Raw genomic sequence first — 72,089 nt, forward strand, 5'->3', positions numbered from 1 at the left:
CTGTTTGGGAAAGATCAGGAGCTGTGGTCTTTTGGAGAAAATGTGTCAATGGGGAAGGGATTTGGGTTTCAAAAGCCTCCCACCATCCCCAGTGAGCTCTCTGCTTTCTAACTGTGGCTCAGGACATGAACTCTAAACTGCTATTTCATTACCATGTCTCTCTATCTGCTGCCTTGCTCCTCACCACCATGACAGCACTGGACTCCTACCCTTCTAGAGCTGTAAGCCCAATAAACTCTTCCTTTTTATAGGTTGCCTTTGTCTTGGTGCTTTATTTATTTATTTATTTATTTATTTATTTATTTATTTATTGCCTTTCTCCAAACCACTTTTTTAAATAAGTAGAATTTTATTTTATTATTTTATTATTTAAAATTATTTTATTTTTGTACATATAAATTTATATTATTACACATATACACATATCCACTGTCCTGGGACTTGATTTCAGCTAAAGAAAAGTAACTGATACACTATATGTCCAGAATCTAAGAGGGACTTCTCCGGATGTGCTCTCTCAGATCTTTCACAAAACTGCCTTGCGTTCAACCCCAGACTCCATTGGGGGTTGAAGGAGCCACATCCATGGCAGCTATTTCATGTGTCTGGCAAATCAGCACCAACAATTGGTCTTCTGTGTGCTAGGCAATCTTTACCACAACCTTACCGCCAGCCTATGTTTCTTTCAGACAACCCTGGGGTAGACCATGAGTACATAATGGTCTTCTCATTAAAACCTCCTTAGAGCTCCCAGAAGGCTTAGTACACATGTCCAAGGGAGGGTTCAGAACACGGCAGGTTCATGAACAATATAAAACAGGTGACCAAAGACAGAGGGAACAACATACTCTTTGGAGTCGGACAAACCTGGATTCTAATCATGGCTCAGCTCTGAACCATCTGTGGAATGGGTCAGCTAGCCTCTGCTCATCCCTATTTTCTCCATTCAAAGACCTATTCATGGAGGGCTTAGGAGATCTGGTTTCTAGGTCAGTACATGCTGGATTTAGGCTGAAAGCAGTTGAGCTAGGACCGGGAAGAGTCTGAAGTGTGGCAGGGTGGCAAGCTATGTACTTTTGTGCACACACCTAGACCAGGCGGCGTATTTCCTCTTTGGCTCTGGATTGGTTCCCTGAGCCTACTGGGGCACGAGAACAGAGCATCTTGCATGGCACTGACTGTCCTGTCTCCTGACCGAGCCCAGGTGACAATTTGGAGAAGGGGCCTCTTGATAGTGGAAGCTTGTAGGGGTGATGGGCAAGGCACAAGGGCAGCCCTCACCTCTCCCAAGAGTCCCTCTTCTTCGGGGGCCTGTCCTTCCTCATCTTCCCTGCCAAGAGCTAGCTTTGAGCTCCGCATCCCTTGGCTGCTCCTAAAGGGACCTGAGACACACAAAAGGGAGCTGCATTTTCCGTTATCAAGACACAAAATCCTTACACTTAATTAAAACGTACCATGGCAACAAGCCAGGCATGTGAAGCCAGGAGGAGAGTGGCCGTCACCGCTGAGGGCCATGCCCACGTGCCATCCCTTTGTTCTGGGCGCCAGGAGGGGTGACTGCACTGAGTCTTTTGTGAGTGTCCTCTTTGTCTGCAGCATAGGGCAGAAATGCAGGGCCTCTGTAGGGCCTATGCTTGCAGCAGCCTCTTTTGAGCCAATGCCCTGGTCAGGCGGTGAGACTTGGAACCTGGTGCCGGTTGGGCCCTGCCTGCATCAGCTGAGGATCCCGCTTGGTACCCAGGTGTGAAAAGACATAAGCTCTGTACTCTGGGGTTCCCGAGAGAGACAGACACAGAGCAGATTGTTCTCTGACAGAGGGAAAAGGCTGGGATATGGAAGGAGACGTAGTATGGTACCAAGATGAGGGGCTGGATCAGAAGGTTTCCTTCAGGGAGAGCCCTCTGAGCCCTGTAGTAGTTGAGTACAGAGGGAAGAGACTGAGGTTGAGGCTGGAGGTGAGGAGGGAAGGTATTTCCTAGAACAGTATTAGCTGAGGTAAGGGGGTTGGGGGGGCTTAGTAGGTGAGAAAGGGCTTGGCTCTGTATGGATGCACTCCTTAGTGACTCAATAGGAAGGGAGGAGACTGTGGAATTCTAACCCCCATGGAGGGGCAGTTGGAAAGCAGTAGCAAAAGGCATCTGCCCTCACCTGAACCCACCAAGTGCCTGTCCCCTTAGTAGTTGGCTGAGGTGCAGTCAGTCTCCCCCACCAACTGAGCAGTGGCCCCAGTGAGGACAGAGTGAAGAGGAGTAAGCTGCTAGCATCAGCCCTGAAGCTCACAGCATTCTCCACACCGCCCCAACCAGGTGTGGCAGATTGGGCTAGTGTTAGGAGAAACCAGGCCACTGTTGACAGCACTGAGTTACTAGGCTCTAATTTAGAAGCCAGGCCAGCAGGTCACTGCAGCTTCCCATGACCCTAAATTAAAGTCACATTAAGGCTTCTTTGTTTGCTAGTGCTGGGAGTCGAACCCAGGGCCTTGCACAGGCTAGGCCAGGGCTCTAACAAGAGCTTTAGCTTGGCTTTAGGCTTTTTGGCTTGTTCCAGATACTCTTTGGCTGCATCTGAACTGGTGCACGGAGAAGGGCGATTCCTGGATTGGGTGTGTGGCTCATGCCTCTGGCTTACCCTGGGGAAAACATCCAGCCAGGTAGGGCCTGCATACGCCAAAGAGGGAGCCTAGAAAAGCATATAGGAACCCGATTTCATGCAGTACTTAATCATGTAGTACTGGGGCTCGAACCCAGGGTTTTGTGCATGCTAGGCAAGCACTCTGCCAACTGTGCTACGTGTCCAGCCCCTCTGAATTCTCTTAAAAGCTATCAATATAGAGGCTATAGAGTCCAGTGGACAGTGATTTTTAAAAAATCATTTCTCCAGCATGAGACATTGCTTGGTCCCCTTCAGTTTTATCTCCTGCCTTCCCTGGGCTGTCCTGAAAAGTAAGGACTGACTCCTTTAAGATAAATACGGGGTGCAGTGGTAGATTCAAAGGGCCTAAGGTCCGCTGGGATTTCTCATTCCTCTCGGGAGGAGCAGGACCTGGGACAGAATTAAAACATGGAAGATAAGATGCCTTGAAGGCAGAGATGATGATTCCCGGGGTTCCTCCAGGTACCTGCAGAGCCTGTGGCAATCTGCCCCACAGGGAGCCTGTGCCACCGACAGGGAAATGGCCAATTCAGGACTGATTAGAAATTGGGCTCATATGCCGGGCCATTAGGGAACTTGACTCAATGAGCAAATGAGAACTTTTTGTGGTTGCTCAAGAGAGCACCACTCTTAATTTGCCCTCTTCACGGCTGTGGGAGATGAGCACTTTATCTGAAACTCAAGTGCCCAGCCTGAGAATCAGAAGGAAGTAGCTCGTGTGCCTAGGGGAGGCCAGCTGCGCCTCCTTCCTCTGTGGCTGCACAGCCACACTGTGTTCTTGGTATGTGGTCCCAGGAGCAAGTGTGACCACCATGGATGTGACAGGACCATCAATGAACGTGTGTCCATCAGACGGACAATGATGCTCTTCCCTGTAAGATCTACCGAAGATGATGGAGAGCAGATGGAAGCTCCTTTCAGAGTGGCTGCCGGGACATCTCTCTGGGTACTTGGTGCTTTCTTTACGCTATCTGATGGTTGGAGTGAATCCTGGCTTACGCTTTTGGCCAGCTTGTTGCCCAGAGTATATACACCTGAGTGCGGTTTTGTTAGGCAAACACAGTACCAGGGGATTCTATGGTCTTGAGTTCAACCAATTATGGATTGAAAATAATTTTTAAAATTTCTATGTTTAGGGCTAGAGATGTGGCTCAGTTGTAGCACCCAGTTGACGGAGTGCTTGGCTAGCGTGCTTGAAGTGTTGGTAGTCCCGGCACTTGGGAGATAGAAATGGAGACTGGAGAGTTCAAAGTCGGGCTGGAGAGATGGCTCAGTGGTTAAGAGCACTGTCTGTTCTTCCAGAGGTCCTGAGTTCAATTCCCAGCAACCACATGGCAGCTCACAACTGTCTATAACTCCGGTTCCAGGGGATATGAACCCTCTCACAGACATACATGCAGGCAAAACACCAACACAAATAAAATACATAAATAAGTAAGTAAAAAGTTCAAAGTCATTTTTGGATGCATAGCAAGTTCAATGCTAGCCTGGGCAATGTGAGAACCTGTTGCACATACATACATACATTTATACATTAATACATACATACATACATACATACATACATACATACATACATACATATAATTGTTTCTGGACTGAACACGTACGAACTTTTTTCTTGTTATTATTTCCTAAATAATATTATGACAACTATTTATGTTGCCTAAGATGTTATGTAAATAATCTATAGACCATTTATAGTACACGAGGAAAGACATAGCTATGTACAAAGTTAACACTTTAAAGCTATTGACTTGTGTGCCTGTGGATTTTGGTTTCATTGGGAGTTCTGGATAAGAACTTGGTTTTAGAACTTTTTTCACCTTAAGCTGTTGGGCCTTGGACTTTGTACAATACCTTTCTGGACTTAATATGAACCACAGAGTCATGGTTAAAATTGTATTTGGGCCCAGGTTTTGGGAGTTTGTAATGGCTTCCGTTGTCCCAGACTTTCAGCAACGTGATATCAGCATCGGAGAAATGAATCTTTTGATGCTATTATCTCCTCTACATAGCCAAGGAGCAGTTAATAACAGGTTAGGGACAGAACGCATCCACCTGTGGAGAGTGAGACAGGCTCTCTCTGTGTAGCCTTGGCTGTCCTGGACTCACTTTGTAGACCAGGCTGGCCTCAAACTCAGAAAGATCTGCCTGCCTTTGCCTCTTGAGTGCTGGGATTACAGGCATGTGCCACCATGCCCAATTGGGAGATTATCTTGAGGCAGGGAGACCTAATCACTGTGGGTGACACCATTCCTTGGCTGGGATCCTCGACTGTATAATTGGAGAGAGGTTGCTGAGTAGCATGCATTTCCCCCTCCTTCCCTGTTTCCCAACTGTGTGACCAGACGGCTTCAAGCACTGCTGCCTGGACTTTCGTGCTATGATGGCCTTTGCCTTGAACAGGAAGCTGAAACAAATCCAAAGTTGTTTTGCTAGCATATGGCATCACAGCAGACAACTAAGATGTGCATTGTTCCTGCTAGTTTTTCTTCAGATGTCTCCTCCAATTGCCCTGGATCCTTGCCTCTGGAGCCTTTCATGAAGCCATGAGGTTGCTTTGCTGATTGTCTCCATTGTTGAAATGGAAATGAGAGTGCCCTCTGTGTACCTGGAGGAGGCATCTCTGCTCTCTTCCTTTAAAAGTTCACTAAGTGACAGCAGGCACCCCCTCCCCCCATCCCCTGCCCCCTACGGAATGTCCAAGGGGCCTTCTTATTTAATTCTTTTCATCTTTCTGCTGCTTATTCCTATGGTTATAAAAGCCTTGCCCTGTCTAAGCACATAAAAGGCGTGCAATACATGGTTCCTGGAGGAACATTGTTCATTAAAACTTTTTTTCTTTTGTGAGGTTGGAGAGATGGCGCGGATGGAAACGTGCCTGCCTTGCAAGCAAAAGGACTTGAGCTAGGTCCTCAGAGTACACACCAAAAGACTACGGTGCACTACTGGATTCAGTGTTTTGGGGATGCAGAGACAGCTCGCATCCTAGGACTCACTGGCCACCAGCCAGCCTAGCCTACTAGGCAAGGTCCAGACCAGTGAGAGATCCTGCCTCAAAAAGAAGAAACACCACTAACAGTTGCCCTCTGTCCTCTGGCTTCCACATGCTTGTTACACACACACACACACACACCCCTACATACTCACATGTGCACACTCACACAAATCTCAGAGTTTAAATGATAGGCAAATGTCTGAAATACTTTCTTGCCCTCTGTTTTTGTCCTACTCTTCTTTGTGATTTGATTAATAATTTGGTGTATGTTATTCAGTGTTTAAAAGTGCAAATATAAGCTTTATGCACATTTGCACGTAAACAGGAATGCATGTGGGCTGGTGATATGGCTCAGCCTGAAAAGGCACTCCTGGTTAAGCCTGGAGACCTGAGTTCACTCCCCAGAACCCACATTGTGGAAGGAGAGAACCAAATCCTGAAAGCTGTCCTCTGGCTTGCACACATGCATGTATGAACTGCTTAAAAAACAAAAACACATCCCATATACTGAGATGCTTTTCTTTTCTTTTTTTCCCCCTGAAAATGAAATTATTTAATCTGTACTGTTTGAATGGTTTATTTCTCTGTCTATTTTTTGGCCTTTGCAGTGTATCACGGGTAATCTTTCCATTTCACTTAATATACAGCAATCAGGCCTCTCTAATAATCTATTTACCCAACCCATTGTTTCCCACAGCACAGATGCTCCAGCCAGAACTTATCTAGCTGCCTTGCACAGCTGTGTGAATGTCTCTGGGTAGAGATGCCTAGAATAAGATAGGACCTTTTAATTAAAGCCCCTAACACAGGCCACAAGCCTTGGAGGGCTGCTCCATAAATACCAGCTGATGACAATACCACGGTGTCATATTAATTAGAACAGGAAAAGACCCATTAGGGCAACAAACGCACATTCATGGGGCAAACCGGCTCTAAGAAGGGAAGACGGAACACTTAATATTCTCATCTGCAAAGACAAAAATCATATTAGCCATATTAAGTAGCAAGTTACGTGTGCATCGGCATGGAAATACATCCTCAGAGGGGCGTTCTGGGTGAAATGCATAAAGACACCGCACTAAGGAAAAAAACAGAGGGATTATTTACCCAGCATAGTTACCTAGAAAATATACAATTTGATCTAGATAGAGGCTTTTACCGTATAAATTATTGTGGCCTCTACTTCAATCACAAACAGCCTTCAAGTTGGGCAATTGCCTTATAAAAAAAGAAAAGAAAAAAAAAAAAAAAAAAAAAAAAAAAGGAGCCGAGAACAGTTTCCAATTGTCTGGAATGAGCATCAGAAACAGGCAGCTCGCTTCTGATGGAACAATTTAAGCTGCTCGTCTCCTTATCAGATGTGGACATCATTTTTCTGAAGGGGTAACCAGCTCAAATTAAATAGTTTTGCTGCAGACAGTCTGTCTGTCTCCCCTCCCCCCACCCCCTCTCCTCCTCCACACAGGGTCCTGCAGGCCTCTGCTAATTTAGGAAGATTGGTCTGGGCAATGGTAAAGTGAGATGAATAGAAACAACTTTAACAGAGAGAAAAATGAGCGATATTAAAAAAAAAAAAAAGAAAGAAAGAAAAAGAAAAAGAATAATAATGGCCGGTCAGGCTGATTTGACAGGGGAGACTATATCCCTGCCTGGTTGATTGTCTCCTGAGCCCTTTTCAAACCCCAGGTTTTATTTGCAAATGATCTTCACTATGGACCAAGAGTTCAACAGGAAAAATAATGAGCAAAAGCCATGAGTTGGCTTGAGCCAAATAGGGCTCTCGTGTCGTTGTGAGGAGAGGTGAGAGAGAACAGCTCCTGGACCATTTTGACCAAATTGCCTCGGTTCAGGCAGGGGCTGGTTATCTTATAGTCTCAGGTGTTTCATGGCCTCCTGCACTTACCTGGTCCTCCTCCTCCATTTTCACTTGGGGGCCCAGTGAGCGGCAGAGAGGAGGGGCCTCTTCCTTCATCTGCCTGCCACTGCACAGGATTCATATTCTAGGGGCTGCAAAGAACACTGGGTTCCCTAGAGAACTTTAGGGAGTCTAGGGAGGCCCTCCATTTCCCGCTTTTTTCTTCTCTCCTTCACTCTTCCCATCCCCTTCTCCCTTCTGCCTCCTTCCGTCTTTTCCCATCCTCATTCTGTCAGATCCAGTTCTATAACTGCAAGTCTGCCCTAAAACTCACAGTGTACAAACGTGAACCCGTGACTTAAAACTTCATTTTTGAAATCATTTTAAACACACGGAGGGAAAGCTCCTCTGTTACCAGTCACTCGGCCCAGCCCTGCCAGTTGGCGTCGTTAGATCACATGATGGCATCCTCACCTCATAAGGCTGGTGAGAGTCCGAGGCTATATCCTGACAGAGATAAAACATTCACGGGAGCGTCTGATGCATACACATTTAGCTGCCACAACACCCATCACCTACGCGAAGGCGCATGTGTGGGGCTCTCCACACATGGTAGCCGGAAGAGAGGCAGTCTGTTGAGGATTCCAGGTTGCCTTAATGTAACATGTGCCATTAAATGCCTGAGCACATACCTGTTCCCACGCTTAGGAGCAGCCATGTGACCCCTCTTCTTAGAGAACCACCTGGATATAGGGCATAGAAAGTGACACTATAGTGATCACCTGTTTTGTTACCAAGGTAGTTCCCTAAGAGAATGGGCTGAACGGAAAGTAAAGACTGTGGCTTAAAACGCATCTCCCCTCATTTCCTCAGAGAGGAAGGCATGCCAAACGGGTGGTACCCATGAAGACAGGAAACATTGCTTTGAATGGCTCTGTCCTCTGCTCCATTTGAGCCTTTTCTCCCAAGCTTACTACACCTCAGGACTTGCTTCTCTGCATCCAATAAGACACATGGCCAGCTTGACTCGGGTCCCCAGACCCTCAGCCTCACCTTAGCTGCTTAAGAGCATAGGTGATGGGACGGCAAGGTGAAAGCCATGGCTTGCTTCACCTGCTGTTGACTGCACTCGACACAGAAAAATGGGTCCCAGCCTCCTACCCTTGGTGATGGATGGGGTTAACTTCAATTTGCTTGAAAGTTCCACTTGGTGGGAGCTCCACGGCCACATCCATCATGACAGTCTTTTGCTCTGGCTGCTGCACTGTCATGGCAAAGAGGTCTCTGTTCTTAGATGCCCTTCATTTTTGAAGGGCAGACCGTTGCTGGCTACTTGCAGACACTCCCTGGAGACCTCCCCCTCTCCTGTGTGACCTGGGTGGGATGATCTCCTTTGGCTCCTGGCCTATGGACTGACCCTTCTGTTAGGTTGGCATTCTTCCTGTCCACCCAGTCCAACCACAGTCACCCCAAATAAAGCCTCATGTCATTCAGAGACCAGTTTGCATGTTGGTAGGCTTGTCGCATCACTGGGTGGACACTGCTTTTTCTCATTGCGATGCCAGGTTACCTGACAAAAGCAACTTGGAAGAATTGGTATTGTCTCACAGTTTGAGGGGTTACAGCTTGTTACGGTTGGGTGGCTCTGGTGGGGCAGAAAGCAGAACGCTGACAGGAACACAAACCCTCCAGGGTCTCCGAGAGTGCTCCACCTCCTCAACGTTGCATAACCTTCCAAAACAGGGCTACCAAGTGCTCAGACACATGAGCCTATGGAGGGCATTCTACATTCAAACTGTAACAAGTAGTGAACTTGTTAGGGGTGTGTGTGTGTGTGTGTGTGTGTGTGTGTGTGTGTGTGTGTGTGTGTGTTGCGGGAACTACTTAAAGACACGGTAGCTTACAATGACAAGGGATTTTGTTGTTTCCCAAGATTCTGTGGGTTAAGGATTTGAACAGGGCACAACCACTGCCATGGAGCTGCGTGTCATCATGCCTTTCCCACATGATGTCCCCTGGGACTAGAACAGCAAAGATAGCTTTTATATTAAAATGTCTCATATGCTTGAGCTGCAATAGTCCAACTCTCTCTGTGTCTGTCTGTCGGTCTCTGTCTGTCTCTCTTTCTCTCTGTGTGTCCTTGTTCTCTGGCATCTCTTTTCACAATGTCTCTCTAGAGTCCTCAGCAGGGTGGGTGGACTGTTTACACACCAGCAAAGGTTAAAGCACACCTTTCCAAACCTTCCAGAAGCCTAGGCTCAGACATGCTGCCACTTCTGCTGCAGTTAGAGCAGATGTAAGAGCAGAAAGTTGTTTGAGGGTGCGGGTGTCAGGTGTGGTTCACTGACAACCGCTAAGGCACAGAGGGCCAGGATGACCAAAGATGGTGTAACCCAGAAAACAGGCCAGCACTTTTGCTTATTTAGCTAGCTGCCTGTAAGAAGTACAGCAAAGCCAACTAAACTCCGTTAACATGCAGATTGTTTCCAATCTGCAGCCTAGTCCTGAGCCTAGAAGGCCAACCCCTCCCTCTCTGAAGTAGATGAGGAGTTACTTGATATGAATTCCTCCCACATCCTGCCTGGGCCCCCACGCCTGGTGAGCACTGGTTATCATCATTTGCCATGTGGCCTGCCTTTCCTCTGGTGTGTCTGTGACATCCATCCTTGGCTCTGCTCCCAGGCCAACCTTTCTAAACTAGTACTTCTGTTGTGTCACTCGCTGACTTTAAACCAGACCGTGATTTTTTTTTTCTTTATTCACCAATGTACTCTGAAAATCATGCTCTGATGCTCAAAGCCTCTCTCAGCCTTGCCCTAGCCTGCCCTCCCAAGTCTTGACCTGTTGCTCAGATGTGAAGCTGGCTGTGTTCTTTGTTCTGTCCCTTGCTGCTCTCTCCGGTCCCCTAGCCAAAAGTGACTGTCCTTCCCTTCTTACGTGCATTCACATTGGCTTTTTCTCTGAGGATCTGCAGGATCCTTCTTCTCTCTCAGGCACCCCAGGTCTCAGAGTCCCAGTTGATACTTGTCAAACATATGACAAAGATTTGGGTGACGTGCAAGCCACAGTTTTCACCCCATTACTATTTCCCTCTTAGTGTGTGGGGAGTGAAGGCCATTCCTCACTCTGGTTTCCCGCGCTCTCAGAAAGCCCCTCCTTTATTGGCTTGGGTCCATTTGTTTATGCTTCAAAACGATCAATCTGGTCTGTCCTCTGAAATGAAAATTAGGAAACACTTTCTTCTGTGAAAGATTTTCTTAGATTTCAGTCTGAATGTCTTGAGTCACTCAAAATTCATGTTGACACCTTGTGTCCATTGCGGTCAAGACACTGGTCCCATGCCGCTTACTATCGCCGACCCATCTTACTACGCCTAGAATCACTCAGAAGAGAAAGCTCTGGGTGAGTCTGTGATGGACTGCCCAGATTAATCAATTGAGATGGGGAGACCCATCCTACATAGGGCAACATCCCATTGGCTGGTATCCTGGATGGCATGAAGAAGAGAAACTGAGCAGAGTACCAGCGTTCATGGGACCCTGCTTCCTGGCTGTGGATGCACTGAGGCCTGCTGCCTCACACGCCTGCTGCCGTGCCTTCCCTCCATGGCAGACTGTTCTCTTCAACATGTGAGTTACTTCTTGTCTTGTGTTTGATCACAATGAGAAAAGTAATCCAGAAGAGGGCCTTTGGGAGGTATTACATCATGAATAGACCTGATGTGAAGGGAAAATGTTCACCTCACATGACAAAAGACATCGCTGCCTATAAAGAATGGACCTCTGTGCCCAGCTGTAGGCAGCTGCCTAGGTTTCCTTGTACCTAGGCAAGTGTTACACTGCTGGGAGAACAGCAGCTAATAGCTGGTTGGCATTCTGGTTCTGGTTCATGCCAACTCTGTTATTAACTATACCAGGATGTCAGCATAGTTGGAAAAAAAAAAAAAAAAAAAAAAAGAACGAACCTCTGCTTGACACGTAATCTTCGAGCATCTTTATCTTGGACTTTGCATCCTCCAGAACTTTGAGAAGTGAATATGGGTTGTTTACCGCTGTCTGGTGTGTGGTGCCCGTGTTGCCGCAGCCCCAATGGGCTGAGACAGGCAGTCGCTACGTCCACACTGTCTCCTCTCCAGCTCCTGCTCTCTGTAAGCTCCACCATGGCAAAGATGGATGGTTTGAGAACCCCGTCTTGTTCTGGGCAGCATACTGATCTGAGAGTCCTCCTTGCCCAGCTTAGTTCCTAGGCATCTAGAACTTACAGATTTGCCTTCAGTCACGAACAGGACATGTCAGCACATCGAAAGCCTTCCTAGCCTCCCACGAAAGAAAGCGTCAGGTTTAAAACACGATGTAAAGGACACACTGCGAACTGTGAATCCCGTACAGGACTCTGTGTCAATTTGCGTCATCAGAAAGTGATACCCTCCAATCACACTCACATATGCTTTTATAGAATTTCTTTTTTGTAGTAAGTTGAAGGTCCATTACTCGTTTTCCCTCCTATGGAAGCAGGAAGATCAAATTTTGGTGGCATTCTTTTCACCTGAGCATCAAAAAGATGGACAAAGAAAACAAAAGCTTTGTCCTTGCAGTTCCTCTGTAAATCGCCCATGACCATGGGACCTCACATCTCAAGGAGAGACTAAGGCACTAAGAGATCAATTAGGCACACTCACCTGGTGGAGCCCAGGCCAGAAGGGTGCTGTCAGAGTCTGCCTCGAAGCATGCTTGATGATCAAAGTGGAGTTCTTTAGTGTGTGTTGGCTTCAAAACACTTTCAGGGTTTTCTGAGGGTAGCTTCAGGCAAAGGGAAGGGAAATATTTTCACAGATCCTCTAAGCACCGGGGATGTGAGATTTACGGAGACCCCAGCATTCCGTGGCACCTTGTCCCCCATGGCTCTTCATAGCTGTTGTTCCCTCTTGTTCCGGGGCAGCTGGTTAAGCTTATCCTGGGCTAACTGCCTACATCAATGGTTCTCAATCTGTGGGTCAAGCCCCCGAAGCAGGGGGTATTGAACAATCCTTTCACAGGGGTCACCAAAGATCATCAGAAACTGCAGATGTTTGCATTACAATTCATAACAGTAGCGAAATTATGGTTACAAAGTAGCAACAAAATAATATTATGGTTGAGGAGCCATCCCAGCAGGAGGAACTGTATCAAAGAGTGGCAGCAGTAGGAAGGTTGAGAGCCATTGTTCTAGATGCTTCTGACAACACTGCCAGGCCATGGCACCCTTCTGTTTAGGTGGACAAGTTGACCTGTTTGGCTTTTCAGAGGACACAAAGCCCTCCCTCTGAGAAGAATACCCAAAAGAGCAAAAGGATGCTTCTTGCAGACACAGTGCACAGAGAAGTGGGTGACACTGGGAATCCCCAGCTGGGGCCAGTGGCTCCAAAAATTCCAGGCACTTCTTTCTAGCCTGCAAAAAAAATGTAAATGTCTTAAGTAAGACAAATACTTGATGCAGTAGAAAATGCCCAGCTCTCTAATGGTCTGGATAGAGAAAGGCCCTCTGGTGCAGAGTGGGGGAGACCCTGGTAAGGCAACCCTGCTCAGTTCTCTCCAAGGCCCACTTTAAGCCCCACCCTGTTTGGCCTCCCCCAGCTTGAAAACCCATTTGTAACCATTACTCGGTGTCAGGTCTATTGATGAAGTACATTTTCGCCCTTTGCTTGGTGGCTGCATGCAGGGACAGGCCTGGCCACAGAGGAGAGAGGGAGGTCCAGCCTTGCACAGCCAGAGGCACAGGAATCAATGTCAGGAGGGGTTGGTAACCTGAGCCCATCTTGCTCCTCATCACAGCCCTCCATGACACTCCTTCCAACTTAATTTCAGCCTAAGGGATGCTTTTAAGAAGATTTTAGAGCTCGAAAACATCTCCTCAGAAGAATTGTAGTTACATTAAAAACTAATTATCAGAGCTTAGGGGTATAGATCTGCTGCCATATTTTACACAGAGAGCAATTCATCTTCCAGGCCTTGAAATATCATTCCATAATAGGTTAAAGACGCTAACCCAGGGGATACTGGGGAAAAGATAGTAAAATCACCGGCTAGATGATGCACGGTGAGATGATGGCAGAATAGCGCTGCTCTCTTGCAACAGCTGTTCCCAACAAGACGCAATTTAAGACTAATACCAAAATGAGCCTCTGCATAAGTGTGTGGGCAGTGTGGTTTGTCTGGGGCCCCCAGGTTAAATGTAATCTTTATCTTTGGGGTGCTTCGTGCCTTTTTTTTTTTTTGCCACAGGGAATTAGATACTGCAAGAAGAAGAAGATGGACAAGGCGATGACTCCAACTACATGATGCACGTGGGTTGGAAGGCTCCTTACTGCACACTGTGGAGCTTGTATGTATCTGAGTTTGCAGACACACATGAAGGAGGGTATCGCTGTTGTTCAGCTGAGGAGACTGTGAATCGTGCTGATCTGGGTAGTTAGCAGGAAACCCAACCCAAAGTGGCATCAGTGGTAATTTGCTATTTCAAGGAACGGAAAGAAACAGAGTTAACGGAAGCTTCCAGGCAGAGGCTCACCTACTGTAGCAGCGACTCAGTTTCTGTCCGTGCTTTTGCCTTTTAGGGTATCTACTTCATCCTCAAGCAGATTCCCTGTCATATTCCCAAGATGGCTGCCAAGAGCTCCCAGAAGATTACATCCATTGGGTATCTTTGTCCCAGAATTCACTTTGAAAGTCCTGGAATTCTTTCTGATGGGAGGGTCCTCAGTCGGGTGGTCATAGCTAAGTCAGTGAACAGGCTTAGCTTACACTGCTGGTCCTTCCCCTGAAGTTGATGCTGCACTCAGGGCTCCTACATCCATGAGGACCTCAAATGAGAATCCAAGGAGGCTTCAGATGGTGTGTGTGTGTGTGTGTGTGTGTGTGTGTGTGTGTGTGTGTGTGTGAGTGAGTGAGGTACGCATGCATGTGTGTGCCCATGCAAGTAGGGGGTCAGAGAACAGCCTCAGGTGTCGCTCTTTAGGAGACATCTGCCTTTTTTTTTATGTGAGACTGAGCCCCTCAGTGAGATGTGGGACTCCTGGATTAGGCTCCTCCCACCGGTCAGTGAGCTCCAGGGATCTACCTGTCTCTCCCTCTCTGGGATTTTAGGCGTGCAACAATGCCTGGATTTTCATGTGGGCTCTGTAGGATTAAACCTGGGTCCTTGTGCTTTCAAGACAAGCAGTTTATGGATTGACTTCTCTTTCAACACTGAAGCTCCACATGATTACCAGAGGCAGGCAACTGGCCCCTGGCTCATGAAGGGAGTTACTGACAGAACATATTGAATTCAGGTAGCCTCCATCAAGGGCTTCCTTCTGAACCGTTGTCTTCCTAGTATCTCTTAACTCTTAAACCTACCCCTGTGGTTTCTTTAGTGAGCGTGTTGCTCTGACCTTAGTTGATACTAACTTTTGGCAAAACACCAATCTCAGAAACCACAGGAAGTGTCATCTTATGGTGTGACATGGTGGAAAAGGCCAAGAACAGAGACCCAATCTCCCAGTTAACCTCAGGCAGGTCACCTCCTCTCCCCAAGGCCATCACCTTCCTCACTGGCAAATGAAGAGTAGTGGATGCTTTCCCTAACAGACCTAGCTCAGATATTCAGAGAGCAAACAAGACAGTGGCTGTTTGAAAGTCCACAAAGCACCAAACATTTGTTTGCATATGACAGAACATCATTGTCTATTTTGTTCCCGTTATGAGAAACTGACACGAAAAATATGTAATTTAAGCCTCCAACAGATTTTATTCAACAAAGTTTCTTATTGGTACAGTCTGTCAACATTGCCCCCAAAGAAAGGCAAAGATCTTCAGGAGAGCTTTGTGAAACCTGTGCCAAGGCCCAGGCAGGACGTGCATTCATAAGAAGCTCTCAGCTGCCTCTTGTGGAAGGTGGGACGATTACATATGTAAATGTTATTCTACTTTTAATTAAACTACAACCTCATTGAAAGGGAACGTGGGAAGATCCTGACTCGCTCTGTGCCTGGATGCAAGGTACCTTTGAGGTAGGAAGAAAAATAGGGGGGTGTAGTTGGAATCAGATCTGGGGCTCCTCCCACCCCATTATCTCTGTGGCTTTATTATGAATGAAGCCAGGCCAGTGAAGAGGTTCCCAAAGATCTGACATTGCTCCTCCAAAGGATGGTTTCAAGGATGACCCATGAGCTTTTAGGAATCTTGAGCTCTTGACCTAAGGGAGTCATGGGTGACCACAAAGGGAGGCAGGCCAATGGCATCCTATGTGTACGTTGCTTCTATTCATTTTACGGTTATTGAGCCAACTGTGTTCCAGGCACTGCACTTGATGCCAGTGAACGGACAAATAACCTTGAACTCCGGGAGGTTTCAGTCGCAGAGAGGGATTTGAATGTCACCAGTTTTTGCCACAGTGGGGGTGTACTAGACAAGTCTCCTTTGCAATCCTGACTCAAGATGGAGATGCTGCTGTTTGTTTGTGACCCTGCCTTTGGAGACATGGGTCAAAGGCTGGTTGGGCAAGGCCTCCGGAAGTGTGCCAAGAGTTCCAACTCATCTCTGTCATTAAATGGAGATCCTGGTTGGTATGTCCTCTGTGCTCTAGCCACACCTGGCTTCCTGCTTCTTGAAGATACCAAGTCTCCTCTACCTCACCTATGACCACATGCTTTGTCTGCCCCAAATGTATCTCCAATTCTGCCATCTGTTCTTTTCCTTCCCAACTCTTGTCATCTCCAAATGTCAGGCTGCTGCTGGGCAACCCTAAAATCTCAGGTCTGGGTTAAGGCATGCCTACACAACGTTCCCTAGCTTTCATTATTGTAATAAGTGCTAAATTAGCTGTTGTCTGCCTCACTAGATTCTGACTTCTAGTCTGACTTGGACAGTTCTGTCTTGGTTAAGATTCTACTTGTGTTGTCCTTTTTAATGCCAACTTGACAAAAAGCTAGAGCTATCTGAAAGGGGAGAACCTTAATTGAGAAAATCAAGCTGGAAAGCATTGTCTTAATTACTGGTTGATGGGGGAGGGCCCAGCTCATTGTGGGAGGCTCCTTCCCTGGGCTGGTAGTCTTGGGCTCTATAAGACAGAAGGCTGAGCAAGCTATGATGAGTAAGCCAGTAAGAAACCCTTCCATGGCCTCTGCATTAGCTCCTGCCTACAGGCTCCTGTCCTGACTTCCTTCAGTGATGGAAAAGTAAGTGAAACGAACCCTTTCCTCCTCAACTTGCTTTTAGTCATGGTGTTTGATTACAGCATAGAAACCCTAACTCAGACGCCATCCCAGTATCTAGTGTGTAACCTGGATACATGCTTGCTGATGATTCTTTAGTAGGCTCATTCTCTGTTTGGTAATAACACTGAAGTGCATTCTAAGTTCAATGTCTTATTTAAGTTCTTGCTGTCACTTAACAATCATAACAGTGTCTTGAAACTTCTACCCTACGCCCACCAGTGGTTTGTCTCATAGCACCCATGGTATCTGTCTCATCCTCTTCCCTGGGAGTTCCTGACAATGGCATTTGTTACTGGCTTCCTGAATATTCATTATCCTCGTATTATCCCATATAACCCTCCATACTCTCTACAAATTCATGGTCTCTTTTATTTATTTTTTAACCAAATTGTTATTGAATGCATATAGTAGTATGTTATATATACATACATACATATGTATATATATATTAATTAGAAATATATGCACACACTATACACATGCACATGTATTTCTAAGTTTTACCTGCTCAGTCCATATAATGTTACTTGCATGTATGTTTTTAGGGAACTAGACAACCAGTTAGTTTGCTCTTCCTCCTGCTCCCAGCTTTTCCCAGTTGCCTATGGGATTTGTGTAGGGTTTTTCACCACGATATCCACTGAGGCTGTCCTGGTTCAGCTCATGTTTGGGAAGTCATGTTAGAGAGACTTTGTGGGTGTAGCTTCTGACATCAGTAGTGAGCCCGGTTTCCTAGCAAACTTCCCCATTCTCTGCCCTCTCTTCAGAAATGTTCCCTGACCCTTAAGCGAAGGAATATTTTGTAGCTGTATCCATCGGGACCGGGCTCCACTACTCTGGATTCTGATTCATTGTGGTTTTTTGTAGAGTAGTGTGCTGACTGGTTTTGTGTTACCTTGACACAAGCCAGAGCTTTTAGAGAGGAAGTAGCCTCAGCTGAGGAGGCATTTTCTCAATTAGTGATCAGTGGGGGAGGACCTCACCCACTGTGGGTGGTGCCATCCCTGGGCTGGTGGTCCTGGGGTTTATAAGAAAGCAATCTGAGCCACCCAAGGGAAGCCAGTCAGTAGGCAGCACCCCTTGATGGCCTCTGCATCAACATCTGCCTTCCAGTTCCTGCCCTGTTTGAGTTCCTGTCTAAATTTCCTTCAATGATGAACAGCAATATGGAAATATAAGCCAAGTAAATCTTTTCTATCCCAACTTGCTTTGTGGTCATGGTCTTTTGTCACAGCAATAGACACCCTAACTAAGACATGTGGTGTCTGTTGCAGAGAGAAGTTTCCTTTCTTTCTTCCTTTTTTTTTTTTTTAATTTTTAAAAATTTATTTACTTTACATCACGATCATAGCCCCATTTCTCTTCTTTTCCCTGTCCCCCCCTCCCTCCCCCCTTCTTCCTTCCTCCCCCCCCCCCTTTTCCTATTCCTCAAAAAAAGAGGAACTCTCCTCCCCACTCCCTTGTAGGAGAGAGGAACATGTTTTTCTGTTGATCCCAAGTGTGGGATTGGGAACAGACTAGTGAGAGAGCAGGATGTTTATCCCCTTAGAAGTCGAACCACTTGGAGGTGGAGCTTGGACGTTGCCAGCTGAAAACATGCTAGTAGAGACTCTGAGAGGAGATATATGAGCCCAAAACAAGAGGCGGGAGAGAGAGGGGACTTGGGATTGTTTTGGCTGTTCATCAACACTTTTGAGAGAGGCTCCTAGAGAGAACTGCTCCAGGGAAGGCTTCAAGGCTTTGGGTTCCAGCTGAGATTCCTAGTTCTGGTTGCTCCAGGTTCTAGCAGCCACCTTGGTTGAATTGTGGGTTTGCTGAAGTCCTGCTGCCTACACCAGGAGAATCGTTCCTCGGAACTGATATCCTTAAGGTTTCATTATTGTGTTCTTTAATCTCCTTTTCCTATTGTTTGGGTTAGTCGAGTTGTGAGGTACGTTCTGTTAGTGAGTTCGTAATAAAGTATAATTGTTAAGAAAATTGAGCCTACACTCCCCCGAGCTCATCAAGTCCCATCAGGACTGAGCATGTCCAAAGAGAAGTTTTCTTGATGAAGGGTAAAAACTACAGTTACCTGTGGTTATAAAGACAAATACTTATAGATTGTTTTTAGACATTATTCTGGCTTAGGAAATCAGTGGTTTTAGAATCTCTTCCAGTAACTGTGACTTCACGAACACTGAATAGTTACCTGAGTTTTCAATACCAGTCATGGTTTCCCTCTTGTTGAGAGGGTCTTAAGTCCCTCTGTTAGTTACCACCAAGGTGTGCGTGCCACTATTGCATCCTGAGGGTTGTTGTGCCAAGCTGGCCATAGCTGGGTAGGACTGTTGGTTGACTCTTTCCTTTAGAAGCTTGCCTGGCACGTTCTGGTATCATCAAGTCTAGTCCTCAGGGAAGGGCACTGAGATCAGTGCAATGTCAAGGATCTCTGGGCCCTGTTTCTGAAATGCATACTGTCTTCAGCAGTAGAACTTATCTTCCACTTCTGGGAGGGGAGGCAACCAAGGACAACAGAAATAACCTGTAATATTTTGGGAGTCTTTTGGACATCCCTGGCTAAGGAAGTCAAAGGAGGTCTTCTGATGTGTGGTTTTGTGGGTTTAAAAATTTTTTAAATTTAATTTAATTTAAAAATTTTTGGTAGTCTTAAAAACTTTATGTGTATGGGTGTTTTGTCTGCTTAGGTGTTTATGCATCACTTGCATATAGTCCCTGAAGAAACAAGAACAGAGCATCAGATCTCTCTAGAATTGGAATTACAGATAGTTGTGAACTGACACATGGGTTCTGGGACTCAAACCAAGGTCATTTGTAAGAGCAGCTACTTATAAATAAAAGTGTTCTTAACCACTGAGCCATCTACCCAGCCCTATTGTTTGTGGGTATTTGTTTTGTTTTGTTTTGTTTTTTGAGACAGGATTTCTCTGTGTAGCTTTGGCTATCTTGGGCTCACTCTGTAGACCAGGTTGGCCTTGAACTCAGAGAGATCCACCTGCCTCTGCCTCTCTCTGAGTGCTGGAATTACAGGTGCTCCGATTGCTTGTGTTTTTAAATGGTAGCTATTCTGACTAGTGTGAGATGAGATCTGCTTTGATTTCTCTGATAAAAATAGGTCTACAAGTAATAGTTGCATCCTTTTGATTAGTTTTGGGAGATCATATGCATTTAGAAGTTTAGCATTTCTTCCTGACTTTTCAACATAACCAGAATATAAATTTCCAAATGATATATGTTTTATTGGTAATTGTTGTAGTGACTTCCTTTTCTTTCTTTTCTTTTCTTTCTTTCTTTCTTTCTTTCTTTCTTTCTTTCTTTCTTTCTTTTGGCTTTTTGAGATAGGGTCTCTCTATGTAGCCTTAGCTGCCCTGGACTCACTTTGTAGACCAGGCTGGCCTTGAACTCACAGCGATCCTCCTGTCTCTGCCTCCGAAGTGCTGGGATTAAAGGCGTGCACCACTATGCCTGTCTTTGTAGTAACTTCCTTTTCATCTTTACTTATTTAGGTCTCTGTTTTCCTTAAGTGCTCATTTTCCTTTTAAAATTTCTGTTGATTACTTTGGTCAATCACTTGTCACTCTTGTTTATCTTTTTGAAACTGGCTCTTTGTCTCATCGTTTTGCTTTGTTCATTTAGTCTCCATTCAATTAATTTCTTGCCTGATGTTTTAAAAAAAATTATTCCCATATGCTGATTTTGAATTTTGTTTGTTCTTGCCTTTCTAAGGCATTGAAAAACAGCACCAGGTTATTTATTTAAAGCTCATTTGATTATTAATTAATAAATTAATTTTTGGAGACAAGGCCTCACACATTCCAGGCTAGCCTCTGGAATTTCTTGGTTGGTTTTCTTTTTCTCGTTTAGGATAATCTTGCTGTTGATGATAGAAAGATATTTACACCATCCACTTTATTGCACTTGGATTCATTCATCTCTTCCTGTCCAGTAATGTTTGTTTTATAAAATAGATTTATCAAAATTTATTGCAATTTTCTTTATGATTGTTAAACTTCTTGATGGATTGTTCCTTTATTAATATGTAGGGGCTTTATCTCTTCTAATTTTGAGTTGAATTTCACTTTATCAGGTATGAATGTAGTCACTACTGCTTTGCTTTGATTTCTATGTGTTTGGTGTATCACCTTCTGTCCTTTAATTTCCACTGTCTGTTTTTCTTTGCCACTGAGGTATGGTTCTTGCAGACAATAGGCAATTTGACTTGTTTTTAGTCTTATTATGCAGCCTTTGTCTTTTGGTTGGAGAGTTAAAAGTCATTTACATTTAGTGTTATTATTGACATGTATTTACTAATTCCTATAATTTTTTTTGGTTGTTTTGAACACCGTCCTTTCCTTTTTCACATGTGTTTGGAAGTTTGCTGTTTTCCTGAGTTGATCATGTTTGATTGCTTTCCTAATCTCACCTGGTTGCTCCTTCTGTTCATTAAATGTGCTCTTTCCCAAGTGTGCATGTTTGTGACAGCCTTCTTGTACATGTTAGCTTAGCAGTCAGAAACTGCTTTGCTGCATTAATCTTGGAAGGTCTTTGTTTCTTCATAATTTTAAAGGATAACATTGCTGGATATAACAATCTTAGTTAGCAGTTATTTACTTTCAGGGATTGAAAGGCTTTTCTGGATTTTTAGTGTTTCTGATATGAGCTTGCCTATGTGAGTAACTTGGGGTTTTTCTCCTGTGGCTTTCAATATGCATTCTTTGCTCTATTATTTCATCATTTTAATTGTAACTAGTCGTGGTTAGGTTCTTTGAGAGACATACATTTTGGGGGCTCTATCTGCCTCCTTTGAGATGGGAGATTTTCTCTATGTCATCAGATAGGCTTTTCTGTGACTTCAATTTGTATCTCAGTTTCTACCCAGTGAATTTTTAATTTTGTCTCTTGGCCATGCTCCAGAGCTCTTAAAAGTTGTGGTCTTGGTAGTTTTTTCTTTATTTCTTGTCCTTGTTTCTTGTTTCCATTGTTCTTCCTGTTTGACCTAGTCTACTGGTAATGCCTTCTACTGTGTTTTTACATTTGACTGATTAAATTAATTTGTAGCATTTATGTGATTTTTTTTTTCCTTCAGAACCTCAATTTCCTTAAAAAAAATCTACTCAATTTCCTTGGTCAATTTCTCATTGATTGATTTTCTGGTTCATCATTTGAATTCCTTTTCTTTTTCTTTCCCCTTTTCCTATTCATTGCCCCCCAACCCATAAAACACACACACACACACACACACACACACACACACACACACACACACACACACAAGCACTTACTTTCTGTCATCCTCCAAAGTACTGTATGTTTGGCTTAAAATTGGTGTTTTTACTTCTTTTGTCTGTTTCAATTCTCTTTTGGGTTATAGATGTATTTCTTTCTATCTTTCTTTTCTCTTCTTCTTCATATTGGCCTCTAACTGACAGAGATCCTCTTACGTCTGCTTCTTGAGTACAGGGATTGACCATTCCTTTTCTTTAATAATTAAAAAAATATTTATTTATGTGTTTTATGTACATGAGTGGTCTGTTTTTATGAATACCAGAAGAGGGCACCAGATCTCATTATAGATGGCTGTGAGCCACCATGTGGTTGCTGGGAATTGAACTCAGGACCTTTGGAAGAGCAGCCAGTGCTCTTAACCACTGGGCCATATCTCTAGCCCCTCACTGGCCATTTTAAAAACTAGATTTTTGTGGGGTTTGCTTGACATTACACCCATTTCAGCATATTTGGACCCAGTCGCTGCAAGCTTTTAGAGGAGTCCTTTGGCCTCTGTTTTCATCTTTTTGTTTCTACGCAGTTTCTACACAGCAGTGGGTGTATGTCTCAGATGTTATTCTAGATCATTCATAACGCAGGAAATACCTGGGCTTTACAGCTTCTTTCTTTTCGCTCAAATAATCTAAAGTCTTGGTTTAAAGACGGAAGACCATAATCTCCACGCAGCTACCCGTTTACTGAGCACGTAGCCGGTGGCAGATGTTTTCAGAAGAACACTGGGTACAATTTGACAAGATAGGAGTCTTTCTCCGGGACACTGAGAGGTGGCCCGGGTATGCACCTGTGGATGAGTGGAATGGGACAGGCTTACACGGACCTGCATGGGAAGGAAATGCAGAGAGGCAAGGAACTGAATTAACTTTGCACTTATGTTCTGAGTGTCCTGTGGGTCAGGCTCAGTGCGGAGCCACGGGGATGAGGTGTGCAGCCAGTGGAATTAGTGACCTTGCAGAGGAAAGACCGGATTCTCGGTTATCTCTATACACATGGACCGAGGGCTGGGCAGGCAGTGGTGAGAAGGCTAGAGTCTAGAGAAAGAATACACACCGGACATTAACTCTGAAGATAGCTTGATCTCTTGTGAGAAAATAGACTTACACTCTTGAAGCCATTCAGGCTCTGATCTTGTGTCATGATAATCCAAACAGACTAGTGTGTGCCCAGAAATCATCTATTTCCAAAAATCAGGGCTGGCAAAAATGTTTATGCCAAGGGCTAGATAATAAATATGTAGACTGTGCAGGCATACAGAATCTGTTCTCAAGCATTCAGCTCTGTATTGATACATGAAAACAGCCATACAGGACACATAAGTGAATGATACCAGCCACAATTTTATTAATGAACACTAAAATTTGGGTTTTATATAGTTTGCCCAAGTCCTGGGATATTAGTCTTTGTATTAAAAAAAACTTTAAAAAATATAAAAAACCAGTCTGAGTTCAAAGACCAGACAAAAGCATGGCTGTGGTTTATGAGCCCCAGGCATAAAGAAAAAGTCTTTATACCCAACTGCAGTTGGATATGCCCGACCATGCTTGAGAGATAGTGATTCTTAACAGGAGAGAGAGTTTGGGAATAGACACCTTTCCTTATGGTACTGTGGTTACCCAAAGACTCACATGCTTTCCCCATCCCACCCCCACCCAGAGGCAAGCTCTTGCCATGTCGCTCAGGTTGGACTCAAACTTGTCATGCAGCCAAGTCTGGCCCAGAATACTTGATTGTCATGCCATCAGAATGACCCCTGAGACACGACTGTTGTCTGCAAAACCAAATATTCACGTACAACTTACATGCTGAGTGTTCCGTTTCCAGACTCTTAAGAAAACCAGACATTTCAAATAGCGTGTTTTTTTTTTTTTCAAACTAATTATCAGGTGTGTGCAAGTGGAACTTTGGATACATCAGGGTTTTTGTGAGATGGAAAGTTGACTTTGCATCTGGATGGCTGCTCTGGGATATTCCTCTTAGCAGTTTCTTGGATCCGGCCTCCTCTCCACCCAAGTCCCTTAGAAATGAAAGCTAATAGTCAGAGCTTATGCTGTGTGTGAGACTTAGCAATTTATTTTAAAATATCACATGTTCTTCATATATTGTTTGTATTCAAGTTCATTTTCCCTTGTGGATGCCCATCTAACTTTCCCACTGTAGTCCTTAATGGGAAGGCCTGCCATGCGTGTGCTTGTGTGTGTGCATATGTACATATATGTGCATGTGTGCATGCATGTGTGTGTGTGTGTGTGTGTGTGTGTGTGTGTGTGTGTGTGTGTGTACACCCATTATTCCCTTCTCTTTTCCAGTTAAGCAGCATCTCAGCATCACAAAAACTGTAGGACTGGAAGAGGCTGCAACTTCCTTTATGCTAGAAATCATTATTAAAATGGAAATAAAATTAGCAAAGACAAGTGTGGAGGAAGCAAGGTTGGAGGAGGGAAAACAAGCAAGCAGGAAGAGTTCTAGCTTTATTGGGGGAAAGTGGGAAGTTACACCATTTTGAGTTTCTTGGAAAATTGAATGACCTGTCAGCCTACCCAAAGGATAAGGAGTAAGCTGGATCATTCGTGGTTCACCTACTGGGACAACTGTCCTGGTTTGTGACCAACTACCCCATTTTCTTTGATGAACAGAGCTTTCTCTTAAGTAAACAGTTAAGGCCTAATCGGATCACTGGTGTAGTGTCACAGTAATTAACTACAGCCTGGAGGAGTTACATATACCGCAGTTGGAGCAACGGCAATTACTGCCGGGAAACCAGAGGGCTTCGTGGGACCCAGCCAGTGCTGGAGAAACATCAGGGATGTCTCCAGGATGCACTGTATGTTGTGCAGAGATCAGAACAAAACCAACAACGGCTGACTTGTTATTAGAGCGTTTTTATTATGCTTAGCTAAGAGAGGATGAAAATGGCCTCCAGGAGGGTACGCGATGTTCACATTGATTTTGTGTCTTGTTCATCGGCTCGGATTGGAATGCAGACACTAACTTGAGTTAGTTTAAACCTAGCAAAGGCGGTCACTTAGGGACTCGGGAAGGCAGGGGGAAAGCAGTTAGTCCTCTGGGATGGCGCCCACTCAGTCTCCATGAGGGAAGCTGGCAGCTGCTATTCTCTCCCGTGTCTGGCTCTCTGAGGCCCAGCCTCACTTGTTTGACCCCACCCGGAAGCGTCCTTGCCCTCATTCTAGGCCACGTTGCACACTCCAGTCCTCTGAAGGATGAAAACCCTTCATTTCGAGGGCTCATCAGTTTTTAGGGTGGAAATATTGTGAGCTTGGAGGCTGTCAAAAGCTGCTTCAAAGCCACCAACATGAAGTTGGGGGTGGGATGAAATACAGGGTGGCTCCAGCACTGTGCTTTCACATTGCACAAGTGTGTGTGTGGGGGGGTGTGCACAGTCTCCAAAGCATAGGTCATAACAAAATGTTGGCCATCGTTAGGAGACAAAAATCTCCCCAGTAGCTGCTTTTTGAAGCAGTGTCTCATGTAGCCCAGGCTAGCCTTATACTCTTTATGAGGCAAAGGCTAACCTTGGACTTCTGATTCTCCTGCCTCTACCTCCTGAGTGCTGTGATTATAGGTGAACATAGTCACGCTCAGTTTCTGTGGTGCTGGGAACTGAACCGTGTGCACTAGGCAGCTCTGCTATCACCTGAGCCCCAATCCCAACATGTGGCCTTAGCTTTTAATATAATTAATTAAAGCTTATATATGTATAGATGTGCCCTAAATTAAATCAGCCAATCGTTTTCAGTGCTGAGTGTCAAATCCAGAGCTTCTTACTTGTAAGGTAAGCGCTCTGCCACAGCCACACCCCAGCAAGTGGATTTTCCTGCTCACGGTGACAGTTTCCGCATGAGAACCCCTGACAGCTTAATAGTGGGCTCTTTGGGCTGGTCTGCAGGAGCTGGTTGGAACACACTGCTCTTTTTGTCCCACTTTGGCAGCAGCTAAGAGCCTCATTTTTATCTTCCACGTTTTATGTCCTGTTCATCATTACCTCCATTTTTGCAGATTGGGAAAATGAGGCCCAGAGACCTTTGGTTACTTAAAGTCACACAGTTAGTCAACTGCTGAGCAGAAACTCAGATTGGGGTCCGTCCACTGCCTCACAGCTCTCCTCCCACCAGCAAGCCTACTCCGCTTCGGGGAGAATTCAAAGTTAGTGCTTAAACCCAAAACTTCCTGATCTCATGGTGGGCTCGGAGCAATTGAGACACACTGGTGGCCAGGAGAAGACACAGATTGTGAGACTAAAGCTACAGTGTCATTTTTGCCCCCAAATCAAAATCACAGGGCAACCCCATCTCTTCTTCCTTCTGGTCTCCAGGGGCACGAGGCACGTATCGACTTTATTGTAATTTGGGGTTTGCTGCAGCTCCAGTAGGGCTGACTAGGGGCTTGGATGCTCATTTCTGCCCTGCGCATTGTTGGCTGCCCCCAGCCACTTTGTGCTTTTCTGCCCTCGGGTATTGGGCCCAGTTAATTCTTCCTGCAATTAGTATTCATGGTCAGCTAAGCAGAGCTAATGCAACAAACCGGCTTCCTTTGAAGGTCACATTACATGTCTCCGAGCTCCTGTGGAAAGACACCTTGTGAATGAGGTAGTCTCAGCTAGCCCAGGAATTTAATTTTCCCTTTTCTGAATTTTCAAGTCTATCTATTGAATTCTTTAATGTGATTCTCCAGGAAGCCTGAAGAGAAAGCCATCCAGACAAGAGCAGAGTCAAACTGTTGTCAGTCTTTAGAGATGTTTCTTCCGTTGGGAGTACAGGTCCCTGCTTGTCTGAGGATGACTGAGAAATTATACACACACACACACACACACACACACACACACACACACACACACACATACATATATCATCTGGGGGAAAGGTTGAATTTGGATTATTTCAAAACAATTTGCAACCATTTCAGGTAATTTCCTAGGTAACAGAAGCAACATTTAAAAAAAAGATTTTAATAAATCACATTTTTAGAACAGCAAAGGTGACTTCATATCAAATGCATGATACTTATAATACTGAATAATAATGAATACTGAATGAACGAATACTGAATAATAATGAAGCTTATAATACTTCAATGATCCAAAATAGTCAGAAAATTCACTTATCTGCATTGGAGAGGTCCTACTGAGGCTAAAATGATGACACAAGCCAGCCAGTTCCATCCTGGGAAAGAAAGTCAGTACAATATGTCTACTGTTTAGCAGTTAAGATAGCCTGAGAGTGCTGTTTTATCTTATTTTCTTTCTTTAAATAGTTAAAAATAGGATCAGTTTTAACTTATGTTACTTGAAGAAATAAATATATGAACAAAGTAACATCTGATTTTTTTTTTAAAGACACTTAATTTATAGCAGAAAACATTTTAAAATTTCCCTTTCTCAAATTTGATGCTCCACGCCCACATGTGTCACTTACTTTTAATACAGGGTCTCACTATGTTACCCAGTTGATCTAGAATGTATGATTCTTCTGCCTCGGCCTCCAGTGCTGGGCATGCACGGCTTGTACAATCAGGCTGGGCTTTTTGCTTTTATTTATTTATTTATTTATTTAACACTGAAGGGTTTTTTCCCCTTCTTACTTGGAAGTTGATACATAGCATTTAGGAGCGAGTGAGTCTTAGGCCTATAAGATTGTGTTTCTCTCTCTCTTTCTTTTTTTGCCACTAGGAAGCTCTGCATGGATCCTGGTGATTGTAGGCCTCTGTGGCACTGAGTCACCTAGACAGCTCTTACCTTTGGGTTCAAGTTCCCTTATTCCTTCTGTCTTGTTAAAATGTTTATTGATTTGTGGAAGTTGCTTTCCACTCTTTTCTATCTTAAAAAACAAAACAAAACAAAACAAAACAAAAAATCGAGGTGACATGTACCTCACGGTTGCAAATGGCCTGTGAGAAATGGTCAGGACGAGGCTCTGCTTTTCCGTTCGGGTTGGATCTCCAGTGCTGTCAGCACCCCTGCTTCCCACTTCACCCCAGGACCCCACCCAGTGCTGGGCCTTTCAGAGTCCAGTGGGGAAGGCAGCATCACGGCAAAGCTGGGAGAGTGAGTGAGCAGCCAAGGAGTTGCTTAGCAAGAGGCCCAGGTCACTCATGGTCCAAACTCGTGGAAAGTGACCCTGCTATCTGGGAGCAGCTTTTCTAGTGTCCCACACTGAGGGGAGCATATAAGGTAGGCCCTGCAGGCTGACAGTCAGGGGGTTCTGCCAACTCTCAGAGAATAGCTCTGCTACCCCAATGGCCCTGGGGTGAATATGTTCAAACTTAGAACTACCCTCTCCCTTCCTCCTCTTTGCCCCATCTTCCTCTCCCTCTTCTCCCTCTTTTTTCCCCTTCCCTCCCTTCCTTTTCTTTCCTCACATCCCTCTCTTCTTGTTCGTGCCTCTCTCCTCCCCTCCCCTTTCTCATGCCCCTCCTCTTCCCTCCTCTCCACCTCTTCCTCATCTTTCCTCCCTCTCTCCCCTTTTCTTCCCCTCTTCCCTTCCATTCTCTTCTTTCTCCTCTTCCGCGTTCCTCCCCTCTCTACGCACCCTTCCAGATCTCCGCTGGAGATGGCATCCACTTGGAACATCACTGCTGAGTTGCATCTGCTGCCTGCCTGGTCCACATGCTGCTCTCACCTCCGGAGTGCAGAGAGTCAGCATTTGAAAACATCCACTTCCCCTAGAGGATTCTACTGTAAGAACAGCACAGACCCACAACTACATCTTCAAGAAAAAGCAGAGCAGACCGGTCTCTCCTAAAGGCTGCTTAGCTAGTAAGGTTTCTAAACAAACACAGATAGTAAAGTGGAAGGCTGGGTTGCTGGATTGCAGCTTAAAGCTCACTCTCACACATTGCAGGCCCACGGCTTGTTTCTCCCACAGAACACCGCAGATGCATGGTCCCTGAGGCTGCCTGATTGTTTCTAGAACAGAGAGAGAGAGAGAGAGAGAGAGAGAGAGAGAGAGAGAGAGAGAGAGAGGAAAAAAAAAAAGGCGGTTCCTGTGGTAAGGTTCTTGGCAAAAGGCGTTAGGACAGCAGACATTTCTGACACGTCAAGTACAGGTGATTAAAGCAGGCCTATGCAAATCAGTTAATATCTGTAATTTCCCTTGTTCTCCAATGCTATTAGTTATTTCAAGGGTAAAAAAAGGATGTTTTAGTTAATTTTTTTGAATCTTACTAGGTACCCGTAGCTTAACTTAATGATTTGTATAAGTGATAGTAATTGCTAGGACTACGGTCGAGTATTATTAGCTATAAAATGAACATGGTTATATGTTCAACAGAACTAGCAAGGGACAGAAATGCAGTTGTATCCAAGAGAAAATAATTACAGCAATAATCAGTGTAATTCATGATAATGGCTGAATTGAATTTCACACCATAGCTCCAAGCACTTACATTTAATGAATGTAGTTTGTGCTTGTTGACTAAAAAGGTTTTTAGCAGAAAATCGATAATGTAACTTCAGTGTTTCTAATTGCGTTTGCAATTATTTTTTTTTTTTAAGTAGCAGTTCAATAAGGATTTTGTAGAGAAAATTGAGGTACGTGGGTGCCGTGAATGTTGGTGTGTTAATTACTCTTCCTGTGCATTAGTGCTGTGGTGCCTTAATATCTATTTATTACAACATATTGATTAAAATGGATTTGTATTCAATTTTGAGGCTAGCTAATGTAATGGACATTGAGACTTTTCTGGAAGCATTGGCTGGGATTACAACAAGCCACCGGTGTAATGAGGTTTTCTCCAAGAGGCGATTTCAGAGCCCACTGGACCAATTGGTGGGGCCAAGAATGGGAAGAATCAGAAGGTACATGGTTTCCACAGAGCGATGGGGACATGTGGCCCCAGACACAGGAGTGGTGAGGAGTCCCAGAGCCTTACTTGGGATGACTTGTTTGTGTGTGTGTGTGTGTGTGTGTGTGTGTGTGTGTTTCTGAGTAGGAGGGTACTAGGATCCCCTCAGGGCGAAGCTTCTTGGCTGAGTGTGTTCTCAGTTTGGAGAGGCCAAGGAGCCTGCTACTGCTTCAGCCTCCAGATCTTGAAGGAGACGTGCTGGCTTTACATGGGCACCGCACTCATGGTTCCCACCAGCGGAAGGTGGATCAATGTTCTTTGCTTGACTGTGATTCATTTAAACACTGACACTCTCAGGACTTTATCTAGAGCCGCCTTCAGGAGTAGCGGTGAGCGGTATTTTAAGGAGTGTCTATACCTCTGAAGAAAATTCCTCCCCTTCCAGAGCATCAACTGAACCACAGGAACCTCAGGAAGGGGTGGAGCCTTGTGAGCTCCTCCCTGTTTCCAAGATGGAATGATTTAATATTCCTGGACAAAACTAACCCTGGGATTTTTGGTAGAATGACCATTTTTAATATGTTAATCCTACAGAGCCATAGCTATGGGAGAGCTATCCTTCGTCTGATGTGTTCTTCCATTTCTTTCTTCAAAGACTTGAAGTTTTTAGTATACAAGTCTTCTACTTGCTTGGTTAGAGTTACCTCAAGATATTTTGTATTATTTTAGGTTATTGTGAAAAGTGTTTCCCTGATTTATTTCTCAGTTCACTTGTCATTTGCATATATGAGGGCTACTGATTTTTATGAGTTAATCTTATATCCACTACTTTGATGAAAGCGTTTATCAACTATGGGAGTTCCCTAGTAGAACTTTTGGGGTCACTTGTGCATACTATCATGGCATCCATGAGTCAGTGATACTTTGACTTCTTCCTTTCCAATTTGTATCCCCTTGATCTCCTTTAGTCGTCTTATTGCTCTGGCTAGAACTTCAAGTACTATATTGAACGGCTATAGAGAGAGTGGACAGCCTTGTCTTGTTCCTGATTTTAATGGAATTTTCTTTGAGCTTCTCTCCACTTAATTTGATGTTGGCTCTGGGCTTGCTGTATATTGCTTTTATTGTGGTTAGGTATATCCTTGTATCCTCCATCTCTCCAAGACTTGTATCATGGAGGGGTGTTGGATTTTGTCAAAGGCCTTTTCTGCATCTAATGAAATGGTCATTTTTTTTCTTTCAGTTTGTTTACATGGTGGATTGCATTTATTGATTTTTGTATATTGAACCATCCCTGCATTTCTGGGATGAAGCCTACTTGACCATGATGGAAGACCTTCTTGATATGTTCTTGGATTTGGTTTTCAAGTCTTTTATTGAATATTTTTGCATCTATGTTCATAAAAGAGATTGATCTGTAATTCTCTTTCGTTGTTGTCTTTATGTGGTTTGGGTATCACAGTAACATTGATCTAAGTATTTTATCTGTATTAACTTTAAATTCATTTAAATAAAAATAAGTGATGTCTTTAAAAATAAAATAAAATTAATCCTGTTTTCCTCTTTGCTGGTGTAGTCGTTGCCACCTTCACCCCTTCTTCTTCTTTGATGTCTTATCCTATGGTCTATAGGGTCTGGTCTTACAAGACATGGTTTGGGGCTTTTACAGCAGATGGTATGGATCAGCTCTGAGAAGCCATTGGCCTACGAGCATTGAGCAGGATTACAGCCTTACCTCCATAGTACTTGGTGTTACTATCTCAAAACCAAATTTAACTTTGAACTCCTCCAGTGGAGGATGCAGGAGGATTGTATATTATAGGAGACAAGAGTGATAAGCTACTGAAATCCAAAAGGACTCATCAGGTTTTTATAAAGGGTGTGTGTGTGTGTGTGTGTGTGTGTGTGTGTGTGTGTGTGTGTGTGTGCGCGCGCGCGCGCGCCCATGGGTGGACCCATACCCGTTGCCTGTTTTGGTTAGAGATCAACATTGGGTGTCCTGTTCTATGAATTTCCACCTTGATTTTTGAGACAGGGTTTCTCTGTGAAGCTCTGGCTGTCCTGGAACTCACTCTGTTGACTAGGCTGGCCTCCCAAGTGCTAGGACTAAAGGCATGCACAACCACCTCCCAGCTGAGGCAGGTTTTGTTTTGTTTTGTTGAGGCAAGGGGTTGTCTTAATGAACTATAGCTCATCATTTCAGCTAGATTGAGTGGCCAGGAAGTCCCCCAGGTTTCCTGTGTTTCAACCCTGTTTACTGCTCCCCACTCCCATACTCTCGCCCCCACCAGTGCTTAGGTTACAGGTGTGTGCTCCCATGCCTGGGTTTTCTGTGGGTGCTGAGGATCCAAACTCCAGGTCCTCTTGCTTACATAATAAGCACTTTTCCTGCTGAGCCACCTCCCCAGCTCCACAAAGGTTTGAACTCCCAGCTCATATAGCACTGCAAAGGAGACCATGAGAAGGGCTGTAATCCTCGCCCTAATGCCATCTTTTATCATAATTCTGTCCAACATAGCCCTGGGCAAGGAGCATGTTGAGTGTCTGGGTCACCAGGTCTAGGTTGCTGGCCTTTTCGAAAACTGCTTCTTCCCCTCCAGTGACTGGCTGGGCTCCCATCACCATTAAAGAGGTTTTCTTGAGAGTACAGGGCTCACCAGCCAGATGCCTCTTCTGGCTTCCTGTGGCTGTCAGACAAGGGGCCACCAGCTGAGTACTTCCTGCTTGTGGGGCATGCCAGGTACACGGTGTGAGTCGTCTGCTTTTATAACTCTGTGAGTCAGTCAAGGACACACACTCCTTTTCCAGATGAGGGTACTCTATGGGGTAAGTCATGGGTCTAGGGCCAGGCAGCTATAAGGTCAACGGAAGAGGTGCAGTTAGTCCCTCTGCCTTTCTGTACTCCTGTACTTATTGACTTCTCAGCATCTGCCTGTACACATCACCACTTCCAGTGACGTCCAGCCATCCTCCCTCCTCCCTTTACCCTTGTTACCTTGATCCTAAATCACTGTTAGTGGAATAATTTATGTTAAGGTGCAGGTGGCTCTGGCGAGTGTGTACCTCTCTTTTCATGTTAGGCATGGGCGTTTTGCCGAGTCTGGAGGCTGAGGTACGATCTGGAGCCTGCACAGGGCATTTCAATGTCTTGGGACCCAGAGAGGAAGCAGGATGGAGAGAAGGGCATAGCCGATGGGTTGTCGGGGCAGGGTGACAGGTGACAGGAAGCATATTTGTCACACTGGACACCGACTGTGCTCTTTACTTCCTGAACTCAACTTGAATGTCTGTCTGCCCTGGGGAAGCTAATGATGGTCCTTGCACTGACTTGCCCCTGGCCTTCTGACAAGGCTGAACTGGGGTCAGGGGGTGGGGGGGGGATGTCTTTTATTCTTTCTGGGTCTTGGAAACATTTGTGCTCATTGCCATGTGACAAGGGATCTCATTAGGTATACAGCCAAGTTGGCCTTGAACTTAGGGTGTTCCTCCCGCTTCAGCCTCCATAAGGCTAGGGTTAGAGGCATGCACTATTGTGCCAGGCACTGCAATTTTGGGAGCTTCAAGTCATTTGAAAAGGGTAAAGGACCCCTGTAATTAAAAAGAAGGGTAAAATCTGCTAGAAGAATTGGGCTTCTGGTGTTGGATTTGCTCCAATCTGCAGAGAAATAGGTCCCTGGGAACAGTCCTTGTCCTTCACTGCCCCAGTGAAGAAATACCCAGTCCTTTGATAGGCAGTCATTAATCTATGGATTAAAAAAAACACATGCTTAGCCAACCTCCCTTGATCCTTTTTGGCACCTAGTATAAACAGAAGGCTATGACTCCATGAGGCCAGCCAGGAGCCCAGGGCTGGCGCAATGATCTCTCTGCTAGGCTGGAGAAGACAAGACACCTCGACTGTTTGACCAACAAATGTATAGAAAATAGCAGCTGGTAAGTAGCAATTACGTAATAATCTTGTCCGAAGAAAATGTGGGCTCAAATTAAGATGATTTCACAGGAAAACATTAAGGTATACAAAGAGTTCTTAATAAATAGAAATAAATAGTGCAGGGTTTGCGCCGTGGTTATTTTCGGTGCTTATCTGACCCGTCGCAGTGGCTGTTCAGGTGCATTTTCCATGGGGCTCAGTGCGGCATTTTGCTCTACAAAAACAACTAGATCCTTCCCATCCAATGATTACTTGTAATTATGCTTTCCCCTGCTATTATTCTAATAGACCTGTCATGTTGCTCAGAGGACTCGCGCTTGGAATATACAGCGGCTTTTATGGATGGACCGCGGGAACACTTAATATCGCCCTATTTTTGAATTATCAAGTTCTATCCTTTTGAAGTCTGTGTTAGTGGAACTCCTATTTATGAAATGTGCTGTGCTTAAAGGTTTGCTATTGATGAAGAGGTCCAACAGAGCCTTTATCGAAAGTACGGCAGCATTCTCCCTGAGAGATAAATAGCTGTGCTAAAAGGTATGGTGTGTACCTAGGCTGCAAATTACTAGCCAAGTACCTCGTCCCAGTATACTTCAAAAATACCTTTATGCTTCTTGTTTGTTCTCCTTTCCATTGAGATGAATGACATTTCTGAAACACAGAGGGGTGAGGCGTGCTGGTCGGCGCTGGGCATCGGCGCTAATTGTGTTGCAGGGGCGCATTTGTTCTGGCACAGGGCGTCTGTCTGAAGACTCGCACATGAACGCAGCTCTCAGGCACTGTGCTTGCCATTTTGGGAGTTTGCATCGCTTCGTGTTCCTTTAACCAAAAGGTGGATTTGGCTGGATTCCAACACTTTTTGGGAGGAGAGAGGGTATATGCAAATGAACTATCCACTTTGGCACCTGTTCCGGGCAATCTGAGCAAAGCTGGGAGCGGAGTAGAGGCCTGTTGCTTTCAGGAACGGCTGTAGAGTGGGGACCTCACTTCTGAATTGGGAAGATGGATCAGGCAGCAGTAGAAACTTAGGATTCTGGGCATAGTCGGATGCAAGAGGTGCTATCAAAAGTGGTCTCAGGTCTGGCTATCTGGGCCAGTTTGATGACCATCATCTTTTGTTGAAGCTCCTTTTAGCAGCTCCACCAGACAGCTCATTTGCAGGGCAGGAGGTTGGAGGCACTTTGGGATGAATGTTGTTGGACAGTGCAGGCCCTGCTTTGAACCTGGGCATCTATGATATGTTGTGTGGAAAGATACACGGCATGAACGACACACATGGAAGTTCGGTGGGCATTTCTACTGTGGCGCTCTCTCTCTCTCTCTCTCTCTCTCTCTCTCTCTCTCTCTCTCTCTCTCTCTCTCTCTCTCTCTCTCTCGTTGTGTAGAAATGCATTTTGAGGCATTCAAGCTTCCAGCTGGTATCCTGGAAGCAGACATCGCTCCCTTGGCAGCCAACATGGAAAACACAGAGTCAGGCCCAGGGAACAGCTTTGGACCGTGCGGTAAGAATTTCACATCGATTCCCCAAAGAAGGCAGGCTATTGCTCCAGTGCTCGCTGGCTGTTTTTCATTTAGAACCTTCATGCATCAGAACCTTGCCTACACACTCCTTGCCTAATTCATCTTCAGCCATATATTTTACCATTACGGATAGCCTTCCCCTTAAGCTTGTCTATTTACTAGCCGGTGTGACAGATGACAGCGACGCTGAGCCATGCTAGATGGCATTTGTGTGGCTCTGGTGCCAGAAGCATTCTAAGCCCGGGCCTTGCATATTTATTGATCTCCATATTCCCAATAATCTGATGCCCGTCACATTTGACAACACTATGTGGCGGGGTCAGCTAGATGTGGCTAATGAAACTGTTTCTGAGATGGATGTTGTTTTCCACAACATTACCCTTGCAAATAGCTGTCAGTGGGGCGGGGGGGGGGGGCTTCAGTGTCGGGCCCCAGCATTTGAGAACCTCTTTGTTGTTGTTGCTGCTGCTAATAGTTGACGTTACCATTAAACAAAACCTGAAGCTATTAGGCTTTAGGATTTGTATGTGAGAGAAAACATGGACGGCTTGGCATCTTTCCAGATGAAAATCTTATTAACGGATGTGGTGCTTGTGGCAAAGTCTTCAGTAATTGGAGATTGGCTTGATGTCCGAAATGCTTGATGGATTAGCCTGAGATGATATGGAAAAAAACAAAACAAAACAAAACAAAACAAAAAAACCAAATGGGAAACAGGCAAGTCTAGAGGATTAAACGGAAGAGCGAAGGGCTTGCTGCAGACCACGGGTACGAAGCACTTCCTGCTTTTTAGCTTCTAGCTGCTCACGAGCAGCCAGCACCAAACACACTGCATTTTAAGGAAAACCTAGAAAGGAAATTCACACACGTAAATAACACAGAGGATTTGTGAAGAAGAGCTGAACATGAGTTAACAGCATGAGTGAGCCTGGGCACTGATAAGGAGGGTGGTAGCCATGGATTTCCATGCCTACCCTTTGGAAGGCCTGCAGAGGGCCAGTCGAGACTCTGCATCGTGTGTCCATAATTTCCATGCTGGGCATTGATCTGGAGAGCCTGTTCTTCTCCCTCTCCCCCTCTCCCTCTGTTCATGTGTGCAGGTGTGTTTGTGTACAAATGCACGAGGGGGCTAGAGGTCAGTGTCAGGTGTCCTCTATTGCCCCTCTTCTTACCTTTGAGGCAGTGCCTCTCACTAAATTCAAGGCTCTCTGATTGGTTACATTGATGAGCCAATGAGCTCAGTGAACCTGTAGGTTTCCGCCCACATCCCACTCCAGTTCTAGGATTCCAAGTTGTGCTCTGTCCAGCTCTGTTCAGCTTTTCACAGGAGTGCCGGAGGTTTGAACTCAGACCCTTATACTTGCATGGTAGGCACTTTACCGAATGTGCCTGCTCCTGAGCACTCTTTCTAATGAGAGTTTTCTGAGTAGATTCAAGGTGCTATTTAATCAACCCAAATCCATAGCTGATTCTAAGCTTCTGTGCTGAGAACCTTGCTGCCTACTTTGAAGAATTTTGCGTTCTTTAAGAAAGGCCTCTTTAGTTTTAGTTTACAAAAGCAGGTATTTTGAGTGGGCTCCTGGAGAAGAGACAAAAAGGAGTCTACAGTGGAATTAACAATCCTCAGGCACCAGTTCACCCTATGTGTCCTCCACGGTGATAGCATTTCTCCAGAGCAAGCATTTAGGGGCACTGGCTCACCTCAGAGCTTACACTCAGAGACCGAAGAACAATTCAGCTTGCTTGTTCTGTCAGGTCAATGGAAGAATGCCAGAGAGGAACTGACTAGCTCTTGTGCCCCTTTCTTTAGTGGGTGTCAGCCCCTGCAGTCCATCACGTCCTCTTTTGGGTCACCCCTTTCCACTGTGTAAAGCGAAAGGAATTGCTGAGTCTGTGAGCAGTGGAGGTAAGTGCTGGTCAAAGGCTCATGTTCTTTTCAGATGGGAAACTGCTTTAGCCTTCCTACCCCTGCCCCACCATGGAACGCGTACACCTTTGAGAAAGTACATTCTCGATCTTATAAATACCTATGAGGGGTGAGGAAAATGGAATCAGACAGAGACAAAAAGCGAGCTTCACACGAGGCTGCTTACAATTTAAGAGACAAAATTCTCGTTAAAGAAAAACACCATCAAAGAGGATCATGTAAGAGATGAGAGTTAAAGCCACCCTAGGTAGTTTTAATTTAGGCATGAGCAAATTACATGGATAGTAGTTGCTATAGTAACTACTAGAGAATATGGCATTTATGTTGCTACTGAGATGTCTTATATTTCACCGAAATAAGAGTGGAAAGGGATCTTTAGGAGCATGTAAACATCACCCATAACAGATGATTCTCATAACATTTTACTTCTTCTGTTTTAGTGTTTATTTAGAATGGAACGAGTAGCTACGATTATACACGGCCTGTGAGCTTTTGTTGTTGTCAGAAATTTCTCCTAAACAAGATGTCCATTTCAATGTCCAAGCCTCCAGTATATCTGAGCGCACCCTGCCCACCAATTTGGCTAGCTTGGGAAAGGAGAATTCTGTGCTTTCCTTGTGCTGTGGTGGAGCTATTGAATCAGACCCAAAGATGGAGAAAGCTAAAGAATTCAGAGTAGGAAAAATGCTGTGATTGTTATGTTATTTTCAGAGGGTTTTTGATAATTAGCATAATTTTGAAAACCACTTGAGATCTTTTCTGGAGACAAGATGTTCAAAAGAGCCAGTGCTGGGATGCCAGTGTGGGAGCCTGGAGTCGGCAGCAATGGGGAACGGCAGGCGAGAAGGGGAGCTGCCGTTGTGTCTTGAGACGTCTGTGGACAGACTGGTTACTCAGGCCCCAGTGTGGGTGTGGGGGCTTGGCAGCAAAAGTCATGGGAAGATGCCTGATAGCTCCAGAGTGCCAATTCCAATGTGGTTTGGGCAAATTCAGTTTGCATGTGGTTCTTTTATATTATCAAGATGGAATGGACGGATACTAATTTATTTAAATCATTTCTCATCAATCAGGCCCTCCTGCCATTTAGGACAGGAAGTAGAATTAGTAAGAAGGGGACATGCAGAGGCAATGGTACCATCCTAATGATGGCATCCTGGATGATGGCAACCTGGAAGTGAAGTTGGGATGTGCCTTGCTTCTCTGCCCGTTCTTGACCTTGCTCTCTTAGCAGAGTCACATGCGGTTTGCTGTTCTCTGTAAGATTACATGGAGTAGTAGGGTGGGTTGTCTTCGGTACTAGGGAATCCAAGTTCCAGGCCCAGGCTCTGCCATTTCCTAGGATTGGGATCAAAGGAACCAGCCCGGCAATATTTTTATTTGTAGAATGCCCATAGGAGGTCTACGTGGTCAGTTGTGACTGGTGTGATCCAGCTTTCTTTCCGTCAGTATAACAAATAGCCCGAATTAATCCATTATAAAGGTTTATTTGGTTCACAATTCTGAGGTTCCAGTCTAAGATCAGTTGATTTGACTGCGTTTGGGCTTGTGGCAGGGCAGCACAGAGAGATGGGAGAGGGCAGGGGGAGGGAGGATGGGACGAAGGAGGAAGGGAAAAAAGAGAGAGGGAGCCTGAAGAGGGGAAGAAAGAGGGCGCATATCCAATTATTGAAAGACCTCCTCCTATGCCCCACCCCTTAACAGTTCCATCATACCCCACTCAGTAGCAACAAGCCTGGGAACAAGTCTTTAACATGTGGGCCTTTCTCCCCACCACACAGTGTGGGGACAGTCAGGTCCTGTGTCTGGGCTTTAAGGTCCAGCTCTTAAGAGCTGATCTTTCTCCCATTTCCTGTTTTAGTTGGTCTTGACTGTCAGCTGGTCATCTGATTTCTCTGGCCTCAGTTTTCCTGTCTGCATAATGGCATCCTTGATCTTGGCAGCCTCAGAAGACCCTGTCACTCACTGGTCCTCATTCTGTGACTGTATGGCATATACTTTTATGGTATGCTAACTACTGTAGCTTTCCTTTAAGGAACATATCCAGAGACTTCTCTAATCTTCATAGTCAAGTACAAATTCCTCTTATTTACCTGAATTTGAAGAGTTGCTCAAATGAAAAGCCAATTTGAAATCAATGTGGGTTGGCTTCTAGGGCTAAAAGGAGCAGAAGACATTAGTTTGAGTGCTTGTCCTTCAGGCTGAAAATGGGTTTCAACTCTTATTTCATAAACGAAGCAATGGCGTTTCTCCCCAAAGCTCAAGTGACCAATGCTATCCCATGACCCTAGTAATTTGGAAGCCTCTACTTGCTCTGAGATTATGCTTCTAGAGAGTTCTCAATAAGGGGCAGTTCCAGGCCATTGAGACAGCTCAATGGGCAAGGGTGTTTGCTGTCCCTGTCTGGCCTTTTGAGTTCCATCTCCAGACTCTATAAGGTGGAAGGAGAGAACCAACTCCTAGGAATTGTCCTCTGATCTCACATGGGTGCTGTGTATGTATGTCTGCTAACACACACACACACACACACACACACACACACACACACACACACACACTGATAACGATGACGATGATGATAACAGTAATAGTGAATTATAAAAGGAGCATTTCCAAGAGAGAGCATTTAAGTGTATGCTAGCAACTATCCATCCATTCAGTTATTGCCCACACAAGCACTGTGTTCCATAAGAAGGTGGTGGGCCAAGAACTTCCAATGTATGGGAAGAGAGCCAGAGAGTAAAGCACCGTGGAAGAGCAGCATTGCTCACCAGACTCAGTTCCCGTCTATTGCCTAGCTCTCTGCTTGAGGAGCCTCAGGGTCTCACCCCTGCAAAATTCTCTAGACCATGAAACAAGCAAGTACAAATCAATTCTTTTTTGTTTTTTGTTTTTTAATATCTAGCTCCAGAAATTCTTTGGAATAATATGTCAAAATGGTTATCTCATCTGCTGAAACTGGCTGGGGAAAGCTGAGGATTTCTTTGGTTATTTATGAGATTTGTAGGTAATGGCCTGCTTTCTACATGTGAGCAGAACGCCACACATGCCTTCTGAATGTATAGGCAGCCTGGCTCATTTATTCTCACAGAGGGTAATTATTACAGCACACTCCCCCCCTGAAATGAGCCTTTTGTTTTATGTTTTCAGTGAGAACTTGTGAAATATTAAGATATTTTACTGCCTTAATGCTCTGAATTGTTTGCCTCTCCATATTGCAATCTAAAACTCATTAACAGTTGAACAATTTAATCAGAATGAATCAAGTTGTGGAATGGATGCAGGGGCAGCTCACAGACCCATAAAGCATGGCTGAAACTTTTCTGAACAGCTTCATAAAACTTGGAAGGCAGCAAGAAAGAGGTGATTATCCTGGACGGTGTCAGGGTGCGCAGAACCGGGAGCCATGAACTTGGTAACTGTTCTTTCTCACTCAGCACATTTGCTGAGCTTGCTCTTAATTCATGGGATGGACCCCGTGATTACAGGGGTTTAATCAGCAATCCTTCTGCCAGGGGTTTCCCTTCACAATGGGCATGAGAAGGAAAGCAAAGTGAAAGTGGATATATTAGGCCTGACTTTAACGCCAGGAGTGTGGCCCTTGGATAAAATGATACCCCCTCCTGTCCCTGGTTGCTAGGAGATCTCAATTTTAAGGGTTTAAAAAATTTTTTAGTCACTTTAGTTCTAAGATCTTTTAATTTAATTTAATTTGTGCGTGCGTGTGTGTGTGTGTGTGTGTGTGTGTGTGTGTGGTGTATTTGTGTGCCTATGTTTCTGTAGGTATGTGTACACGTGCAAGTGTGTGCAGTGCATGTGGAGGTCAGAGGGGGAGAGCATCAGGTGCCTTCTTCAGTAGCTTTCTAGCTTATATTTTTCAAGACAAGTTCTCTTACTGAACCCGGAGTTGGCTAATTCATCCAGGCCAGCTGGCTCATTAGTGGGCTCCAGGCATCTTCTTGTCTCCACTTCTTAAGTGCTGAGTTTGTAGACATACACTCCTGTACCCAGCTTTTCCTGGAAGTGCTGGAGAGTTGGACTCAGGAGCTCATGCTTACATTGCAAGAGTGTTACCGATGGAGCCACATCCCAGCCCTTCAATACAAAGGATACTGTTTATGCCAGAATTCTCTGCAGAAACAACAATAGGTATGCTTTGTGGCCATGGGTTTAGTTGCACTCACATCAAATGCCCCAAAGTATCTGGCAGAGTTCGTCCTAGCATGTATTTGAATTCAAGGTCACCGGTAGTGGGACCAACTCTACCCAGAATGCTCAGGACCATTCCTGAGTTAATACAAAACCCTATCATGTCCTATCAGCATACAAGTGAATGGAGATGGTTGCCTAAGATAAGCCCCATTCTCGAGATGGTTCTGGGGTGATGCTGGAAATTACACTCTCTTCTAGTGTAAGGATTTTGCCTACAACCTTTGAAACAGATGGTCGTCCAGAAATATTATGGATTTTGTTCATAATTTTGACCCTGTTTTCTGAAAGTGAGATGAAGTATCTGTTTAGATTTCCCACATAAGCCTGGATGGCAGAGGTTTCCCGATCCCACTGACCAAGTGAGACTTGTTAAAAAAAAAAAAAAGTATATGGTCACAATTTTAACATTATAAATTCAGGTTGCACTCTGTACACCAGGCACCTTTGATGTTTTTTAAATTTGCACAGCAAAGGGCCGATTCTCTCCTGCACAGTGGAGCCTGTCAAATTCTACAGCCTTGTCTCTTTGCTTTTTCTCACTGCTAAACATTGGCTTTCAGAATTGGGCTTCTTCAGAGAAAGAGACTTCCTGACATCCTCTGATGCCCTGATACTTCTAATGTTCAGTGATCTAAGTCTTAACCCTACCACCTCTGCTCTGTGCCACCCAGGTCCAAGGTGCTCTGCCTTGCCTCCATCTCTCATCAGTCTGAGGGGTTGCCATAGTTACAGTTCATGAGGGGTAAGTTCCTCAGTGCTTGGGGCCATCCTAGGCAGACATGACTTGGCCACATCTAGAAAAGATAGTGTGATTTGTGCCAGTTGGTAGAGGTGCCTTTGCTCCTGACCAGGACACACTGGTCCTGTCATAGGAACAAAGCCTCGATCCCTGATTTTCAGGCTATCTTGTGGGCCATGGGTTATGAGGAACCACTGGAGAATGACAGCAAGTTCTTTATGAATTACCAATGGGTTTGTGAGATGTCTCAAGTTAAACTCACATTGCTTATTATGTAGCATTTTCATATGGAATGTTTTCTATCTACTTTTTTTTTTTTTTTTTTTTTTGGTTTTTCGAGACAGGGTTTCTCTGTGTAGCCTTGGCTGTCCTAGATTCGCTTTGTAGTCCAGGCTGGCCTCGAACTCAAAGTGATCTGCCTGCCTCTGCCTCCCGAGTGCTGGGATTAAAGGCATGCGCCACCATGCCCGGCCTTGCTTTTTTATTTTTACACTTGAGATTATGTTCTGCCTGGATTTGCTCTTGGATGTTTTTGCTAACTGTCCTATGTTGGATTAATCAAGATTTGTGTATTATTTCTGTTTCCTTAGTGGTTACCCTCCCATTTTAACATGCACACTTATACTAACAAATACCATCTCTTGGTTTCTTTGTCTTCCTTCTAAATCCTCGGAGGTTATTAGAACATTAAACATCAGCCTTAGCAGCATGAAACATTTGGCAATGTTATTCTACCTATCCTGTCATCATTACCCCTATTACTGTTACTGCTATAACCATGATGAAACATTTTGTAGTAAATTCCAGACATCATGTCTTCCCATGTTCCTCCCTTCTATATAACCCAATGCCATTATCATAGTAAACAAAATTAAATAACAATAACAGTGTTCTATCTCTCCAGATTAAAATTTCTCTAGTTGTCATAGAAATCTCCTTTGCATGGTATGTTTAAATAACTAGCCACATTCAGGTTCGTATTCGATGTTTAATATTTTCTTTAGTATATATCATCTCATCTCACCCTTCCAAGTCTCTCTCTCTCTCTCTGTCTCTGTGTCTTTCTCTCTCTCTCTGTCTCTGTCTCTCTGTCTATCTCTCTGTCTCTGTCTCTGTCTCTCTCTCTCTCACACACACACACATACACTTTTGAGACTACATAGCTAAAGGTTCACTTGAACCCTGGATCCTTCTGTCTCTATCCCCTAAGTGCACCACTATGTCCATCTCAAAACATCATCTCTATTTTGAAGACAATGCAAACTGCCTAATGGTCTGAGATTTGCTAGTGGCTTCTAGTCAGTGCTCGATAGATTAGCCTTCTGCTCGCTAAAAGAAGTCAGTGCTTGGCTTCAGTGATTATTTTAATTCTGTTTTTGGGTGGGAATATGTGTGTAGCTTCCCATACTTCTGTGAACCTATCACCTATTCTTGTCCAGAACGTTTTCCTGCTGGGGTTTGAAAGGAGTCCCAGGTGCAGCCAATAGGACAGTATTAGGATACAGTAGGTGCTTAGGGTATGAAGTCTCTTTCCTCATCAGCAGGGTTAAGGTTTTTCTATGAGAGGCTTTCCAAAGTATGAGGCTCACTTGTCCTTCCACACTTCCTGCTGGATGACAGCAACTTTCTCTTCTGGAGGTGGTCTCTTGGAAAGCAGAGAGTAGCCTATCCCTGTCACAGAATCTGGTGGTGCCTTGATCTTGTTCCATAGCCTTTGGAACTGGTAGAAAAGAGATTTCTGGTTTTTATAAATTTCCTACTCTCACTCAGGAACACTCAATCCTAAATGGGATGTCTTCATCAAACCCCTCCCTTCAGGGGTCAGGGAGCTATGCTGAAGAGGAGGTGGAAAGATTGTAAAAGCCAGAGGGGATAGATGACGTCAAGGAAACTGTCTTCCGACATAACAGGAAGGAAGCACATATGAACTCACAGAGACTATGGCAGCATGTCCAGGGTCTGCTGGGGAGTAACCAGAATCTTCCATCTCTAACTGAAAAGCCATCTCCAATGACATCTATTTGCAAAGGAACAATTCATATATCAACCACACTTCAGGTTGACACATGCCCAGTAGTAGATGGGCAACACAGAACAAAAATCAACTTTTTTTTTTTTTTTTTTGCAGACGTACTTTGGCTGCATACTGCTTTGTTTAGGCTTTTTTTTTTTTTTTTTTTTTTTTTTTGTTTTTTGTTTTTTTACTGGCTTTTGGCTTATGCTTTCTTATTTTGTTTTTTTATGAGGTCTGTGTGCTTTCTTTTGGATTTTGAGACAGGGTCTCTTTATGTAGTCCTGGCTGTCCTGGAACTTACTATGTAGATCAGGAGGGCCTTGAACTCACGGAGGCCTGTCTCTTTTTCTGCCTTCTGAGTGCTGGAATTAAAGGCAAGATCCATCATGTCGGGCCGTTTATTTTGTTTTGTTTTGTTTAAATTCCAATTTGATTGGGATTTTTTTTGTTTGATTGTTTTTTTTGTTGTTGTTTTCTAGAGGGAGGAAAAAAAAAAAAAAGAAAGAGCGTGGTATTGGAGAGTGGAGAGGTTGAGAGAATCTGGGGGAGGGGAAACCCTGATCAGAATAAATTATATGAGAGAATTCAATTACAATATTTAAAAATAAATACATAAGTTTCTTACTTTGAGACAATCACACATGAGCCAACAGTAACATTTGGGTAGAGAGGTACAAAGACGCGTCCCATTGGAAGGCTGTTTCCTGTCTCTGTAAAGGTCCCGAGTTGTCCTCAGTGGTGTGTGAGTATAGTTTATGGTTTTGCCTTTGAGTGGCTGGCTCATTGCACTTAATATGATGTCTTTAAGGCTGAGCCATTGTGCTGCTTGGAACAGGACTTAATACGTATGTAGCTCTGTCTGGCCTGGAACTCACTATGGAGACCAGGCTGCCCTTGAACCCAGAGAGATCTGCCTGCCTCTATATCCTGAGTTCTGGGATTAAAGATGTGTGCTACCACCCACACCCAATTCCTTAGCATTTTAAGAATGACTACTGTTTCATCGTGTGTCTGGGCTGTCTTTTGTCTGTTTGTTGATGAATGCTCAGACTACTTCTACCATCTGAGATTGTGTGGGAACGGTGTTGCTGTGACAATGGATTTCTCATCTCTCTCTCTCTCTCTCTCTCTCTCTGAACAGGTTCCCCCTCCCTTTTTACGGTTTTTGGTTGTGTAGCCTTGGCTGTCCTGGACTCACTTTGTAGACCAGGCTGGTGTCTGCCTCCCCAAGTGCTAGGATCACAGATATATGCCACCACGCCCAGTGACCATGGATTTCTCAATTAATGATTTCGTCATTCGTTGGTGATATTTATCAGAATCTAGGGCTGTTACTAAATGGTGATTTTTTTTCTGGTGTCTTCTATTTACACATTTACAAAATTTCAGTACAAAAAGTTGACATCATAGGCAGAGTGCACCGGGACAGCACTTTAGCTACTGCAAGAGTCATGCCCACTGGCTGTGCTGTTTAAACTCTGTGATTATGTAATTTGAACTGATCCGGTCCCTTCACTGCTGTGTGCTTGGGGTTTTCACTGCTGGGAGGATTAGGGAACTTTCCTCCGTCGATCTCATCAATAAACATCACCTGTTTTTTTGCTTCCTGGAAGTGAGAACTTTATAGTCATATTTTGCTGGAGGGGTCTAGGCTTTGAAGGGGACCACTCTCTTAAGCTGTGTCTCAGTTGGAGAGTCTTTTTTTTTTTTTTTTTTTTTTCTATGTGTGTCAAGGGCCCAACTAATGTTCTCACACAGGTGTTCACCCCTCAGCTCTGACCTTGGGGGCTAAGTGTGGCTCTCATATTCTGTTGGTCCCCAAGTGATACTGTTCTGTGCTTGCCAGTCTGTCTCTGAGTTCTTCCTTCACCCCTGGTACCTGCAGGCGTCCCTTCTCTCCTTCCAAGGCTATCTGTGTATTTCATTTTGAGTACTACAGTTCACCCAGCATCTTCAAGCATAATGAGGGGATGGAGTTCCCCAGGAACAGAGGTCTTCTCATTCCTTGAAAGAAATGAGATCCACATTTGCAATAATTAGGCCAAAAGAGCAAAGTGAGGTGGGAGTGAGGGTGCGAGTTTGCTGCCCAACAGTCTCTCTTATAGAGGGAGTTTTGGAGGGTTGAAACTAAAACTTTATCTTTAACCTAAATTAAGTCTGTGTTGCAAAGGGGCTGCCTGTCCTGCACGTAACTGTTCTGGGCTGGGCTCATACATGTACCCACACTGTAGAAAGAAGGAGAGAAAAGCCTATCACTAAACAACCCTAACTGGCCTCCTCCAGACATACCACAAACAAGCTGTGACAGGCCTCTGGGAGGAAAAGGTCACAAAAAAGAAAGAAGCTCAGGTACTCCTAATGGGATCATTAGGAAAATTCATTTAATTTTCTTCCACGTGTCCAGTAGTGCTATATCAACAAGGTGTACAGTGCCTGCTGCTTATTTCTAATAGAACACAGAGTTGACCTTTCCTTTTCCAAAGGGGTGGGCCCATGCCTCTCTATTCGAAATCACTGGTATTCCTAAATTTGAGGCTATGGTTTTTGTGTTGGAAATAGCTTTAGATGGAATTAGTTTGAATGATGGGTAATGGAATGGAACGTTGGCGTTCTCTGTGTCTCAAGAGCCCCTCAGCCACATCTTACACAGAAACACCGCAGCAGCTTTCCCACCGCCCTTTGCCTAGTCAGAGAGAAGCCTTTGGCAGTGTCTCTTCCTTCCACCTGCCAGCACGCGCTCCTCTGGTGTGGAGTGGAGGTCTGGAATGAGAAGGTGAAGTTGTGGGAGCTGCTTGTGCTGCAGGGACCACCAGTTGCCCTTTCTTTTGGTTTATCTCATTCTTACAGCTTCCCAAACAGACAGGACCAAATGGAAATTCTACATTTTCTAGGCGGAAATCTGTCACACTTTTCTCTTGCATAACATCCTTCGGCAAAGTCCTCCCAAAAGCCAATTCTACTCCCCTCATCTGGCATTCAGGGTCTCTACACAAAGCCTAATGCCCAGGCACTCTCAGGTGCCCTTTGCTCTTTTATTGGTCACACCCTTGGTCTGTAGCTTCTTCTTGGGTCTGCAGTCCCTTGTTTCTCAGAGACCATGTAATTAATCCTTGACCCATTGGATCAAAGACTACAATGCTGAGATCCTGGGCTCCATTTCTGTAGTTTTGCTGAGCTTTCCCAGCTGGATTCCACCTCAGGCTAGGCTCGGACCTTATTGCTTCTTTGTTGTGATGGTTGACCTGACTGGCTACCTAGATATTTGGCTCCGCATTATTTCTGGGTGTATCACGAGGATGTCTCTGGGTTAAAAATCAGCATTTGTTCAGTGCTCAGTAAAGCAGATGGTTGCTCCCCACTGTGAGTTAGCATCACCTAATCCATTGAGATCCTGTTGAAAACACAAAATGGAGGAAGACAGACTTTGTCCCTCTTGCCTGAAACTGCCTTTCCCCTAGCCTCACAATGGATTTACTCTTGTCACTCAGCACTCTGGTATTTAGGTTTCTGGACTTGAGTTGAGTTGTATTTGCTGTGTGTCTTGGGTCTCTAACTTTCTAATGGCTGACTTGCATTTCCCAGGCTCCGCTATGAGTCAATCCTCGTGATAGACCCTTTCATATACCCTACTGTCTCGGTTTCTCTGTGTAAGTGCATCGCTCCCTCTCCCAGCTTATTCCCCTGGCTCCACGAATGTGCTCTCTCTATTTCCATCTCTGTGAATATTATCCGAATCCTGCCACACATCAGAGGAGGCATCTTGCCTGGTATGAAGAAATCAAGGACAACAAGATGAAGGATAGAACCCAGTCTGATAACAGTGTTCGTAGCTGAGTCCCCTCTGCTTGAGGGATCAGAGGATCCTATGGCAAGTCCCCACCCTGATTCTCAGTCTGTCCGTTGACACACTTTGGTTTCCGCCATGAAGGCTGGGCAAGTTTCCCAGACTAAAAGGATCAGAGGGCAGAGCTGTTTAGTGTTCCAGCAGGAGAGCTGTTGCCATGGGACGATGCTGATGTGAGTAGGTGAGCGAATAAGCCAGCGGAGAGAATGAAGGGAACAAGAGTAGCCACTGCCACCGTGAACCAAAGCCATCAGTGGGAACATCTGGAGTGGCTTGAACACAGAGGGCAAAGCAGGGTTACCTCAATCTGAGGAAAGGGCTGAGCTGAGCTATGTGTGCAAAAGAGAACTGGGGAATTTCACGAGAAGGGGAATAAAGATGGCTTTGCTATACTGGGGCCTTAGGCATAGCTGCTCATTTGTCTACCCTCTCTGTTCAGCCATTGGTGTCTCTAGCCAATCACTCTTTTATCCACCATCCATCAGCTCATTAGTGCTTATATCATCCAAACATCCATCCATCCCTCATCTCCTGCTGCCTTCTGACCCTTCTCAGCACACTAGGGATTAGAAACCAAAATATAGCAGAGGTACCATTTTTGTTTGTTTGTTTTTTTCCCTCCATGGAACTTGGTATGTATATCAGTTATTTGCCTTATTGCTGTGGTAAAATACCAGACAAAAACAACTGAAGGAAGAAAGGGTCTGTTTTGGCTTGCAGTTCTAGGGGATACGGTCCATTAGTGTGGGGAAGGCCTGGTGGCAGGAGCATAAAGCAGCTGGTCGCATGGCATCCGCAGTCAGGAAGCAGAGCAAGATGAATGCCCCTCTCCAGGGATCCTAGGACACACGGAATGGCACCACCCACATTTAGGTTGCCTCTTTCCACCTCACTTGACGTGACCTAGGAAATCTCTCACAGATATGCTCAAGAATTTGCTTCTATAGTGATCCTAATTCCATCAGGTTGTCAGTCAAGATGAACCATCACAATGTGTAATGGGGGACAACATCACACAAGCTTCTGTATAATAAGATAATGACTCAGAGGTACACTGTCCTCCATGCTGTGAGTGACCTTTAAGTTTGCCTGGAGCTCGGAAAGGCTCTTCAGAGGAGGCGGGGCTAAGAAGAAGTAGTCTTTGCCTTGAGCTTCATCTTCTTCTTCACCTATGGGAGACAGGCTTGGGGTCAAATGACACCAACTGAAAAGCTTTCTGTCACTTCAGAAACGGTGGAGCCAGGTTTTATACTGGGCTCTTATAAACTGCAGGGCTAGTGGAAGACAGTGATAGTTCAATACTGGGCAGGGCTAGTGGAAAAGCTTCGCTAACCATCCTCCCTGTTCCCAGGACAAGGATAAAAGAGATTCTCCGGGCTTATTCAGGGCCCAAGACCTCATTGTCTGTATTGCAACAGAAGGAGCCTTGTGAATTTAATAGCTCCCGTTCAGAGTGATTCAAACTTTGACATTTACTTATCTTAACATAAAGCATTTTGTGTTTAGTTACTGCGTGGTGACCATTCCCTGTTCCTTGGAAGTACGGGGCAGCTAAACCTACTAGCGGTTAGGAAAACTGAATATATTTAAAGGAAATTTCCCCCCAAAGTAATTGCCTTCCGTGAAACACCGAGTAGGCTTCAGGACTGTATTTGTAAAGCTGGCGGCTGCAGATGAGAGCCACTGTATTTCGCGTGGCTCTCATTAATCCTGGGTCTCCAGGAGGAGCGATGTGAAAGGTTCAGACAGGTGTTTACCGTTCGCAATTGCATTAAGCAGGCTCTTAAATATGGGTTAAAGGCCTCCATGAAATATAGAATATACCCTAAAACGTGGCCGAAAAATTTTGCCATTTTGGACCTTGCATCGCTTACAGAATTAGCATTGCTTTTGGTTAATCAACTGCCGCTGTAAATTGCTGTGGTCTGAATCGCTTCTAAGCGCCAGTAAGCACAGTTTGCTTTGGCCTGTTGCTTTTTCTTTTCCCCCTCCTCCCTTTCTTTTTCTTTTTCTTTTTTTCTTTTTTCTTCCCCTGGGCCTTCCAAAGGCCTTCAGCTGATGGAGAGCTTTTAATTTCACATTTTGGCCCCCACCACAGGTGATCAACAAAGGTTTCCCCACTGCTCTGGCTGGGGTCATCCGGCCTCCCGTCAATCCCGCTCCCGTAATTACACCCAAAAGGTGCCTGAGATCCGCAGCTAATTTGCGGCCTCTGTTTAGCAGAATTTAATAGCAGGTATTACTGCTGCCGCGGTAATTAAGGACCTTTGTCAATAAGACGGAATGGATGGCCACACTTGGTTGTAATCAGTGGGCTCTCGAGAGCCGGAGGAGTGAAAAAAGGAGAGAAGCAATCCATTTTGTGAATAACACCGCCTTCCGCGGCCTCCTCCCCCCCTCAGCTCGGGGGATGGAATAATAATTCCCCAGGCAACGAAAGTACAGGAATAAAAGTACTTACCCTCCAGCCGGTGATTTTTTTTTTGACTTTTTATTTACTCTACTGAGCTTTCTTATTTGCTCCAGGCTGCATTTGATGAAGTATTGTTTAAACAGCACCGAGCTAAATGAATGAAGGGCAGTAGGGAGAAGAGGCGGGATTTTAACCAGGTGGCCAGGGAGGCGCCCTTCTTGAAGGTGGATGGCCGCTCGCTGGCGTGATGCTTATCAATTATATTTCCCAGGGATACAAAAAAAAAAAAAAAAAAAAAAAAAAAAAAAAAAAAAAAAAAAAAACCACAAAACCAAGTGGCTTCATGAAGAGGTGGAGGGTGTCATTTTGCGCCGTCTTTGAACATAGCCATTCAGCTCTAAATGGGTCGCCTGTAACAAGCGAGAAGTGAACTTAGGGAGCGCTGTCACCCTCCCGCCTCCTCCCTAATGTACCATGAATGGCCTGGGGAGGGGGCAAGCACACAGGGGAGGGGGCAGGGGCTGGCGGCCACAATTCAAAGACACCGCCAAGGTGTGTGCCCCTCGCGGTAATTGGAGAGGAAGCTGCCTTCCCTCGCCGATTTCTGGCCTTTTTACTGGTTTTAACAAGCATGATGCTTTTAATAGTGCTTCGAGTACCACCTTTTTATACCTTCTCCCTTTTTAAAGCAGCTTCAACTACACTCTTTCCGTCGCTAATGTCTGAAAAACTTCTACCTTTAATCATTCCTGGATGAGGCGGCAAACAGGAGCCCTTGCCTTTTGCAATTACTGCTGGATAGCTGCAGCGCAGCAGGGAAGGAGGAGGCATCGAGAAAGCCCGGGGTGGGGTTGGGGGGGGGGGGGGGGAGAGGGAGCTGTGGGTGTCTGGTATTCATGCATCTACTGAGAACTCAACTGCGCCTTCATGTAATGGCAGGGCGGGTGGGGGTTGCAAATTTAAACACTCACACCTACACAAGTGGAAACAAAATTTTACCTCTGGTATTGATGACGCACCTGGATCTGTCTGGTCACCAGGAAAAAGGCTTAAGTTAGGTTTCAGTCTATTCCAGGACCTAGCCCCAATCCCCTTGCCCACCACCCATCATGTCATCCCAGTTTAGAAGCCAGCCTCAAGCCGGGCAATTGGATGGGTCTTCTTTTGAGTCCTCCTGCTGGTTCCAGAATAAAGCTGTACCCTCAACACCCAGGATCCTGGTGAGCACAGCTTTTGCGTTTCCCAATGGGGTGGGAGGGACAAGGCTTCTGGCCTATGGGCCTATGGAACTACTTCTGCTTTAATGAGATTCCTAGCTTCTGGAGGAGTGGTAGGGAGTCACTGCCCTGTCTTTACTGTCTCATCCTAGTCTTGGCTTCTAAAATTGACTTTGCGTTTCTGAAAGTATTCTTTAAACCAAAGACGGACAGATGTCTCAGAGACCCTTCCCAGAGGCAGCTGGGGCCTGGGCAGGGACTGGTCTCCCTAGCACTTCCGAGATTAACTTTGGTGCCATAGAAGTATCCTTTTTCTTCTCTTATGTCCAGACTCCTTGGGGTGCAAGTCCCAATCTTGGGGTGATCCAGTTCAGCTAGAATTAGAACTGGGGCTGGTACACCCTCAACACCCATCTGAGGCAGTCCCTTCTGCTTGGGATCCAGCGATCCACTAATTCCTATGAACTGTAGTGGTGTTGGAGTTATTGCCTGCTTCTGGGACACGGTAGCAGGCTGTGTTGTCAATTTCCACCGACTATTGGTTTCTGAGCTCCGGCGACTTTAGGACACCAAGCCAGTCACTGGGTGGGGTAAGCTCCCCTTTCTGTTGATTGTCACCTCCTTGGGCCCTCCAAGCCATGTGCCACACTGCCCACAAGAGGGTGTGACTGCATGAGAGACCTTAAGGTTGTGAGCCGCCTCTTGTCACCCAGGTGGGCCTCAAATGTAGCTGGTGGCTGTCCTCAGAAGAGGGAAAGGACATGGGGAAAGGAGAAGGCCACGTGAAGATGAGGCGGTGGGTGGGTGGGGGTGGGGGGTGGCATAGTGGTGGTGTGGGGGGGAAAAGAATGCAGAGTCTGTCCCTGCCCCCCAAAGAATATGAACACCCATGCCAGACACAGCTGCAGGCACTGTTATAAATTTTACCTGAATTCATCTCCACAAAGACCATGTAAATTAGAAAGCGGCTTCTTTCATTTTCTCATTCAGAAACAGCAGCGCATAGCAGCTAAAACACTTGCCCTGGGTCACATGGTCAAAACCCACCTTCTGGCTGCCTAACTGGTGACATCCCTGCTGTAACCTGCATCATACGAGCTTGCAACTTCCATGTTTCCTCCTCTGCCACAGACAACTATCCAGCATTTGCAGATATGAGGCTATCCTCTCGGCCAAGAGACCACTGCCTTCTGGAGTTCAGCTGTGCCTGCTTGCAAATGCCCATCCCAGCTGGGCTTGTTGACTGTAGACATTATCTCATAGAAGGAGGGACAGGGAGGGTCACAGGACCTTTGATTTGGTGTCCTGCTGCTCTGTAGCACTTATGCAATGCTTTCCTAATAACATTTGGCCTCAGGGAGGGTCTAGACCAACAGTTCTCAAGCTGTGGGACAAGACCCCTTTGGGGATTGCCTGTGATACCCTCATATCAGACATTTACATTCATAATGGTAGCAAAATTACAGTTATGAAGAAGCAACAGAAATAATTTGACGGTTGGAGATCACCACAACATGAGGAACTGTATTAAAGGGTCACATCATTAGGAAGGTTGAGGACCACTGGTACATTCTAGACCCATAGTTTTATATGCTCTACACTCTAGAGCACGTAAGTCAGGAAGACTAGGAGCAGGGGAGCTCCATCTATGTGGCCGCAGGAAAGCCACCATCTCCATTGGGCAAAGACTTTCCAGTGTGGCCTTTTTGGGGAAGCACCCACACTCTTATAAGTAACGGTTCATCTATACTCTGCAAGAAAGCCCAATGACTGCATAGGTACCCCAGGTTGAACTCCAGTGGCACTGCGTCTCAGCTTGTTGTTGGGACCTTGGCGGAGGGGGCTGCCAATCGCTTTTGTCTTCCCAGGGGAGGAATTTCAACAACATCAGTTCAAACACAGCCATGGCCCCCGATGTAAAACAGAAGTATACTCTACCTCACTGCTGCAACACAGGACCTGACAGAAGCAGCCAGGAGAAGGGGTTTATTTTGACTCACCGTTTAAGGAGTCAAAATAAATCTTGGATGAGTCTTGTAGTGGCAGGAACATGAGGCTGAGAGTCATATTATGTCTGTAACCACGAAGCACAAAGAGATGACAGCCAGGTGACAGCTGGCTCTTTCCTCTTTTTCCCTTTATGTTTAGGCAGACACTGTGGTATATCCCCAACCCTGTGTGACTTATACTACAAACTTAGTCAATGTCTTTTTTGAACCAAAATTGAACTGGCCAACTTGGAGTCATAGCCTATTGGTTTGGAGGTGTCCCTTGGGGTTGTTGGTACCTGGAATCTGACTATGCTGTCCCTTCATTGGTGTTGGAACCCTGAAAAAAATCTTCCACCCCACCTGTCTGTTTTCTCCAGTCTCTCCACAGTTTTCTCTTCTGTCTGGCTTGCTTTTATCTCATGGTCCCTTCTGGTTCCGTTTCTTTGACCTCAGAGTTGAGTAGGTAGACATCTGTCCAGCCTGGCATGTCGATGTTTCATAGACAAAATAACCCATTGGCTCGATTGCATCTTTCACTGTTCAAATACTTGTTTTGGCTCTGTGTAGACTCAACCCAAATGCCTCTGACCCGCCCTTTCAGTCCCAATTCTCAGCACTTGTAAGGAACAGTCTTCTTGTAACACAGTCCAATTCCCCCAGCTGGGTCCCCAAAGGGCATTTTGAAGCCCTTTTAATTTCCAACCCATTAAAAAAAAATAAATCTTCTGAGGGCTTACTTCCTACACAGCAGCATGCTTTTTGGCTCGACAGCTGTCAAGCTGAAAAACATTCCATGGATTCTCCAAGTAATTTAAAAGTTGCTGGGACTGAAATATGGGCGATGCCTGCTTGGTGGAGAGGGTGCCATTTGTACCTGGGCCATTCAATTCACTGGTTTTTTTTTCTCAGGGAATTACTTTCATAAGGGAAAAGAGAGAGAGAGAGAGAGAGAGAGAGAGAGAGAGAGAGAGAGAGAGAGAGAGAGAGAGAGAGAGAGAGCATTTTACTCATGTCTGAAATTCGAGTTCCGATCTAACTCGTGACTCTCCTAAGCGGTTCTATGGTCCACTGGGCTTGTGGGACAGGCCATCTCTTAAGTGATCACTTGTTCTTTGCCAGTCATTACTTTTGCTTGTGAGCTAAATGTCCACTTGGATGTCTATGTTCTGTGATATTGGCATATGCATATATGGCCACACACACATATATTGGTACACACACACACACACACACACACACACACACACACACACACATCTTTTTAGGATTTCAGCCTCCTGCTCACATATGAGTTTCTTTCTCCTTAGATTCAAACACTCTGGCCAACATTTGTTTTGAGAAAAGACAGTGCTGTGAGGTTCTGTAACAAGTCACTGGGAATTTGGATCCATGGCCTGCTAACACCTTGGCAAGTACAAGGGTGTTCACTCTTAAATTTCTTGTCCATTTGTCCTTCTGTCCTCACTGCTGTGCCAGCCTGTCCCCCTCCTGTCGTCTCCTCTGATCTCTCTCCTTTCTTCTTTCTTTTTCCCACCCTCTTCCCACCTGAAGTGTTGTTCTTTTTAGCCTCAATAAGAGGCTGATGTCTGCCGTTGCAAAACGTTGCTTCCATTTTCCCCTAGAAAAATGGAGCAGGTTTCTCTTAACTAGTGCGAGGCCCTCCTCTCTAAAAGGTTTTTATTATTGAGTGCCCGGGGTCCTTGCTTCCTGACATTTATCTTCCTGCTAAGCAGGAACAAAAGAGGGAGGCAGCCTTCTGCACCCCGAGTTTCTGAGTAATCACCCAGCGGTTAAATTGGAGCGACCACAACATCTTCTTCATTGTGTCACTTTGGACTTGCTCTTTAATTTATGAGCCTCAACTGTCAAAATAGTTTGTGCAACGGACCCTAAAAATGGTGATGGGTCATATCAATCAGGCAGGTTTTATAGGCTGTTTTCTCTTGCAGTAGGTTGGCCTGCTGTATACAGCATGTTAAAAGGAAAATCATACACACAAAAGAAATGCCTTGTGAATACGTAACTCCAGTCCACATGTCTCTTCACACAGGGTCTAGGGATCTCATGTGACAGCAACAGCCCACCCCCAGCGTCCTCCAGATGGCTTGTCGGAGATGCAGGCTCATGTTGAAGGCTTTCTTCACTTTGACTGCCTTGCTCTTCCCAGCAACTTGTCTCCTATGATTAGATGCCACAGTTTCACCTTCGGGGCCTTTGGTACAATGTGCATGGTGGATAGGGCAGGACTGGCAGCGACATTAGCTACCTGGTAGAAGTTCCCAGACCCTTCGTGATTATAGATTCTAAATGTGCCTCCAGGGACACTGTACTACTTATTGTTGTGACGAAGAGCATGTCCAATAGTGACTTGGGCATGGGAAAGGGGCTTATTATATCTTATAGTTCTGAGGGAAGTCAAGGAAGGAACCTGGAGGCAGGAACTGAAACAGCATCCATGAAGGATACTGCTTACTGGCTTGCTCTCCTGGCTTGCTCAGCTTGTTTTCTTATGCATGTCAGCTCCACCTGGTCAGGGGTAGAACCTCTCACAGTGGCCTGGGCCTCCCTTCATCAATTATTAATCAAGAAAATGCCACATAGAGGCATTTTCTCAGTTGAGGTTCCACCTTCTTAGATGACTCCAGCTTGTGTCAAGTTGACAGAAAATGAACCAGCACACTGACAGAAGCTGGTTGCAGACTGACGGCGGCATCCTTCTAGATGTGGGCTATTTGCTTGCGTGACCTTCTCGGCTCTCTGTGTTCCAGACACTGCTTAGGGTTTACATATGATGTAGACTTTTTCCACATTTGTTTTTCTCACCAGAAACACAAGTCCATGGGCCTGCACTACGGCTCAGTAGGCAAAAGTGCTTGCCACCAACCTTTAGGACCTGTGTCCCGCTCCTGAGTACTGTGTACATGTGCAGTCACAAGTAAATAAAAGAACTGTGGTAAACAAAAACAAACAAACAAACAAACAAACACAAGTTCACTACTGAAGGCAGAAATTACGAAGAAGAAAAAAGAATCTGGCTCCCTTAGTGTATGGCCAGCCGACCTCTGTTAGCATGCCTGTGTCTTCTCTGCACATGATTTTTATGTTGTTGAGAGAATCTGTACAATTTTGTTACCTGCTTTAAAAATAACTTCCCGAGTGTTTTAATTTCCTATGATAAATCTCCATTATCACCACTTGCTGTATTTTATTTAGTCAAGCTGACTGGCTTTCTATAAGAGCCCCAAATGTAATGACCAACTGAAATAGATGCTCCTAGTCCACCCAAGACAAGCATGAGGCCTCAAGGGAAGGCATCAATTCTTCTGATGCTCTCTGTGTAGCCAGGGAGCTCCTATTTACCCTTCCATACCCAGCCAGAGCAGTCTATGCTCTCTGAATTCTGGATTCTCTGTTTCCATGAAATTGCCTCCTCTTTCTTAGTATTTATCTCTGCGTCAGCTCATTGGCGGGAGCACTGAGTGGCATTTAGACATCTCTCTGGTCTACCTTGGCTGGCTTTGGATAGGACTGCTTTACTGTTTCTGAGCTGCAGCCATCTGCCATAGTGTCTGGCCACCCTGGGCTACCCAGAGCCACTTGGTATGCATGGAGTCTCCAGTTTTCTGGACTGTGCCCGACACATGGATAAATCAGTCAGTTAGAAGTATAGCCTAGGTGTTGGGAGACTGAAATCAAACACCAACAACACAACACAAAACAAAACAACCCCCCCCAAAAAAACCCCAAAACCAAACCAAAACAAAACCTTCCCCCAGCTCCCTCCACTTTTCCTTGATTTCTCCTTTGGGTATAAGGGTGTTCCCCTCAAATGTCCCTGTTGTTGATAGCTGCTGTCAGAGTTCATGATGGCATTTGTACTAAAAACTCCTAATTTGATATTTCGCGAGTGAATTTAACGAGCATGAAAAAGTGTCATTTAGTGCCAGTTTTCTCTTTGTGCTTTGAAAAATGGAAGGTACATAGTTATCTGTAAACGAGATAATTACCTCGAGACTGCTAAAGGCGCGTACCAGTGAGATTTTTTTTTTAAAGCTTGTTTCGCTTAATGAAAGCTTTACAGAATGGGGAGGCCAGAGCTCTTAATAGACTTGTCGTAATAATCCCCGAGAAAGGGAAATAAAACCAGTTGCTGCAAAAACAGGCAGAGAAATAGCCCGGTGAAGTGGCTGGCAGCTCTGGCAGACATTTCTATCTTGGTTGTACCGAGAGCAAATGTAATAATAGCTGCAACCAATATTTTTAATATTACTGATCTTTCAACAATAATTACCTAGAACTTTTAATGTGTGCAATTAGAGCACTAGCAATTCAGTGGTACAGCCCAGTGGTGAATTGCATGAAATTGGATACTTGGTGTAATTGGTAATTAATCACTTTTCATTACCAGGACGGATGTTGTAGTTATTCTGAATAGATACACCACGCTAATTGCAGGCAAACAGAAACGTACATATTTGAATTTAAGGCTTTTAGGAAAATAAGCAACCCCTGCCAATATTCTATGGCAGAGAGGGGATTAGCCCACACAATTAAATGATGAAGAAGCCATGTATATTTTGACAAGAACTCATCAGGGCAAGAGTTTCCTTTACCTAAGGGACTCTATCATATTTCTATTCATGTCTGTGAGTAATTTAAATTCTCATCCTTTATGCACACTCAGAATTGGTTCCAAATAAATATTTGCATGTGTGTGCATCTCCGTTGGTAAGCACCAGTGATCTCAGGGCACCATCAGATGCCTCTTTGGGGATAATTGGCACATCTACCTCCTCTGATAGGACTTAGCTCACTGGCCCGGATTGCTCCAAGGAAGTCTGCTAGCCTTGCTTTCAACTCCACCATAAATGGGACCACGTGGCCTCAGATTTGATACCGGCACCAACGTCATTTCTCTGATGTACTCACTACCTTGTCCAACACATGTTTAGTTGTCATCTAGCCTTGCCACTTTCTCATCAGTGACCCTCAGATTTGGCAGCCCTCTTTCCCTCTGACTACTTAGTGCTCAGTACAAGTGCTCCAAAAGTTGCAACCCCTACCCACCCAGAAAATACAATTTACAGAGGATGGACTTACCTGGGGAAAATATGCCCACAGAATTACTATAGAGACTCCCCATTCATGCTAAGACATGGTCTTTCCTGTCTGTGTACCTTACAGAGACAAAGAAGGAAGGGTCGCAGGCTGGCTGTGAGCACGCTTGTCTCACTAAAGATCTGCCCATCACTGTTTGTCCCTGGGGTGGCATGTCAGGGAGGGGTGGGACTATGCCCAGCTACCTAGTCCTTCATATGTGCATCTGAAAGCCTAAGTCCACATGGAAGCTGAGAAGGAGGAAGGCATTCATGGTTTTTGTGGCTATCAGCTCCCACCGCTGCCCGCCCTCCCATCCCCTCTCACCCCATTTACCTACTCCCTCCTGGCTCTACTCATAGAGATATTTTGAAATTGGGTCATGGTATAAAGATGTTCTCACATGACTGAGGTACCTGCAGGAAAGACAGTGCTAAGAATCTACAATGCCTGTCAACTTTTCATTTCACAGGAGGACCTCAGGAGCTTCTAACCCACTCTTTTATCTGGAATCAGGCTTGCCAGAGACCCCAGAACTCCAGCTGTTCCAGCTCTTCACTTCCACATATGTAGTCTGGAGGGTTGGCTGTGGCTTAAAGTCCAAGTTCAGCTCTCTTGTCTCTTGGATTGCAGCAGTAGCTGTGTGATATTCCTCATTGGGGTTATATAGGCTGAGCGCATGCCTGGTCAAAGGTGAAAGTAGTGGGGTCGGCCTGCTTTCTGGGTGCCTCACCATTTCTGCCCTGGTGCTGACTTTTCAGTGGCAAGGCTCATCAACGGCCTTAATATGCAGATAGAATGTAAGGAACTAAGTGTGGCACACAAAGCCATTCTGGGGCTGCTGGTCCCACCTCTTCCCCATCATGACTCATCACCTGGGCTTCTTTAGCCAAATTTCATTTTGTTCCCCGTTCTATCATTACCAGGGACTGTGAATTGGTTCCTTGTGTGAGAGCTCCATTCGAGCTGAGAGGCCTCTTTCCTCTGCCTTTGTGTTGGTGCTGAGTAATGATGGGACAACATGTGACTGGGCGATTGATGTCAAATGTTAGCAGAAACACTCATTTTCACCCCCGAAATGGACAGAGGAGAGGATGAGTCATTTAGAAGCCCTGTCTAGAAGCTTCGCCTCGCCACTGATATTCCCAAATTGAATTGGTCTGAAAATTTAAAGTGGTGCTTTTTTTTTTTTTTTTTTCCTTTTAAAGTTCTTCTCCTCCGATTGTTCCTCGGGTCAGGTGGAGCTACAAAAGGCCGAGAGAGTAAGTTAGTGATGGGTGCTGCAGGTGTCATTTGTTAGCTCCCTGGCTCCCCTACAGAATCCATTGCTCTAGTGACAAGACTGCTCCTAGACTTCATTTCCAAGAGAAAGATGCAGGGACTTTGGAGAGGCATAGACTGGGCTGAGGGTATAGCTATATTGCTCCGTGGGCCTTAATGTGTGACATGGTGCTGGCAATGCACAAGGGGGGTAGGCAGCTTACCTGGCTCCCAAGGATGCTTGGTGTCTGTGTGCTTTTCTTATAATTAAGTAATTTAGTGTGTCTGCATATGTGTGTGCAGAGTATCTGTGCACCTTTGTGTGGAGTTGAGAAGCATGTCCTCCAGAGCCATGCCTGCTTGCTGGCCTGCTGATATGCTTCCAATACCTCAATGGTTAGGGACTCACCCTCTGAAACCATAAGCAAGCCCTCAATTAAATGTATTCTTTGATAGGTTGCTTTGGTCATGGTGCCTCTTCATAGCACTGGAACAGTCATTAGACAGTTACTTTCATAGTTGCCATGATAAAAGCTTATTTGGGCTTTTACTTCGTACATTAGAAATGCAAATTCATTTGCAAATGAGTGTTAATAAAGAGGCTGGGGCAAGGCTGAGTGGTGGGACTGATTCTTCCTTCCTTAAGTAATGGAGTTTGTCCAGTTTGTTTTGTGGTGAGGAAAGCATGGTCAAGTGCGGGATGGTGAGAGTGTGCAGCTAGGATGTTGCACACATCCTTGGACCAGGGAGCAGAAAGCTTTGGCCTACACAGAGTATCTTTGTCAAAACCTGTCCCAGTGGTTTACACTGATGGCTAATCCCTACTTTCTGAGTGTTTTACAACCTCCACAGTCAACCAGGAAACAAATGTTTGAACACAGAACCTATGGGGGGCATTTTACATTCTGACTAGACCCCAAAGATGGGGAGTTTTAATCCCTCATTACTGGTGCCATTTTGGATTCTGTTGAGGTGTCATTAGAGGCACCTCGAGGACACCCTGCTTCTGACTCCAAATCCTTCAGACACATGTCAGCTGGTCATTTCTAGGGCAGCTGGGAAGGGAGCTCCGTGGGACTATCAGTTATCTATACCTGTGACATGAAAACCTCAGTGATCTTGTGGGAGAGATACTGGAGAATAGGCCCCAGCCTCCTTGGTTTGAAGCAAGAGCTGAGAAATGGGGGGGGGGTGCGGTTAAGGCTTGGGTCCTCTCTACCTTTCACTTACTCTGTTATGAGCCCCCCTGAGAGCTCTGAAGTTACTGATGTCATCATTAGAAATGGTTTCTACCTGCAGCTCTGATTCATGGTCTGGCTTTGATTGTGATTCATGGCCTGGGAGGATGTGCCTACTACCCCAAAGCTCCCTGCCCCACAGGTTCACTGCCTGCTTGGGAACAAGCCCAGCCATCGGTGGGATGCAGTTAGATATGCTAATGAGATCAACGCAGTGGTACAAGAGAAATGCAAACTCATTTGCAAATGGATGTTAATAAAGAGGAAGAGCTCAGCAGAGGCTGGGCCAGAATCAGCGGTGTGACTGGTTCTTCCTCAGTTAAGTAACGTAATTTGTTCAATTTGTTTTATGTCAGCAAGTGAGGAACCTTTTACTCACTTTGATTCATGGAAGGAGGTTAGAAAATGGTACAGTAGAAAGGAAATTAACATTTAACCTGCCTGCCTGGATTTCCTAACGGATGTCTCAATATGACTGGGGCCGCGTGCGTAAATTCTCCTGATAAACCGGAATGAAACAGCACTATTTAAATCCCACGGAGAAGCAGGATGGCAGATATACTCCAAAGCCAGGCCAGTGAATGGTGAGCCAGGACCCAGAAGATGGAAATCCCATGCTCACTTGCAGCTTGCTGCGTGATTTTGAGCCATAAATTCCTGGCCTCAGTTCTAGCATTTGTGAAGCGAGTTTTAGAGTTCATAATGAACTACAGTGTGCCAACAGTAATATTCAGATTGACATCTCATCTGATTCACTAGGACAATTAATTGACTTAATAGTGATTTTTGGAGCATGCATCCATGCCAGGCGCCATACCGGTTGCTGCAAGGCCAGAGGTGGACCAGCCAGCACTAACTCTAAGAGAAGTACTCACAACACATCTTTAAATAACTTCACATTGTGAAAACTTCTGAAGTTCCAGAAGAGTGAACAGACTATCACGCTGATGTGCCCACCGCTCAGATTGAAGCGAACAAGATATGCCACATTTGCCTGGCCTGTCTCCCGAGCCATCTTGAAGTTATTTTAAAGGAAAACCACAGACATTGTGTCTACCCACAAAAACTGCCACGACTGAGCCCCTTAAGCAGTTCTCATTTGTTGTATCACAGGGTTCCTGGTGCAGAAGCATGGCCATGACTTAGCCGGATCCTTTGGAAAGATGTCACCAAGGTATCAACCAAGCTAGGGAGTCACTGGTTCTGACTATTCTGAGCTCACAGGTTGTTACCAGGATGTGGTTCTGGAGGCTGAAAATCAAGACCATGGTTTCTACAGCCAACCCTCTGAGTAGGCCGTCTACACACCATGCTGTTTGGTCATCCTCAGAATTCTCTACAGGAGTATCTCTGGCCTTTTATCTTGTCCCAGAGCTCACCTGACTAGGTGAGGCACATGGTTGTTGCCTGTATTGGGCTAGGCCACCGCACATCAATTAGTTGTGACAATCCTTCATTGACAAACCCACAGACCAACCCAATGTCGCCAATCCCTCACTGAGATTCCCTTCCCAGGTGATTCCAGGTTGTGTCAAAGTGGCAAAGCTAACCATCTCATCTGTCATGGAGACCCTGTCGCATCTAATTCTCAGATCTTGCCTCTATTCAAGGAGAGATGATTATAAAGGGCATCAAATTTCTCAATGTGAATCTTGGGGGCCATCTTGAAAATTTGCCCACCGTAGACATTGCATCTCTATAGTCTTAAATCTACAGATAATCTACATAATCTACAGATTATGGGTGTTTTCTACATAGTGTCTAATATTGATTGTCATGTTAGTCAACTGAAACCGTGCTGTGCTATCATTAAGGACCACCCGCAAATATCAGTGGTCTCCAAGCACCATGTTTGTCCCCACTAGCTCACATGCCATGTCTGTTATGGACCAGTTTCAGCTGTGGGGACCAAGATCGAAGAAACAGATCCTTTCTGGGAAAAGAGATGGGATACAGAGAGCTTCCGCTTTGAGCTCCAGGTGGGAAGTGATCACATCTAGTCTTCTCACATTTACTCATCCTATTTCCAGTGGGCGGGGCAGTGCTGTCCTCCAATAGGAAGGGGCCTCTTACAAAGGGATGGGTCACAGGAGACAGGAAGTTGGGGATATTTTATGTGTATGTCATATTACATATACATATTATGCATGCTATGTATGTATGTATGTATGTATGTATGTATGTATGTATGTATGCCATATATACGTAACTGTGCGGGAGCCAGAGGTCAATGTCAGCCATTTTCCTTAGTCACTCTCCATTTTATTTTTTAAGATACAGTCTCTCATTGAACTGGAGCTCACCAGTTAGATAGACAATCTGCCTAGCAACCGCCCCCACGATCCTATTTCTGCCCTCCATCACTGGGATGTCAGGCATACGCTGCAGAACCTGGCTTTTTTTAGCATACATGGTAAGGGATCCTAACTCAGGTCCTCATGCTTGCACGGTCAGCATGAGCCATATTCCCGGCCGCTACGTGTCTTTTGGTGGTTATGAAAACAATTCTCTTTCACTTACACTTCTCTTAAAATAGGATGTGAAAAGTGGCAATAAGAATCATAAATTAACAATATGGAATGTCACCAGAATTATAATCCTCCTAGACACTGTAGTTGTTTCACTGATTTTTCTTGGGTATGTATTGTCTTTTAGATTTTTTTTTATTTATTTATCTATTTATTTTATGTGTATGAGTGTTTTGTCTGCATGTATACATATAACCCACATATGTGTCGATGTCTGCAGAGGTTGGGTGGATGTAACCCCTGGAACTGGAGTTACAGATGGTTGTGAGCAGCCACGTGGGAGCAGAGGCCGGGAACTGAAACTGAGTCCTCTGGAAAAGCAAGTGCTTCACATTAATAGGCTGTCTCTCCAGCCCCCCGGTATACATATTTATGATAAATAATGCATTACTTATCGCTCTTCATTAAGTATCTTTTATGGTAAAGAGTCTCACCTAGATTTGTATTCGCCCATATTCCTGCGACCTGGAGGAATGGACCAGCTACTGTGGAGAAAGGATCTGCATCTGTACTTGCCAACCTGCTTTCTTGCTATGTCACTTCTTTTATACCTTTATGCCTGTGTTTTCTATCAGCTAGGATTAGCTCTCATAAACTTATCTGGGGCAAGACTATTTCATAGGTACCTTTGGTATTTCCTGTTTCCTCACATTAAAAAAACGTATGAAATAGCCCAGGTTCAAAAAGACAAATATCACGTGTTATCATTCATTTGCAGAAGCTTAAAAGAAATAGTCTCATAGACGAAGGGTTGGGCAGCACAGAGACTGGTAGGGGTACAGTAGGAAAATGTCAATTCTAGTGTTCTGTCACATAGTATGGTCGCTGAGGTCTAAGAAGATTTAGAATGTATTTCAAAGTGAGTGGAAGACAGGAGTGCAGAGGCTGCCAACACAGAAAGGATGAATCTGTGGGCACAGCAGCTCACATCTGTAATCCCAGCACTTGGAAACCCGGGGCAGGGGGAGAATGAGTTCCAGCTTCATCTGAGCTATAAACTGGGACTTTATCTCAATAAAACAGAGCAGAACAGAACTGTTAAATCTATGAGGAGGTAGAAATAATAATTACCTAAATTTTATCACAATATATTTATTTATGCACCAAATGATTATACTGTGTCCTTAAGTATGTATGGATATTGTATGCTGATTAAACTCTAGATATATGTGTAATGTTTGGTGAGTTAATTCTAATTTTTTTCTTTAGAAGTTCATATTTTTAAAGCCAGGCATGGTATCACATGCCTGTAATCCCAGCACTTGGGGAGGCAGAGGCAGGAGGATCTGTGAGTTTGAGGCCAGCCTGGTCTACAAAGTGAGTAGAGGACAGTCAAGGTGCACAGAAAAACTCTGTCTCGGGGGAAAAAAAAAAAGACAAACAAACAAAAAGAAAGTCATATTTTGTAAAGTAAAATTCTTAGTCTCGTGTCCTTGCATCCACTAAAGGTCCATTAGACATGTCCTGCAGATCAGGTCCTGTTCGGTAACTATACTGACAGGTATGACGAAGCGTCTGTTCCATGAGCCCATGTACAGTTGGTGGGGGGCACATTTCAAGTTAGTGCAGTGAGAACCAGTAGGTAAGAAAGAGAGGCAAAAGGGATCCAAATTCCAAAGGAGCAGAAAAGAGTCTCTGTTTGTGGAAACTGCAGTCCTGTATAGAGAAAGTGGATGTCTCTGTGCCCCTCTGCACTGGAGCAAATACAGTAAGAGTGAAAGTTGCAGAGCTTGAGAGCGATGCATAGAAATCCTCGAGTGACATTTGCACTCAAGAGGGTGAACTATTTAAGGAGGATATTTAGCAAAAGAATTGTAGGATCTGTACACTGAAAACTAGAAAATTATTGAGTGAAACGGAAGAGGACCTAAAATAACCGAAGGCCTTCCGCTTTCCATGGGTTAGAAGATTTGGGCCTGGGAACATTATAATCCTCTTTAAGTTGATCTTTGAAGCCAAACAATCTTCATCAAGACTCCGGCTGGCTGTTTTCAAGAGAGCCACAACAACTTTGCAAAATGATAACAAAGTTGGAGGACTCACATTTCCTAACTTCAAAACCCGCTACACAGTGGCAGTCAAGCTGCCGTGTTAGCACAGGTCAGAAGGGGGCTTGCAGAATAGAATTGGAAGCACACATGGCTTTTCTTGCAAATGTTCATTGCAATGAGTCAGTGGTCTGGTTTGAGGTGGGCAAAAAGGCATGCTGTGTGACATACTGTCACTTCCGCTGTGAGATTTATTTTTGTTTGGTTGGTTTGTTTTATTTTTACATATATGAATTTTAAAACTCTATTTATTTATATTTTTTGTTTTCTGTGGGGGAGAGGTTGCAAGGGGGAGGGTGGATATGAATGGATGGGGAGATTAGTGAAATTGGGGTACACGATGTGAATTCACAAAGAATCAATAATTAACAAAAAGAATTAGAGGCACAGAAGTAGGGCTCATGTTTACAGTCAAATAACTTTTGACAACTCCCCCAACTCTTCAGCAGAGACATGGTCAGTCTTTTCAACAAGTACTGTGGGGGAAACTGGTTATTTAAACAGAGAGTGGATTTAAAGGATCTAAATCAAAGAGCAGAGACTATTCAGCTCTTGAAAGAAAACTATAAATTCTTGTAACTGTGGATTAAGCAATGATTTATTACATAAGAATCTAAAACTAGCAACCAAAGACGAAAATAACTCAGATTCCATCAGGATCACAAACCTTTGTGATATTATTAAAAAGTGGGAATGCTAGAAGCTGGAGATGCATGAAATCCACGGTTTGATTCCCCAGCTTTGCATAATCTCGAAAGAGGTTGGTGTTGGTGCACACCTGTAATCCCAGCACTCAGGATGGAGGCAGAAAGACCTACATAGAAGTTTAAGGCCAGCCTGGGCTACAGGAGTCCCAGGAGGCTGTGCTAAGTGTGCTCAAATAGTCTCTAGACTCACTTCCAATATCTCAGTCTACAATATGCCATGTATGAATGCTGGCCTTTAACTTTCAGCAGTATATATAGAACCGAAAGGCAAATGTTGCTGTAGCCAATACAGTGAATCATCTCTGGCTCCTGTAAGTTAGGTACCACAAGATTTGGCTAATCACTTTCTTGGTATTTTGGCTAAGATCAAGTGGACAAGTAGTGATTCTACAACAGCTGGTAACACCTTCAAATGATGATGGCATGCTAGTTATTTACTTGGCAAACATTTGGTAAGTGCCAGCTCAGCTCCTCTAAGTGATGGCTCTGTGAGAACCACGGATTAGGTGAAAACAGGCATGGAAGCAGAGATGGCACGGCATGGTTGGTGTTACTAGAAGAGAGAAAAGGGTTTAGCTGGTTCTCCCAAGTCTGCACCACTTTCTGTCTGATTCACTGGGTGGAGAAGGTGCTGGGTGATCCTGTGCAGAAGCTCTGGTGCCTCCATCAGCTTTGTTGGTCTGTTGGTCTCAGGTCTTTCACCTCTGTGGCCTTCCCATTTGTGATTGTTAATCTTCGTTGTCACCCTGACTGGATTTAGAGTCACCTAGGAGTCACACCCACCTCTAGGCACATCTGTGAGGGTGTTTCTAGAGTGATTTGGCTGAGAGACGGTGGCGGTACTATCATGTGGGCTAAGATCCTGGATCAAACAAAAAGTAAAAGAGAGAAGCTAGGCAAGTGCTGGACAGTCTACTTTGGCTTCTTTCTGGTCCAGCTAGATGTGACCAGACAGCTTCACGATTCTGCCACAACAGCCTCCACCCACTCCCACCACTGTGCCTTCCCACCATGGTGGTGTCTTTTCATACTGTGAACCGAAGTAAACCCTTTCTTAGTTAAGCTGCTCTTTGTCAGGCCTTTGGTCATGAGAAAACCAATACGCTACTTGTAGACTCCCTGTGCACCTCATGGGGCTACAGTATGCCTCTTGTTTTCTCGAGCTTCCTCACCTCAGTTTCCTTTATTCCATCCTCAAATCATCCTGTGTGATAACTAGCTTGATGGAGACCTTCTGCCACTCATCCCAGCCCCCAGGGCCTGTAAGGACTGGAACATTCATAGCTGTGGCTTTGTCCACTATCTGTTTACTTTATTTCCTTCTTGGTCCTTGCTACATTTTTTTTTTTTTTTTTGGTCATAGCTAGCTTGGAATTTGGAGCTTGGGATCTGGTTTCCTTTATGCTTGCCACCACAGAGAAGTTGGTGGAGCGCGGAGATCTGCCTGGTGCTCTGGCCACTCCTCCCTGGCCATCCTTCTTAGTATACATGAGATGCTCAAATGATGATATTTAATTCTAATGACAAAGAATATAACAAGGACAGGAAATGGCCTGGCATTAATCTCCACTCCATCTTGTGGCAGTGACTGCAATGAAAATGAGAAATAGTTTAAGCTTAACCCATTCTCATTACAATCATAATTACATTTTGTGGTCATTCTTAGTTTCAGCAGAACCCAACTGCTCACCATGTCAATTTGAAAGATACAGACAAGCCTTTAATTTTGTTCTCTAGCATTCATTTGCCCAGCCATCTGCCGAGGACTGATTCTTGGGAAGCCAAGAATTAGATGTAAAGAATTTATCTGTTTTATGTTTAAATGGTTTGGCCTGGACCTGCTAAACATCTGGATAAATATAATTTACGTCCATGTGCAGCAAAACTCATTGAATTGGGCAGCTGATTAATTTTTCTAATATATTTAATAGAAGACTCAAAACCAGGTCCTGATTACATGGCTAACAGCACCGAGAACTAAGAAGAATTTGGAACAGTGAGGGGGAAGAAGCAGGAGACCAAACCTTGCTAAGGGCAGTTCCTTCAATACATCAACCACCGCAGGAGCACCAAGAGCCTGTGTTTATACACTCACTGTGCAGATGGGGCCTTTCAGAACAACTGTGCAATGACTGGTTCTGCAGAATCATGGGATTCTCTTGTGGCTGTTACATTTCCCAGTAATTACCTCCACAGTTTAGTCATCCATTCATTTTGCATGTATTAATTGAGCACCTGTGATTGGCTCACTGTTGTCTAGGAGCTAGGAATGCGAAGGCAAACGAAGGCTAGCCCTTGCTTTTAGAGGCTCCCTTTCGGAAAGTCAACAGAGTAGAACACATCACAGAAGGTTAAGGAGAGTGTGGAGACGGCGTCTCCCTCATCTCAGGAGAGGGGAGGGCCTAGCATACTAGTATCCTGATATCCTGGCTTGGTCTTGGGTACTGGGTGCTGAGTAAGTCACCCAGTTTCTGTTGACCTTGACTCTCCAGTTTTAGCTGCCTCTGTTTGGGTGACTGAGATGGAAGTAAGTGGGTAGATGCGCATTCCAAGATGAGGTCTGAGGCATAAAGGGGACCTACAGGTATGGAAACCGAGACCCTGGAGTGATCTTGCTGCTGGAGTGCCTGGGTGAGGAGATTGGACTTGGCCCCAATGGCAGCAGAAAGGAGGCGGTATATTTTCATTTTAGGAATGTCACAGTGGCTCTAAAGGGAACACTGGGTTCCTATGAATGCGGGCAGGAGTGGGAACAGAGAGGTCCTGTTGACACACCCTGCTGTGTTTCAGTGGAAAGCATTTTTATCATGGATTAAATTTTATATTGTTTGTTAAGTGACCATCCTAATATCATTTTAGATCCTCGGACCCAAATGTCTCTGTCTCTCTCTTTTTATGTCTTATATCTGAGCCTTCTGACCAATCCAGTAGACAAAAAGCCAGGGTGGTTTTTTGTTTGTTTGTTTGTTTTTGTGCAGGTGCCACTTGGGGAAGGATGGACAGAAAGTGGGAGAAGTGTCAGGGTCCTGGGGACTCTGGATTGGCTTATATTCAGCCTTGAGTTATCTTGATAGTCCCTTCTTTTCATTGAATTCTCTACACCCCCTTTTCCTTACCTGAAAATAAGAGAGAGCCAAACAGTTATTCAGTGCTGGCTGGAGTGTGGATCTCTTGTCAAGATCCCTAGTACCTACTTGCCTTGTGGACTCACTTTCCTTATGGCTCAGAGTAGAGACTCATCCTAAGGGCTCATAGTCACCTATCTTAGTGCTACTGGAAGAGTCTGTCTTCTATTGGGCTTACTATTTCTTCAGAGAAAGAAGGAGCTAGCAAGATGAGTCAGTGGGCAAGCACAATTGTCATGCAACCCTGACAACCTGAGTTGGATCCCAGCACCCACATAAAGAGGGGCTGGGGAAGAGGGGAGGAGCAACTGCACAAAGCTGACATTCCATAGCACCTGCACATCCCCCCTCCCCCACATCGTGTCTGTAATGGCTATTCTTAGTTGTTAACTAGACTATATCTGGAACTAGCAAATGCACAATAGGCTGGGCACACCTGTGAGGGAATTTTTAAAATTAATTCATTTGAAGTAGTATGGTAGCTTGAATTGAAAAAAAAAAAAAGATCTCCATAGGATCGTAGGGAGTGGCACTGTTAGGAGGGGTAGCCTTGTTTGACAAACTGTGTCACTGTGGAGGCAGGCTTTGATGTCCCATGTGCTCAAGTGATGCCCAGTGTGGCACACAGTCTCCTTCTGTACTGCCTGCAGATCAAGATGTAGAACTCTCAGCTCCTTCTCCAGCACCGTGTCTGCCTCCGCGCTGCTGTGCTTCCCACCGTGATGACGATGGACTAAACTTCTGAGCCTGTAAGCCATCCCCAGTGAAATGTTTTCTTTGATAAAAGTTGCCGTGGTCATGGCGTCTCTCCACAGAAATAAAACCTCAACTAAGACAAGTGGGAGGATCCACTTTTAATCTGGATCTTTTGAGATGGGAAGATCCACCTTTAACCTGCACCATACCTTCTTATGGCAGCCTCCTGTGACATCTGGCATAGGAGATGGGGACAGCAGATGCCTACTTGATAGGAAAACATGATGTACCTGGAGGTGCCTCTAGAACTGGCCAGGAAACGAGACCAGTGCTAGCTAATGACTGTGGATCCTTGAAGGAGCCTATGGTCAGCCACACCAGGGGCCTGGACCTCTCCTTGTCCAGCTTACAGCCTCATCCCTGTGTGTCACCCTCCCCACGCCCTAGCTCCGAGCTGCAGCCTCTGGGGTTTGGCAGCTCTTAATAGGTAGTGGAATTAGAGCTGACCTTTGCAACTGTGGATTGAAAAAAAAAATCATTAAATTTAAAAATGGTTAAACCTCAAATGAGCTGATATCTTTTGTGTGGAAACCCCACCTGTCATTGCTTTTGTCCATTAAAATATATTTGACCTCAACCACATAATTAAAGCTGGCGAATCCACCAGCCCTGTGAGGTTTATTATGTGCAAGGGCGTGCTGCGGGCTGTTCTCATGTGGAAGGAAGGGGCAGCTCGGCTTCCATCGCAGGCATTTTCTTGAGTTGCTGGGCAAAAGCTGCAGACGGGATGTCGAGTCTTGTCTGGAATGCTACCACTTTACCCACCCCCCTTCCCCTACCGCAAGCCAGGTTGAGCAGAAAATGCTTTGCAATTAGAGAGAAATGTCCAACAAGGGCTAGTTAGCCAGGCTGGCCATGCATTCGAGGGGAGAGATCCTGTAACTGGGAGGAGTCCATGTGCCCCAGGCAGATGAGCACCATCAGACTCCCAAGTAGAGGGCCTGGCTGCAGGTGCTAAGCTGCTGCATTTTCCAAGCTAAGGGGGCTGAGCAAGCTCAGTGGCGCAGAAGATGATGGTTTTGATGTGTTTTTTGAATGAAAGATTAAGAGTATGTGTCTGGGAGTCGGCTAGGCCCGAGCTAGGGTTTTAGTCTCTACTTCTTATTTAAGGTGTGACTCTGTCCAGTCATTAAACCATTTAAAGCTCCGGTTTTCTTCTTCCTTCCTTCCTTCCTTCCTTCCTTCCTTCCTTCCTTCCTTCCTTTCTTTCTTTTTTCTTTCTGGAAACAGGGTTTCTCTGTGTAGCCCTGGCTGTCCTAGAACTCATTCTCAGGACCAGGCTGGCCTCGAGCTCAGAGATTTGTCTGCCTCTGCCTCTGCCTCTCGATTCTGGGATTAAAGGTGTGTGTCACCACCGCCTGGATTCCAGTTTTCTTATTTAAAGAACAGAAGGAAAGGGCAGAGCTCTTTCTGTGCAGCAGTGCTTTAGATGAGATGCTACGTCTTAGGCCCTGAGCCCAGGGCCTGGGGTGCAGACACCAGCTGTGCGATGGTTAATCCGAACCCTTGCCTTGATGAGATTCCGAATCACCTGGAGATAGGCCTCTGCATATGCCTGGGGTGGGGCATTATCTTGACTAGCTTAATTGACTTCCCTTTCCACTGTGTGTGGCACCATTCTCTGGGCTAGAGCCCTGAGCTGTACACGAAGAAAAGAGAGAGCAGCGTCCAAGAAAAGAGAGAGCAGCGGTCTCTCTAAACTTCCTG

This window comes from Acomys russatus, chromosome 5 (genome assembly GCF_903995435.1).
Source record: "Acomys russatus chromosome 5, mAcoRus1.1, whole genome shotgun sequence".
Classification (NCBI taxonomy): Eukaryota; Metazoa; Chordata; class Mammalia; order Rodentia; family Muridae; genus Acomys; species Acomys russatus.